At 44.2% G+C, this 69,806-nt stretch overlaps 4 protein-coding genes and 1 pseudogene across 8 annotated transcripts; 1 reads left to right on the top strand and 4 right to left on the bottom strand.

The window, feature by feature from the left end:
• The first annotated feature begins 6,694 nt into the window (after nt 1–6,694).
• LOC124085442 (CCA tRNA nucleotidyltransferase 1, mitochondrial-like) lies at nt 6,695–7,950 on the top strand (annotated as a pseudogene).
• A 4,120-nt stretch (nt 7,951–12,070) lies between these two features.
• On the bottom strand, nt 12,071–16,792 carry LOC124085441 (WAP four-disulfide core domain protein 6A-like). The gene is made up of 4 exons (XM_046433093.1): nt 16,699–16,792; nt 15,411–15,542; nt 12,693–12,860; nt 12,071–12,084 (listed from the first exon to the last, which is right to left on the bottom strand). Exons 1-4 carry the CDS (start codon nt 16,787–16,789, stop codon nt 12,071–12,073), a joined length of 405 nt encoding a protein of 134 aa, XP_046289049.1. The 5' UTR covers nt 16,790–16,792.
• Nucleotides 16,793–19,309: 2,517 nt separating this feature from the next.
• LOC124085890 (eppin-like) lies at nt 19,310–25,332 on the bottom strand. Its single transcript, XM_046433923.2, has 4 exons — nt 24,971–25,332; nt 23,480–23,611; nt 20,157–20,325; nt 19,310–19,646 (listed from the first exon to the last, which is right to left on the bottom strand). The coding sequence occupies exons 1-4, from the start codon at nt 25,221–25,223 to the stop codon at nt 19,625–19,627; spliced, it is 576 nt and encodes a 191-aa protein (XP_046289879.1). The 5' UTR covers nt 25,224–25,332; the 3' UTR covers nt 19,310–19,624.
• A 4,319-nt stretch (nt 25,333–29,651) lies between these two features.
• On the bottom strand, nt 29,652–45,122 carry Wfdc8 (WAP four-disulfide core domain 8). Of its 5 annotated transcripts, XM_046433522.2 has the most exons (8): nt 44,797–45,113; nt 44,392–44,475; nt 40,079–40,170; nt 34,742–34,882; nt 33,290–33,457; nt 31,444–31,584; nt 30,425–30,567; nt 29,652–29,900 (listed from the first exon to the last, which is right to left on the bottom strand). In XM_046433522.2, the coding sequence occupies exons 1-7, from the start codon at nt 44,853–44,855 to the stop codon at nt 30,428–30,430; spliced, it is 825 nt and encodes a 274-aa protein (XP_046289478.1). In that variant the 5' UTR covers nt 44,856–45,113; the 3' UTR covers nt 29,652–29,900; nt 30,425–30,427. The 5 variants fall into 5 exon arrangements, with proteins under 5 accessions (XP_046289478.1, XP_046289481.1, XP_046289480.1 ...); XM_046433525.2 differs by lacking the exon at nt 33,290–33,457 and having other exon boundaries at nt 44,797–45,122; XM_046433524.2 differs by lacking the exon at nt 30,425–30,567 and having other exon boundaries at nt 44,797–45,115.
• A 9,624-nt stretch (nt 45,123–54,746) lies between these two features.
• On the bottom strand, nt 54,747–57,502 carry LOC124085440 (protein WFDC10B-like). Its single transcript, XM_046433092.2, has 4 exons — nt 57,378–57,502; nt 56,296–56,445; nt 55,889–55,962; nt 54,747–55,003 (listed from the first exon to the last, which is right to left on the bottom strand). The coding sequence occupies exons 1-3, from the start codon at nt 57,451–57,453 to the stop codon at nt 55,943–55,945; spliced, it is 246 nt and encodes an 81-aa protein (XP_046289048.1). The 5' UTR covers nt 57,454–57,502; the 3' UTR covers nt 54,747–55,003; nt 55,889–55,942.
• Between the last annotated feature and the right edge of the window lie 12,304 nt (nt 57,503–69,806).

Below are 69,806 nucleotides of genomic sequence, written 5' to 3'. Positions count from 1 at the left end.
GGAGAGCCCAGCTTTGGGTGGTTCAGGGTGTCATTTTGTCTGGAGACACATCTCAGCCCTGAGTCCAGGGTCCAGCACATTTCCCACCTGACTCCTCTCCTGGATCCAATTGTTTTTGAAAGGCAAAGCTGCCATGGCTTTGTGGGACTTAATGAACCTTGGGTTTGAAGTCTGAAGTTGTCCTTGAATTCAGCTACTCTTCTTCTTTTTTTTAATCATCATCATATTTCTTTTGTTACTATTATTCATTTATTTATTTTTGCAGTATTGGAGATTGAACCCAGGAAAGATAGGCAAGCACTCTGTTACTGAGTTAAATCCCCAGTCCCTATTTATTTATATTAAAAATATTTTTTTTTCCTGTGGTGGTAGATGGACAGCATGACTTTATTTTATTTACTTATTTTTATGTGGTGCTGAGGATCGAACCCAGTGTCTCACATGTGCTAGCAAGAGCTCTACCACTGAGCTACAGCCCCAGCCCCCCTCACCTATTTTTTAATTGACAAAAATTTGGTCTATGTGACCTGACTAACATGCTACTTAACATATGCATTATCTCACATACCTATCACTGTGTGTGAGTGTGTGTGTGAGTGTGTGCGCATACTTGCACTTGCAGTGAGAACACTTAAAGCCTATTGGCAGTTTTCAAGTGTACAATGTATTGTTATTAACTATAGTCATCACGTTGTGCATTAGATCTCCACAACTTATTTATCTTATCCGACTGATATTTTGTATCCTTTGGCAAATGGGTCTCCAATCTCCCTCCCCAGATCTGGTAATCACCATTCTACTCTCTGCTTTGAGTTCAGTCTTTTTAGATTATGTAATAAGTGAGATCATGCCGTATTTGTCTTTCTGTGCTCCTCATATTTCCCTTGGCGTAATGTCCCCAGGTTCATCTGTGTTGTCACAAACAACAGAAAGTCTTTCTTTTTAAAAAGACTGAGTAGTGATCATTGAGCTTCCATGTTTTCTTTATCCAGTCTGCCTCTGATGGGCACATTAGTTGATTCTAGTACGGTTACTCTTGACCTTGGGCTAGTCATTTATCTTCTCTGAGCCTCAGTGTTTTCTTTTTTTAATCTATAAATCCAGATTAATTATGCTAACTTAGTATACTTCCTAGAATTGGTGCAAAAATTCAATGAATATTCAAATGCTCTGTGCGTATGAGATGCATGCACAGGTATGTGCCATTTGCGAGTGTGTGTGTGGCGTGATGCTTTTTTGCAGCTAAGCGTGCTGACTGGGTCAGCTCCATATTCGAGTCCTACAGCAATGTGTTCCCACCTTTGCACATGAAACCCCCTGAAGCCATGATGCTCCCTCCTTGGCCACTGCCTCTTCCAACTACAGTCCACGCGCTTCTTGGTCAAGCCTCTCATCATATGCTGATCTTTACTATTCAGGAAAAGGAAAGGCAGGGGTGCCTATGGGTGCTTCTTGGTGGGGAGCTCACCACCGAGCTCTCTCTTCTGGAGCAGCTAGCTGGGGAGCGAAGAGCTGCCTTTAACACACTATTCAGCCCAGGGACAGTTGCAATGTCTGGAGACGTTTTAGATGGTCACAAGTTGAGGATGAGGAACACCTACCTGTATTAGTGGAATGGGTAGAGGCAAGGGGTCCTCCTAAACATCCTCCAATGCTCAGGACCCCGCTCCCCCAACAACAAAGAGTTATCTCCCAAGTGTTAATTGTGCCAAGGTTAGGACACCCCACAGAAGAGTTATGGATATAAATATTTTCTAAAAATATCAAATATTTCCACCACTGGGCTGGGGATGTAGCTCCATGGTAGAGTGCTTGCCTAACATGCATGAGGCCCTGGGTTGGATCCCCAGCACTAAAAATTTTTTTTTCATCATTAACATTGTGTTAACGTCTCAGGACAGTGGGAGGCAGTGCTCGATGAGGGGTGCCTGTACTTATTTAGTCAAATGAGCCTTGCAAGTCTTTGAAAAGCAGGCATGTGTACCCAGGTTGCCCTGGGGGAGCTGTGATCATGACTCAGTGACTTAGCCTGTCGGCAGATGAGCCGGTGGTAGTGTCTTTGTCATTCCAGAAGATGGAGGCCAAGGACAACATTTATTAAAGGCACATACAGAAGCTGGCAGGCACGTCTTACTAGTTACCTTGCATTTACCAAAGGAGTCTCACCCTATGGCAGCCACATGTACAGCATTAGTGTAAAGAATACTTAATTTTGATTGCGACCCATTGATGGTGGTGTAGGGACGGGAGAAGCAGATGAAGGCAGGATTTTAAAGAACAGCTTCCCCATTTGGTTCTGACCTCTGTGTAGCCTTCCTCTTTTCTAGAAGGAGAAAGGGGACGGACATCCTATGTGCACCTACTAGATGTCAGGCCGTCTGCTGCTTTGCCTAAGTAGATTCTCATGAAAAGTCCTTGGACAGATATTACTGTCATCCCCATCTTATCAAACAGGAGAACAGGTGGTAGGAAGGGGCCAGGCTCTGTACAGTTATCACGGCCACCTACATGCCAATAGGGTCTGTTTTACTTTTTACTTTATATATGTTTAAAATACATGTCCAACCAGGCATGGTGGCACGTACCTGTCATCCCAGCTACTTGGAAGGTTGGGAGGAGAGGATCTTGAATTCCAGGCCAACCTGGGCAGATTATTGAGATGGTGTCTCAAAATAAAGTAAAAAGAGGTAAGGATGTAGTTCAGTGGTAGAGAACCCCTGGGCTTAATCCTCAGTATCAAAGTGAAATGAAATAAAAATAAGATAAAATAAATGTTCAGAGTGGAAAAATAGGGCTGGCCACTTTAAGAATAGATTCGATTCTTGCTTTCAGAAATTCAAGTGGAATTTTTAGCATAGGATAATTTTTAGCATTCTATGACTAATGGCTTGAATGTAAATAGGGACTCTAGAGTAGGGCAGACAATGTCTGTAGAACTCAGGAAACTGATCATAAAATATGGGGAATTCCTATTGTGGGGGGCTCAGATTGATCCTTTTCTTGGCAGCTGTGACCCTCCAGGGTTTGCATCTCAGTGGTTGAGCATATAAAGAGGCATCTGTTGTGTGCACTGATAACAGTGCTCATCCTGATTGTTATGGAACATCTTGTTCATACTGGGCAGTGTGTTATGCATGTTACATAAAGTCACCTTCTGCGATCTTGATAAACACCGTACAGCTCAAGTTTTATTGTTTCGCACATTTCGAAGATGAGCAAACCAAGATCTGGGGAAGGTCTGAGACCTGCCCAGGTTTACTGAGTTTGCTGGTGGCTTGACTTAGATTTAACTCCAAGTTTCTCAGACTCAAGTCTTGGTTAACTCATCACACCCACTCCTCCCAGCCCCTTCTCCTGCAAGGGTCTCTGTCCCACAGTGTGACCCAGGCCGTGCGTCACTTTTCCTATCCCAGGCAGACCGGATTCTCCTTGATCAGCTCTTGTGAACTTTTGGTCTTTATTCCTCCTAGAAACGGAGTCTGGTGGAAGGAGAGGAAAGAACTCACAGCATAGAGAGCAGGGTCTGGTGGGGCAGAGGGATCCTGGGCTTGGCTACAGACAGGTGTGGGTGTGTATCATTGACACACTTCTGTGTTCACCCACATATTTACCATTTCTGATGTTCTTTATTCTTTCTTGTGAATCCAAATTACCACCTGGTAATTTCAGTCTGGTCTGGTCTGAAATAAACAGATTTTTGTTGATATGGAAAGTCTTTATTTTCTTTCCTTGGGACTTTTAGGTGAGTAATCGTCAATTCACGTGCAGTTGTAAGAAACAATGCAGAGATCCCTCGTACTTTTTATCCAGTTTCCCCCCATGATACTCTTTTGTGAATCAGCTGGGATACTGACATTGAGACCATCCACTGATTTCATCCAGATTTCCCCAGTTTTACTAGAACTCCTGTGTGTGGGGGGGTGCATGTAAGGACTTAGTTCCATTAGGGTTTGTCACCTGTGTGGATTTGCGTATCCACCACCATATCCCTGACACTGAACAGTCCATACGGCAACGATCTCCAATGTTGTCCTTTTGCACCATGATCTCCTCCTCCCCGCCCATCTCCTGTGCCACATCATAGTGCCTGGAAACCACAAGCCTGGGCTTCCTTTCTAAAATTTTATCATTTAAACATTTTAAATGAATTGACTCCCACGAATTTAACCTTTGGGGATTGGCTTTTTCCCCAGCAAAATTCCCTGGGAATTTGTCCAGTTTCTTCCCCCCACCAGTGCTCGTTCCTCTGTGGTGTGGGGAGTGGTCCACGGAAGCTCCGGGTTTTGTTTAGCCCCTCACCTGTTGAAGGACATCCGGGCTGTCTTCAGTTTGGAGTCATGATGAATAATGCTGTCATGAGCATCCACGTTCGGGTTTCCTGTGAACACTCGTTTTCATTTCTCTGGATAAATGCCCAGGAGTGAGATTGCTGGGTGGTATGATAAAGGAATACTTAGTTTTATAAGAAATGCACTGTTTTCTGGGGATGTGCCATTTTACATTTCTAACAGTGATCCGGCTTCTCTGCATCCTTGTCCTCATTTGTTGTTACTGTCACTCTTTTTTTTAAAAAAAAAAAACTTAGACATTTTGATGTACAGCAAATAGTGATATCTCATTGTGATTTTAATTCGCATCTCCCATTCGTCCGATCACGATGAATACCTTTTCATGTGTTTTCATATGCATCTCCTTCTAGGAAAAAATATCTGTTCAGATCTTTTACCCATTTTCTGATTGAATTATTTGTGCACTATTGAGTTTTGGGAGTTCTTCATATTTGATAGACATTAGCTCTTGTTGTATTATAGTATATCACCTTTATTTTTAAAGGATATAAGGAATCATTCATTCTTTGACAGTTTTTTTTTCTTTCAGCATTTTGACATTTCAGTGCTTTCTGATTTCCATTTGTTTCTGATGAAAACTGAGCCATTACAATGAGTCATTTTTCTGTAGTTTTTTTCAAATATTTATTTGTTCATCCCAAGTTTGATTCTAATGTGTCTAAGTGTGGTTTTCTTTATGTTTAATCTACATGGGGTCATTAAGATTCTTGAAACTGAAGTCTAACTGTCATGCAAGAAAAAAGCTTCATAATTTGCTGTTTTACTTTGGTAAATTTCCAGTGCCTTGATTTGTTTTTGATGCTTTTATTCAGTTTTATACTTGATTTCTGTAGTGAGGAATTACCTGGCGTTTTTAGGTCACCATAACTGGAAGCCCTTCCCTTGGATAAGTATCTAGGATACATTTATCCTGTAAGGAGCCTCTTCCTCAAATACAAGTGGTTCCATTACTTTCTGGAGGTGCGATATGTATACACATGTGTTGTGTGCATTTACCCATGTGTTTTTGTACACGTGTGGCTGCTCTCTGTTGTGACTTTAAGGTGAGCATTTGTACTCAGCACTTGCTCAGGCTGCTTGCCACCCACCTGAGAACTGCTGCTCTCATTTTCCCACAGTTTGCAATTGCATGAGCAAGTTGCCTAACAATAACTAGGGCCACTACGCAGCCTATTTTCCTTGGATTGTCTGTCTTGAACCCACTGGTTTGGTGCCATTTTAAACAGTACCTTCTCAGGCTCTCAGAAATGTCCTATTTGGATGATGAATTTATATATGCATTTGAATTGTCACTTTTTTTTTTTTTTGCACCAGAGATTGAACCTAGGACACTTAACCACTGAGCCATATGCCTAGTCCTTTTTTGTATTTTATTTAGAGACAGAGTCTCACTGAGTTGCTTAGTCTCACAGCCTTGCTTTTGCTGAGGCTGACTTTGAACTCATGATCCTCCTGCCTCAGCCTCCCGAGCTGCTGGAATAACAGGTGTGCTGCATTGCACCTGACAAGTTGTCACCTGCTTTGAAGGTAGGCCATCTCTCTTTCCTCATGAGCACTCATGTCCAAATGTCTCGCTTCAAAATTCAGATGTAGGGTGGGAGCTGAGAGCTAAGCCATGTGATAAACTCCATTTTAATGAAAAAAATCTTGCCCATATATTTCACAGTAGGACTTTGTTTCACATTTAGCTCCCGTTTTCTCCAAAATTTGTGGACCCCCTCAGAGAAGAAGTAAGAAGTTGGATAGGGTTCAGAACTCCCAGATCTAATACCTACAAGATCTCAACACCTAGTGTGTCGTGCCATGTGGGTCCCAGGGATCACCACTCGGATTCCCCTTCAGGACTGAGGCGCTCACTCCCCGAGTTGCTGGGACCATTGGTTCCTGAAGGCTCACAACTGAGTTTCTCTGTGAGTATTGACCTGGGTCAGTTCCCAATATCCAATATCACCAATATCAAACAACTGGTCAAACGCCTGACCCCCTTGCCCTGATTAGAGACAACCATGAAGGTCCACTTCTGCTCAAGATCTCCCAGGGGGTTATCATGGGAACCCTCTATTGCAATTTCTTTATTATTTGTTTATCCATCTGTACATCTCTATCCATACGTCAATCCATCTATTTTTCTTTCTGATGCAAGAAATGACAAGTTCCATGTCATTGGGATTTCTAGCCTGAGTCCCTTCAGGTGGCAGGTGCCATTCCCCCCATAGTAGTCAGGGTTTCTCCACACAAATGTAACTCTGGTTATTTTAAACATAAATTTATTTTTAAAAATTGGGGTATTTTGGCGTGTGGCGGTGAGGCACTGGCCGAAGTGTGCATGGTGACTTTCTCTCCAGATGTTCAGGCTCCCATGTCCTGGGCACAGCCTGGTCCTGTGCTGCAGTTGGAGTAGGTTGTGCCTTCTGAAGCGGCATCTCTTTACAATGAAGTTACAGTCTCCAGAATTCCAGTCCCCTTTCACGGAAGGATTGAAGAGTCTGACAGCCTCATGAAGAAAATTTTAAAACCACCACACTACGTATGGATATCGTCACGGATGGAAGACTTGCCAAGGTAGAGTTCCTAACTGACTGCAGAAAGATGCAGAGATCTCACTATGAATTCTCTGTTTCTAGGTTTTGATGAGACCTTATTTGATTTCTTTAATGGCTATGCAGATTTAAAAATAAGAAAGTGATTTGTTGGAAAGGCCAAACAGAGAGTACAAGATTATCTTTGAATTTTAGGATATTTCAGGTTTTAGGGCAGAATTGTAGGCAGACCTAGTGACCATGATCCCGAGATATTGGAGGCGATCACAGAAAATGCTAAAGGCTTGGGTGGGATATAGGAGAGAGGATTTGGGTGGAACTGAAGAAAATCCTTACAGGTAACCACGTAAACCTTTTGATTCACCTCCTCTACGATCTTGATGTGGCACTTACGCAGGCTTACCTGCCGAAGCGGTCTGGAAGAGTTTGACAGGTCAGTGGAAACGTGAAAGGCTTTTCACCAAAGCCAGTGAGTCTCCTGGCCTCGCTATTCAGAACACAGGGTGACATGACAAAGTTGGATGAGGTTGGGAGATTTCAAAAGAAGAGAAAAATCTTGGCTTATTTCGGGTTAAAAACAGGAAGGACTTAGTGAAAGCGGCAGATAGCCCGGACCCCTGAAGCCCACTCAGGACTTTATTATAGATGTAGGTAGAAATGCACGTCAGCTTCACCGCTAGAACAAGTGCATTTGGGCTTTACTTGTTTTGATCAAAAAAATTCAGAGTGAGGATCGTCCAGATGTGAGGGTAAAATCTTAAGCAAGTGTTCCGACATGTGACGAGACTTAACGTGTGTCTGGCACTTAGTCTAGGGAGCCTGTCACCATGGCCCATGTGTGTGGACGGCTCAAGTACCAAGGCGAGCACTGTCTCCTACCGGAACTGCAGCGGTCAGTCCCCCCGTTGCGTGTCAGTGACCACGACATCGGGAAAGGGGGCATTTCTTCGGGAAGGGAGATCAGGGCTCTGCTGCAACAGTTATGTGAACAGTGGGGAAAAAGTGGCTACCTGATGGAGAAAGAGGAACTTCTCAGTCACATACAGGAGACGGAAATCTGATGAGGAAGCCGCTGCTGGAAAGTGGTCGGAAAACGGGTTTTATTCCGTTTCCCTCCTGATGAAATTGAGAGAGGACAGCAGCTTTGGATCTGGTTTACAGGATATCTTGACAAAATTATTTTGTGAAATTGTGCTTCAGGCACTAAAAGGAAGTCTACCTCCTCCTAGGTTCGCATCACTGTGCCTTAGAATTCTTTTGGAAAAGTAGGGTCCATTTGTCGCCAGACGGTAATAATCTCAACACCTGGTGATTGCCTCCGACAGAAAAATGTCAATGTCTGCTGAGGAGAAAGCTGGGCTGGCTTGTACAGCGATGGCCTCTGATAGGTTTCAGGTCTTATAAGAGATCCAAAATTAATGCTAACCAGTGCCTGGGAATACTCGACAATTGGATTAAAACTCCTGTATAAAAGAGTAAGTGGGGTGGCACCCACATAGTGACATGTATTTTACCGTGGAAGTGATATTTTTCTGTCATAAGATGTCCTAATCCTGTGCATGCTTGAGTCTGATATTTTAACCAAATATTTCCTTTTGCTTTGGTGGCACACACACAAAAGTGGGGTGACTTACAGAATCACCTGCAAGACTGAAAAAGATCAGGAGAATGGGTGGAAATGAGGAAGGCTGTGTGGCCAGGGCCACAGTCAACAGGACACTGGGCACTGGCTACCCATCTTGTACCACTGACACCATCACCATCATCTCTGCTACGGCTGCTGCCTGGAAACAGGAGAAGACCCGTCTGCTGTAGTTGCTGCCATCACAATGAATTCTCCATCATCTCTGCCTTTTTTCCTTATTAGCTTTCAATTTACTGTCTGAGTCAGGTGTGTCTGATTGACAGCCTAAGTCCAGTGCCCAATTCCTAGCTGCAAGGGAGGCTGGGAAAGTGAACATGCTGGTGACTTATCTACTGACCTCAGCTCCAAGCCCAACCTTCCGTATTCTTTCTTGTGATGCTGGGAGCGGAACTCAGCCCACTAGGTTTCTCCTTATCTTTTTCTAGTTGGCTTCAAGCTGGACTCAGAATGGAAGCCACTGAGAGGACAGTGATAGGTGAAATAAGGGGACAACGGGCTTTCATCCATCCGGTTTCTGGCTCCTACCAATTTCTATCCAGCAGCAGAAAACTGTTACACCTACAGTCTCTGGATTCTTCTGGCTCTCTCCAAATCAGCTGAACTGCAAATCCTCCCTCTACCCCCACCAAAGTTAGTACCAAGTACCATTCAGCCCTCAGAGGTCTGAACACCAGGCGCAGCACAGGAGAGGAAACAGGCTCCAGCCCCATAGCTGCTGCCTCTCTGTCCTCGCCAGAGGTGTCAGCCAGCTGCACCCGGGTCCCTTCTATTAACGCTAGCTTCTCCCAATAATAATCTCGTATTCTCCTAAATCTAGGAGTGAGGGGTGACTCAGCTTCTCCTTTTTCCTTCCACCCTCCCGGGACTCCTTCAACCAGTTCTCCGTGTTGACCCCTCCCTGTTTGGAATGCTGGTGTGGGTTCCGTGTTCCTTACTGGACCCCGACGGACAGCCTGGCCCTTTCAGCTCTATACTGAAATACTCCCCCGCTCCCCGGAGGGAATCCTTCAACTGCAGGAATGAGACGCAGATGATGAATATTACAAAGCAAGATGACAAACAGCCCTGGTTTCCAGATTCCGGTTGCGGGATCTGGCAACACCTGGCCATGTTTCAGACCCGGATTTTAGTTCCCGTTTTGCCACCAATGTTCTGTGTGGTCACGGACAAGTCCGTTTCCCACTAGAAATTGCCCTGGGGCTGGTGGAGCTCTCCAGGCCTCTCAGCTCAGGATGCCTTGGACCTCCATCTGGGCTTCCCCTCGGCATTTCTGATTTTGGAGGCAGCTCTGAGGAGAGAAGGAGGAGAGGGAGATGAGGGGCCTGGGTCTGCACTGTACTTTGGGAAACACCTACAGGGTCCACTTGACATATCTTCCGGGGTCTAAAGGGAAAAGTGACACCCCACAGTCAGCACTGAGAACCGGACCCTCTAGCTCCACTGAGGCGTCCTTTTCAGCAGGTGTTCTGAGTTCACCCCTGAGCAGAACAGGTGAGCGGATACCATCAGCCCCGAGACGCTCTGGCCATTTTGAAGGGCCTCTTTGGTTCACAGGCTCCCGGGACAGAGCAGTTTATTCTAGTCATTCATGTGTGTCAGCTCCAATCGGGGACTGGAGGGTGCTCAGGTGCTTATCAGATTTGGCAAAATTCCTCTGCTGTCACAGGTTTTGAACTTCTAAGTCCCTTTTAACATCACCAGCCCACCGCCTTCAACCCAGATGGGAAATGTGTTCCTCCACCCTACCCAGTCTGGGCCTGCCTCTCGGGACAGCAATTTAGCAGATCTGAAGGCTCCACATCTTGAACCTCTCCCTCTCCTAAGTGGCTCTCGTGTGTTGTTTTCTAATGGCATTTTCAGAAATCGTTAATCATTGACTATGGTGGCGCTTCTGCATCACACTGGGAAACTGTCCCCTTTACTGAAGCCGCAGAAAACAAGTCGTTGAGCCCTTTTAGAGACAGATGGCCATGAGATGGATGGAGCTCAAGCCTCGGAGTTCCTCACTTGAGCAAGCCTCTTCTAAGATTCCGAGGGTGGCTCTCGCTATCCATTGACATTGTCAAATGATTGGTGATATCATGCTGGCCATCACCAGCCAGGCTGCCTTACCTGCCCACTCTGACTCATGTCACACTTCTCCTGGCCAGGTGGTGTTGGAATGGCTGCAGAGTACTCCCTTGTTCCCCTGTCAATTTCCCTTGATGCCATGACACTATGTCCTGGGACTTTGAGGTGGCATCATAATATGAATGTACCTGGCCCTAGAAGGCTGTGAGTTGAGGAGGAGAAACAAATTTTGACATGTATTGAGCCAGAAAAACAAGTCTCTGGAAAATTCTCCCAAATATCAGGTGCATAAAATTACAAATAGAAAAAAAAAACAGTTTTTATGGAAGGCTGTTCAGAAGTTCTTTACTGTAAGAGCATCCTTGCTAATTCGGTATTCTATCATGAATATTTTCTTTAATTTTTAAAATATTTATTTGTAGTTGGACACTATGGCTTTATTTTATTTATTTATTTTTATGTGGTGCTGAGGATGGAACCTGGGCCTCACACGTGCTAGGCAAATGCTCTACCGCTGAGCCCCAACCCCAGCCCATGGATATTTTCTTTTTTGATGGGATTACACAAACAAGAATTTATTAAAATTCTTGTGTTTTTAGCACCCAAGCTTGTAAATATTAAGGGTGGGTCAGCCTAGCACAGGGTCTATGCATCCCAACTATCATCCAAATAAAAACACAAAACCATGTTTGATCAGTCGTGTTGAATGAAAGACGGACTTATCTTTCCATGCTCTCTCTAGAAATTGGGTTTTGTTAAAGAAATTGATGTCAGGAAGGTAAAACATTAATAAACAATTAATTTCTATGGATTCTGTGCAGTTTGTGGTATTTTTAAAATTTGCAATTGTTTGTGAGTTCCTTTCCCTGTGAATAATCTCCTCTTTTGCATTTCACTTATATTTGGCTTTTTAAGGACTCCTAGTTTATCAGTTTTAGATCATACAAAACCCAGATCTTCTCAGGCTCTCTGCTTAAGCATCTTAGGGCCATTTTACCAGGTAGCTGTGTCACAGAGTTCTCAGTTTTTCAGATTTTCATTCTCTTCTCTCCTTTTGATGTTACTGGAAAAACCCCCAAAACCTCTTGTTCTCTGAAACTGCGTATACGGAGAGATGAGTATAGTGAAGACCTGCAGGTTGCAATGGAATCATTCAGACCAGGCTACGGGGGCTCAGACACTTTAATAGGGGAAACTGGAGGCTTCATAGGAATAAATGGGGATCCTGAAAGTTGAAGAAATAGGGTCTCACACTGAGGAAGGCCCAAAGGGTGAAGGCCATCATGTTTGAAGAGAAGCCGAGGAGAGAAAAGGGAGTGAGCAAGTCCTGGGGTTCAGTTTTTGGAGCAGCCAACACCGGGGTGGCTGAAGGTGACAGTGGAAGCCAATGTGAAGCATGGGTCAGGCCCACGTGGAGACTCTTGCAAAGCAAACCCCAAAGGTGGCTTCAGCTCCTCCTCCTCCTGTCAGAAATTCGAGTCTGCAGGACAGCAGAAGAAAGGGTGGGATGCTTGGAAACGGGAAAGAGGAGCGGGGTCACTTTTACATCTTTTGGCAGGAAGTGAAACCAAAGCGAGTTGAGGTTGGGGACCCACAGAGTGGATCGGGTGCTCTGATTTGCCCAGCAGAGTCCCAGTTTATCATGTTGTCACAGAGTGATACAATAGTAATGGCAACCCTAAGTGTTCCCAAGGTGTCTCGTGTGGACAAGAAAGGACCTCAGGTTGCCGTGGCCTTCAACCATCTATTGCAGGAAAAGAAGTAGTGAGGGGTTTTGATGAGAAGTGGCCCTGCCATGACTGGGTCAGGAATGACGCCCAGTGCTCGGTGGCCTTCTCTCTGTCTCCGCCCCCTTTCCCACTTCATCATGCCGACTCTCTCTGCCTACAGGCTTCCTTCCTAACCTCCTTTTCTCAATCTCCTTTTTACTTACCCTCCCACAAGACGTGCCCTTATCTCCTGATCGGCCCTGGTTCTGTCAGCCCCGGGCCTGCGGCAGCCTTGGAAAGGACCAGCACCGACATCTCTCAGGTGCTCGGTGGAGCATGGGAGTCTGAGACGCCCCCCACCCCCACCCTGAGGACTTACAACTTTTTTGGCAGACGACCATGCAGATAGCCTCACTTTGGAAGTTGTTGTTGTTCCCTTGGCATCCACCGTAGATGAACCTGGAGCAGAGCTCGGTCTCTTTGTTATACCACCAGCGCGGGAGGTAGGCCATGCAGGGCCCCACCTCCTTCGGCAGGCTGCAGATGTCTGCAGGGAGATCACGGAGCACAGCAGTGAGGATGCTGGTCTCCTGGGCAAGGTCCACCTCCCTGCCTCCGGCCACTGCTCTCTTTGTCCCTACTGTGAGGCATATCTATCTCAGGACTCCCAATCATATCTCGGGGCTCCCAATTCAGTGTAAACCTTGGCCACTTGCTTTAACCTCTCTGGTTCTTGGCTTCCTGTACGTCCACAGAAATCAGTTTAAAAGGATACTGTGGGTAGAGGCCGAGAGATCAGTGGAGGGAAGGGGAAAAGGTGGGGAAAGGGAAGGAGAGGAGAGGCACTGGGGTCTGAACTAGAACAGGACATGTTCCTGGCTTGTATTGTTATATCAAATGGATTCTACTGTCATGATCACCAAAAAGAACCAATAACATAGTGATAACAGAACATGGGAATACAAAACGCCACCCTGCTCATCTTACAGGGCTGTGGTAGGAGCAGATGTGACAAGGCCACATGGACCCTTCTGCTGTGCCTCCTCCACATCTGAGCAACGAAGAGCTCCGGGGTTTTGAGAGTAAATAGCATCCCTTTCTCTCCCTTTCTACCATTTTATTAATTCAAGCACCATTATCTTTTTCCAGGACTGTCCTGAAAGGCTACTGACTGATCTGCGCATTTCTCCCATCTACTCCACACGGTGTCCAGAGAACTGACCCACAGGGATGGGGACAAAGTTCTACCCAGAAGGACTCCAGAACCCATTTCCTGGGCTGGGATACAGCCGAGGGGCAGAGGGCCTGCCTTGCTGGCATGAGCCCTGGGTTTGGTCCCCTGCACCCGACCCCCCAAAAAGAAGTGTCTCTCAGACCCTCTTTTTGGCTTTATCTCATTGCTGCCCCTCACACTCACCCCTTCTAACTTCCTGCTCTAAGAACAGCATGGTCTTATCCACCTCTGCCTTTGCCCTGCTCAAGTATCCGTCCCCCCTCACCAACTAGACACACTCCTATTTATCCTTCAAAACCCTTCCAGGCATCAGATCTTTGTGATGCCCTTCCTCGATTCATTCTTTATTCCTTGCTTTTTATTTTATTGCTTCTAAATCTTGCACATTTATCACTTTTGTGACACACATTTATCACTTCAGTGTAATTGTTTATTCACATTTTCTGACTCCTCTATGAAAATGTAAGGTTTTCTAGAGTGGGTATTGTGCCTTATGCCAGCTCGGTACAGCCGTTCTAGCAGATTTGGCATAGAGAGGATGTTTCAGGAGTATTCACAGTCTAAACAAATGTATCCTGAATATAAAGAAGCTTTTATTTTTTTTTGGGGGGGTGGGTAATGGGAACTGACCTCAGGGGCACTTGGCCACTGAGCCACATCCCCATCAGGGTCTCACTGAGTTGCTTAGTGCCTCGATAAATTGCCGAGCTGGGTTTGAACTCACAATCCTCCTGCAACTGGGATTACAGGCATGTGCCACCATGCCCAGCCTATAAAGAATAAGGATTAATAAGCAATTGTTTTGTCCATTGTGCTCTGAGGTATAAATACAGTCCTTTAGCACTTCCGGTCTAGACCACATCAAAACGATTTTAGCACTTATTAAAATGTCAGTCATATTCTTAGCATTTAATATATGTTAACATTTAATATTATGTAGCTATCCCTCTTAGTGCTCTCACTATGCAGATAACAAAAGTGAAGCCAGGCAAATGATAAGGGATTCAGATGTAGACAATCCCCCCCTCCTAGGATCAAGACCAGACCCTGTGCTCCTTGCTAGCCCAGCACCATCTGTCTCATCTCTCATCCTCTCAGGCTTTCTCCGCTCTCTGACTTTTCAAGGCCTGAGCATGATGCTTCCTAACACAGGGCCTTTGCTTGTACTGTTACCTGTGCCCGGAAAATTCCCTCCAATTTTTGCCTGCATACCACCCATCTTTTAGAACCATGAATCCCAGTCATAGAAAAATCTTTCCTGCCCTCCCTGGCCACAGCAAGCAAGTGAAGCCCATCATGGGTGACAGAGGTCCTCTCAAATATTTGTTGAATGAATAAATGAATGCATAGTGTTTGATGGTCTTCTTTAGAGCCCAGTGATATGGGGCAGAGAGGAAAGAGTGTAGGAGGTCAAAGGTGATCCCAGAAACCTTCCTGGATTGATATAGACAGAGAGGCTTGGGGACACATGCCAGGAAATTCCAGCCATCCACCTGTCTCTTATGGTGATCACATAAACTGATGCGACGTTGGCATCTGACCGGACTTTGGTGGCTACTTGGCATTTCAGAAGATCACCAAACAGGAGCCCAGAGACCATGTGGTTCAGTACCCATAAGTAACTTATGGAAAAGGAAACTGAGGTCCAGAAAGGGAAAACCACATTGCTCACATCACATACAAAATAGGGGCAGGATATGGTCCGGGTCTCCCGAGTCCGGCACTGACGGGACTTGTGTCAAGGAGAAGATGCATCAGGACTTGTTCAGGCTCCGGCCCTCAGTGACCCAGGGAAGGGGCTGGACAGTGCCAGTGTGGGAGGGGGGAAGGAGGGCTGCATTCATTCAGGGGATCCGTAGGTACCTTTTCTCATGTCTAAACATTTCTTTCCGCAGCTGAACATGCAACACTTCATATTATTTGGGCACTGCCTGTGCCTCGTACATAGGTTTCTTTCTTCGATTTCACATTTTACTCTGACTTTGGGACACGACTCTGGAGAGGAGAAGATATGCTTCCTTGAGGCCTGGAAGTGGGTGTCTCTCCCCCTTCCCAGGCGCAGGGCACCTCTGCAGAGTTGGGGAAGCTTGATTCCCTTCTCTCAGGGGGCTCAGGATTCTCACAACACTAGCCACATCCCCCACCCCGTGACTCATCACCTAATCCCTAAGCCCACTCCCAACCCTTCTCCCACCACCTGTATAAGGTTCCTGGGAGGAGAACATGCTCCTCTAGGAGGTTCCCCTAGGGGGCGCTGTAGCTCCTGCTAATTGAGATCTGCATTTGAGCATCTGGTGGCTGAGCTTCAAAATTCTGTACAGCCTTTCCTATGGCAGGCACCCTCTCTGAACCTTCCTTTCCTCATTTGCCCAGAGGGTCATTCCAAAGACGGATGCAACAAAGTTTGAAAAGCCATCATCCAGCTGCCTGGGACCATATAATAATGTATTGATGAAGTACTTACTATGCACCTGAACTTTTCTCTTTAATCCTCATTCCAAATACCTCGGTAAGTACTGTTAATATTCACATCTAATAAGCAGGAATCTGAAGTATAGGGAGGCTATATAAACTCATCCAGGGTCACACGACTATTAAAGATGCAGGCAGGATTGGAACCTGTAGCATGTGGCTCCTGAGAACTCACTGCCAACCGCAGCTTTTCCAGTGCTCAGTGTATTTAGCTACTGATCCTGGAATCTTTGTATTTCAATATTGCAAGGGACTTTGGGAGATAATTCTTTACCACAAAGGCAAGGATCCTTTGTGGGTGTGGGTGGGGGAATGGGGAAACTTATTTGGGGCTTCAGTGGAGAAATTTGGAAGTCAGTGCAGTGCTGCTAGGGAGTATGGTGTCCTCAAGGGAAAGTCCCTCTGGCTATCTAGTTCCTCAAGTACACTTTATGGGAGGGGGTCCAGGAACCTACAGGAAGAACCCCTCGGGATGCAGTGGGGGTGGGGGTAGGGAGCTGCTACAGTCGGGTTCCCCCCTAGGAAGGGGGCTGAAATAAAGACTCCAAATACTGCCCCTCTGTCCTGCCCAGGGTCCAGGCTGAAGTGGGGAAAGCATTCCTCTGTGATGCTCTTCTTTGTCTTTTGTCCCCTTCAAATTCTCTCTGTACGTTAGAGGGACTGTGTCCCCAATACTTACTGAAAAATAACCCCTCAACCAGCCCAGGTTCCTGGACACCCCCCAGGAGGATGAACGGTACCAGGAATAGTAGAAGTCCCAAGAGTCCCATTTCAGGAAGTGCTGGCCGATGTCACCCAACTAGGAACGCTGCTCTCTTTACTGCCTCTGAGCGTTGGCGGCCCAGCTCAGCCCAACAGTCCAAGAAACAAGCCTGGAGGCCAGCCAGCCATACTCCCTCCCCCAGGCCTCCGATCCCAGGCTCTCTCCACCAGGGGGAGGGGTCACTCCCCCTGGACATTCCAGATGCCCCCAGCAGAAGGCGTGGACAGCTCCAGAACCTTCCTTATCTCAGGGGCAATGTGGAGGCTGAGGGTATTCTCATCTTTCTGATTTTGCTCTTCTCCCGGTACTTCTATTAGTGCTTTATTTTTCTCACGGTTTCTCTTTTTCTTCTCTGTGTCCCTTTGTGATTTTCTTCTTGCTCCTGTCCCCCCCATCCCTTTTCAACGACTCTTTTTCACTGTCCGGGTCACTTCTCTTCTTTCTCCCTCTCTGTTTTCTTGGGTTCATTTTTTCTTTTCTTTGCAGTCCTGGGGGAGTAAACCCAGGGGTGCTTAACCACTGAGCTACATCCCCAGCCCTTGTCATTTTTATTTTGAGGGAGGATCTTGCTTAATTGCCCAAGTTGACCTAGAACCTGGGATCCTCCTGCCTCAGCCTCCCCACCCCCTTACACACCTGCCGTCTCCCACGTTGCTGGGATTACCGGTGTCTGCAGCTGTGCCCGCTTCCCCTTTGCTTCAGCTGTTGTCAAGGAGCAGAGATATCGCTGTGAGTCAGTGTGGGGAGGAAAGATGAATTCCAAGTTGAACTGAGTCCACAGAGAAAGTCTGTCCAGGTCACGCGATTTTGAAAGCAGAAAAGAAGACCAGAGCTCCCAGAGACCTTCTAATGTCAGATGCAAATTAGAGTAAGAGATTCAAGAAAACCGTGCACTGTACCTTCAGAAAACCAGTGCAACAGGAGGGCCTGAAGAATGTCCCACTGCTAGTTCCTGAACTGTCCCATTGACCTAAGTCTTGAAGCATCAGAAGAGAGCATGAGCAGGCACTGCAGAGGGGAAGGCCTTGCTCCATCCCAGCACGCTCTGGGCTGACCTTCAGTCTCACCTGCAGCTTCAGAGACAGTCGGTCCCAGAGAACATTTTGTCTTAATCTGTTTTTTAAATCGAGGTAGAATTCACATCATGTAAAATCGACCACGTCAAGGGGAAGAATCCAGTGGCTTTTTTTTTTAGCACATTCACAAAGTTGTGTGACCACTCTCTCCATTAATCCCAAAACATTTTTGTCACTTTAAATTAAAACCCTGGACCTGTGAGCAGTCATGCTGAGAGCCATTGCCAAGTAGGAATGACGCAGGGCAATTTCCTTGTCAGCCTACCCCATGTTGCTTAGAGGGAGGACTCTCCATTGTGGAAATGCGCTTGCCTTGGACCCAGGCCATTTGCAGTGACATTGCATGAATGTTTGAGAAAGGTGACCCTGCTCAAGGACCAGGGTGGATCCCGGTTTAGGGTGGATCCTGCTGGGAATAGGGCGTATCCTGCTGTCTCAGGTGCCCCACTCCTGGAGTTCCCGTGGAGTTCTCGCGGGGTTCTGAGAGTATTTGGTACACAGAGCGCGGTGGAGGGTGAATTTTCCCAGAACGTGCGTGTAGAGTGCTGGTGAGAGTTCGGGAATAAAGAATTGCTGTTTGAATCTACAAGGCGGTGTGGTGGCCTGGTTATTTTATGCCCAGCCAGACTGCGGCACAGTCACTCCTTAGTTATCCCCCCTCCCTGCCTACTCCAACCCCTGGCAGCTCTTCCTATGTCTATAGATTAACCTATTCTGGATACTCTACATAAATGGACTCAACTGTCATTCTGGGCTTCTGTCCCACAGCGTAAGGTTTTCGAGGTTCATCCATGGGGTAGTGTGTATTGGTGTGGTGTTCCTGCTTGTGGCAAATAACACCCGGGGCACACCGAGCCACCCATTTCAAAATGTCAGAGTTCCTACTTCTCTCCTCAGGTTTTGCTGCATATGGAACTACCGGGTAGAGTGAGGGAACTGATGCTCCAGGAATCCAGTGGGAATCCGTGGATCAGCACCTCAGCTTCCCCAGCACTAGCGACAGATGAAACTTTGGAGGTATGTTCTGTGTGGTTCACAGGATTCCTGGGAAGGCATCTGGCAGGATTGAGTTACCGTTTCCCTCAGTGGCAACCAACTCATGATCGACTCCTCTCCTTCCCAACTTGTGCTTGGGACATCTCCTAGATCAGATAAGTGCACCCCGCCCATGTCCCAAGGTCAGTTTCTGGGGCATTCAAGTTAAGGCAATGTCCCTGGACCCTTGCCTTATGAGTTTTATTATTATTATTATTATTATTATTATTTTTTTTAAGAAATGGAGGAGGATAACAATATCCCTGGAGCTCTCAACTCTCAAGGTTCTCATTGTCCCCACTTGCTCAGATGGGGTCACTGGAAGCTTCAACAATCTCTTGTTGTCTGCAAAGTGTAATATACCAGACAGATGTGAATCACTCCACCTCAGAGGCACAGGATGAAACCAAGCACTTTATTGAAAACAAATTGGGAGCTGCATAGGAGCAAACAGGGATTTCTGGAAGTTAGAGATGATGGGGTGAGGCAGAGAGATGGAATCCACGAGGAAGGAATTATGCATAAAAAGAGGTGGCCACAGAGGAAGAGGGAGGAGGCAGATCCTGGGGTTCACAGTTGGGAAGCTCTAAGGCCTTGCCGCCCTGAGCAGAGCGGAACAGTTGGGGGGCTGAGCTGAGCTGAGCGGGGAACAGTGGGGGTCAACCTAGAGCATCTCAGGTGCACAGAGCCTGGAGCTGGAGCCAAATCCTGGCGGTTGTCCCCATGTATCTTTATCCGTTCAGGAATCCAAGCCTGTTGAGGACATAGGTATAAAACGTAGCTGGCTTTGAACTTGAGGTTGTGTTTAACACCTTTCTACAGGAGGAGATCCACACTGGGCTTGCACTGGGAGCTGCTGTCAGTTTCTTTCAAGGAACAATGAATGAGATTGGATTGAGGCAAAGACCTCTGATGAGAAAACCCATGGCAGGGAAGGACGGGCTGGTCAGCGTGACCGGTGCCAGGTGGGTGCTCTGTGGCCTTTCTAGTTGGTTTCTGAAATTGCACCACCTCTGTCCTTCCTTCAGGCTGCCTGAATCCCCTGGCATTTGCTGGCTTTGATTGGCCTCCGTGTCCCTCCCCACCCTCGGTTCCCAGGAAGCCCCAACTCCCCTCTGCAAGGTGCAGTCTTCTCTCCTGGTTGGAGCGGGTTCTGTGGGCACTGGTCTGCCAAGGACACAGCTCCCTTGGAATGGATCAACCAACACCCGGACCTCCCGGCAGGGCTCCGGTGACAAGGGGAAACGGGGCCCCAGGACTCACGTTTTTTGTTGGCAGGCATTTTGGCAGATGCTCTTGGTCTGGAAGTTGTTGTTGTTTCCCTGGCAGCCGCCATACACGAAGCCATAGCAGGTGTTATTGTTCTTACTGTACCACCAACGACGGAACAGAGCCATGCAGGGCCCGCTTTCTTTTGGCAGAGTGCAGATGTCTGCAGAGAGACCTCAGAGTTGAGAACTCAGCAGTGCTCAGCTTGGAACGAAACAGCTGCCATGTTCTCCTTCGCAACCACCCTGAATGACACTGGAACTGCTCCTTTTCCCTAACCCACTGTGGGAGCCGGCTCTGTGGACATATTACATGCATTTGCAAAGAGATCCCAGAACAGGTGCCCGAGTCCCCGGAGACAGGATTGTTGCAGACATAATTAGTTAAGATGATGTCATATTGGAGTAGGGTGGACCCTACTCCATATGATTGGCATCCTTATAAAAAGGGGTAGATCTGGACACAGGCACGTGCACAGGAAAAAGACCACTGGAACATGAAGCAGAGATCAGAGTGATGTGTCTACAAACCAAGGAACACCAACGATGGCCAGAAAAATAGAGGCATGGAGCAGAATTCTTCCCCACAATCCTGCTGATACTTGGCTTTGGCCTTCAAACCGGCAGAACTGTAAGGCAGTACTGTTGGTTAGGCCATGCACCCATGCTACCCTTGTTTTAACAACCCTAGCCAAGAATACAGGTCCCAACCAAACTATGAATTCAATGAAGGCAAATCTTCACAGCTGAGCCATTAAGTCTTGTTTGTTTCTACCACCTAATAGCTCACTTCTCACCAGTTCCTTGAACTTAAGCCCCAGAATCTCACACCGGGGCTATTGAGCTATCCTCCAGTGGAGGCTATCCCTGCCCCCAGTCTTGGCTCCTCCAAGCAATCTTTCATGCCAGGGAGAAGGAACTGATGGATCTGAAGTCCAAGCCAAGGTAAGACCTACCTTGACTTCATGACAAATTCTTCCCGTCACCCACAAGGCCCTTCATCCTCTGGCTCCCACTCCTGGCTCAGGCCTCTCCCCCTGCCTCAGGCCCCCTTGATCTACATGCTTCAGCCTCACTCAGCATACTAGGGTCCCTCCTGACTCCACTCTGTATCCCAGGTGCCTGCACCCAGTCGGCATCTCTTCACCTTGTTTCTGAATCTTGTGTGTACACCTATCATCTGTTCGTATCTTCAGGCTCATTCCTGACACAGTAAGTTTCTGGGCTGAACAGGGATTGAGTCTGATTGCATCTTGGAATTCCAGTGACTAGCAGGTGGCCTGGCACAGTTTAGAACTTTATGGAATGTTGGGGGTGGAACCAAATGCCTCCTGCCCTGAACTGTGTCCTTGGGCACTTTAGCCCTGTGTGCTAACACTTTAAGGGACAACGACAAGGCACAGTCCCTATGGCATAGGGGTTCCCAGTCAAGAAAGACAAGTGAGTTAAGTCAGTAGGTGTTGGGTGGCTGCCATGTGCCTCCATGTTCCTGTGGCCTTCTTCCTGTGTGTGTGCCTATGTTCAGATCGACCCTTTTTATAAGGATGCCAATCATTGCTCTAAGCATTTCGGGAGCATCCATTTATTTGATCCTCAAAGTAATCTTTGTTATCTGAAGAAATTGAGACAGAATAAAAGGGAAATTTGTTGATTTGCTCCGGATAAAAAATCTGGTCCAACCTAGGGCTCAGAGAGTAACTCCGAAGCTCTCACCTGCAGGCGTCTGGGCAGCGCGTCGTGCGTGCGTGCGGCCCATGTGCCTCCCAGAGTCTTCCCAGCACATCTCTACACCGAGCTTCTCCTAGTTCAAGTCACCCTTTTCTCTCCTCCGAGTCCCTTTGGCACACCCCACTCCTCTGCTTTCCCTATCCCACTCTGCAGGCACCCCACAAACCTGGGATGTCACTGTCCTTACTCAGGGCGTTTCCATGGCTCTTAGGATCAGGATGAGACTATAATCTGGCCCCCAGACCTGAATTGCCGGATCTTTTCACACCTCGGATCTTTTCTCTGTGAGCCGTGATCTTGTGCATTTCCTGCTTTCTGAGTCTCTGTGTGTGCCATTCCCTGTACCTGGAAAACCCTCCCACCCTCATTACCCTTCATTTGGATCTCAACTCCAGGCTTGCTGTCCAGAGAAGCCCCTCCTATCCTCCCTGACCACCATGAGCAGGTCAGATCCTATTATGGGTGCTGTGGTTTGAACATGGTTTAAATGTGTGCCCCCGGGGTCCATTTGTTGGTGTCTTGTTCCCCAAGATAGTGGTATCAGGAGGTGGTGATACCCTTAAGAGGTGAGACCTAGTGGTAGGTCCTTGGTCAATTGAGGATGTGACCTTGAAGGGACTGTGGGAGCTCAGTCTTTATTTGGGCCTCTGTTGGTGATGTGATCTCTCTCTCTCTCTTAGGTGCCCCCCACCTGCCATGGGGTTTTTGTTAGAGCCCATGCCATGATGTTTGGACTCAGCCTCCAAGACTGTGAGCTAAATAGACCTCTTTTATTTATAAAGTCAGCCTGCCTCAGGCATTTCATTAGAGTGATTTGAAAATGGACTAAAATGGAATACCTCTTAGAGGCACTCAGTAAATATTAGCTAAATGAATGACTAAAGAATCCTCCATAGTCTTTTTTGGAGCCCAGGGAGATGGAAAGGAAACCCCCTCTGGTCTGGAGAAGTCAGGGGAGGTTTCCTGGTGCAAAGTTGGATTTATATAGGCCAAGAGGTAGTCGTTCAGAAGCAAAAACAGGGAAGAAAATTGCTTAATTCAGCCAGGGATGGTGACGCACTCCTGTAATCCCAGCAACTGAGGAGGCTGAGGTGGGAGGATCGCAAGTTTGAGGTCAACCTGTGCAATTTAGCAAGACCGTGTCTCAGAAAAGGAATGGGGGAGCTGGGAACGTATTTCAGTGGTGGAGTGCCCCTAGCTTCAATGCTCAATACTGGAGGAGGGGGAAGGGGGAGAAAGAAAATTCTTGTCACTTGCAACAACAAAGAGCATCGGTATATATTAGGACAACAAGGACCATCTGAGGACTCAGAAAATCATAAGGGTGAAAAGTGGCCAAGAAGCTGGCTGATTGAGTCTCACTGCTATACCCATCATTTGTCTGGGGAAACTGAGGCCCAGACATTACCTGACAGGATCAGGACATTATTCATGTTGTACAACATGTTAGGAGCAGTAATAAATCTAAATCCCAGTCCTCCCACATCCAGCAGTCCTGCCTGGAGACCAGCCCTCCGTGAACCAGGGACAACCCAGCCCAGGTGGCAGGGGGCGAGGGCGTGGGTGGAGTGTTCCCGGCTCTGAAGGTACCTTGTTGGAGGTCAATGCACTTTTTCCCGCAGTTGAAGACGCAGCACTTCTGGTTGTGCGGGCACTGCCTGTCTTTGGTACACAGGTCCCTCTCTCTGAATTCACATTGCTCTCTGATTCTGGGACATTTTTCTGGGGGAGGAGCAAGTGTGAGCCTTGGAGGGTCACTGCCCACCCTCTTCCAACCCCGTTCTGGGCAGACTGGAAGTTTGCTCTCATTCTGTCACCAGGAGTCTTCCTCAAGGGGCCCCTGGGTATCTCCCAGCCCCACCGACACAGTCCCTCTGTTGACTACTCCTCATCTCTACCTTCCCACCCTGGTCCTTCATCCCACTTCCTGCCCCAGTCCCTCTAAGGCAGAATTTCTCAGCCACTGGTGACATTTGGGCTGGGGAGTTCTTGTTGGGAGTGGGGTCGTCCTCCTCAGGTGACATTTAGCAGTATCCCTGGCTTCAATTTATTAGATGTGGGTGGCACCCCTCCCTGTTGTGACAACCCAATGTCTTCAGACATTGCAAATGCCCCGGGGTGGGGGGGTGCAAATTGCCAACGACGGGCACAGGTTTAAGCTGGTCTGGTCTTTTGTGCCTTGCTGCGAGCCGGGGTGTGCGAGTTCCTCTGGGGGGCGACATCACACAGTGATTGGTGGCCCTCTGGAGTCAGTGTGGCTTTGAATTCTAACCCTGTTCTGTCACTTTCCCTGAAGCTACTCTCTTCCTTTGTAACGTCTTTTGGCCTTAGGGAGTTGTGAGGAAGAAGTGAGACCAGTGTGAAGCTCCAATCTGAGTGACATTTGCCATAAGCCACACACTCATTTAAGTATTTAAAACGTATCACCTCATTTAACCTCCATAGCAGCTCTATGAGGTCAGTTCCGTGATTAGTCCCATTTCACAGATCAGGAAACTGGAGCACATGGAATCTATATAGAGGTTATATGGCTGTCAGGATTTAACCCCTCTGTATGACTCCAGAATGCTTTTTTTTTTAAAATTTCTACTCAGAAATCTCTATTTTCTGATTGTTCAGAAAATGCTAACAATTATTATTTTTACTTATATACTCATGGAGTATTAGTGTCTTACATTGAAAGGGGCTCCCAGATATTCTTCTTACTCCAAAGTCAAAACCCTTTGGGGATGCAAAGACACTTCATAGGACTGCATTGGAAAAAAACGGGAGAAGATTGAGGTGATACCCTGAGAAAAGGATCTAATTTTCTTGGGGGGTGGGAAAAGGACCCTTAGTCTGCCCAGCTTTCTATAACCCCTCACATAATTGCCAGATCCATTAATGCCCCCCCCCCGCCGCTGCCCCAAACTGCCCAGGTCTGGGATCCTGCCCTCACAGAAGAGACTCCTCTCCCTCCTCTCCCAGCCCAGGGCCACGGCTAAGATGGAGGAAGCAACCCAGATCTTCAGGACTGTTCCTGGTCCCCCCCTCCCAGCAAACTCCCCTCTGCCCAGGGCAAGACTGAGGCCCAATACTTACTGGGAAAGAACCGGTCACTTAGACCAGGTCCCTGGACATTCACGAAGAGGATGAAGAGCACCAGGACTCTCAGAAGTCCACAAGGCTCCATTCTGAGGAGAGATGGTTCCAGAACATGGAAATGCTGGCTGTTTAGCCAGCCTGTTCCTTCAGGGCCTCTACCTTGGAGACCAGAGCTGGAGAAAAGCCAGCCACCCCCTTTCTTGTCAGGAACACCGAGTTCCCAAGGCCATGAAATGGGGCTGACTGGCATGGACAGCCCAGAGCTCGGGGGAAGGGTCTCCTGTGATCCTTAAGCCCTGGCTGCGCTGGGCTGGGCCCTCCGCTCCAGCAGGGCGAGTGGGCAGAGCTTGGCTCACACTTTCCAGGCTACCTTAGGAGTGAATGCCACTTCCCAGGTCTTATCTTGGAAACTCTGGGAGTGTGCCTGGCCTCTTTCTGTTCCACACACACACACACTAGCCACTGGCCCCTTCCGCTTCCCGCTGACAATGTCTCCTTTCATCTCTTGCTATCTGTCTCTTTGTGCCTCTCTGTTCCTAGCTTTTTCTCTTCTTTTCTGAGGGCCCCCCAGGGCCTGGGTGTCCGGTTCTCTCTCCCGCTGCATCTTCCCACCATCCTCCCTCTTCTCTTGTCTTTGGGTCATTCATGTTTGACTAAAGCCAAAGAGTAAAGATGTTGCCCCAGAGCGGGGTGTTGGCAAGGCTCAGGCTGATAACAGTCCCCAGATGGTGCTGGTCACAGCGCGTTGCTTGGAGAGCAGGGGCTTGTTGGGAGTCTCTGTCACATCTGATGCAAACTCTTTTCGTTGGAGGAGAAGCTACAAAACGAACAGAACTTCCTGAGAGACTGTGGTTCAGTGACTCAGCAGAGTTGCTGCCTGCGCACTGAGCGACTGGACGGAGGCTGCTGGGGAGCTGGAGCTACACACCCACAGCCATTTAGCCAGGCTGCTGGCGGGGAGAGAGGCTCTCTTCAGAGAGTGAGTTACCTGTAGGTTCCCATTTTCTTTCCTGACTAGGAGTTGCCTTATTGTGCCAACCCTTGTTCTCAAAACTCTCTTATGTGACAGAGAAAAGTCAGAAAAAGCCAGCCTCATCATCAGTGAGTAACTATTATGGTCACAAAATCTAGGAGATCACAGCAAAGGTCCCATGGGAATCCCATCCCACCAACTCTGCAGGCTCACTGAAGGAGGCTAGGGAATGCGGTTTCTAGTGAGCCATCAAGATGTCCTAGGCGGGGCTGCCCTCCTTCTGCTTCTACCAAGCTCAGCCCAGGGGAGAGGAACACATGGAGTACCTAGGTGGCAGGGCTCCGAGGGACCACCTGGTGCCACTGCTTTGTCTTACAGTTTGGAATCACAAGGGCCAGAGAAATGAGGGTGCTGCTGAGTGTCATCCGCACATGAGTGTCAGAGACGCGGACAGAGGGAGCCGAGCATGGGCGTCCTTGCCAGAGGCCATCGGGGAATCTCTGATGAAGTGTGGATATGATATTTGACTGTGGACTTGGAGGTAAAGAATGCTGAGTCCAAGGGAATGAATGAGATCATTAGTAGAGACAGAAGCTGAAGAATCAGCATCAACAGATCTCCCAGTGGCTCCCAGGGGCCCCAGTCAAGGCTTCTTTCTTCTCTTAATTTTCTTAAAATAAATTAAAACCCTTTCGGGTTTTTCTACCACATTCTGTTTCATCTGATTTCCCAGCCAACCCATGGGTCTCACTTTTTAAACATGAATTGGGTGTCTTTGAGTTTTGGAATGAATCATGGTTTGGGCCCCTGCTAACGTCTACTTTCTTGGAGAAAGCTGGGTAGGGACCCACCTGGGTCCTTGCTCTTCCTTCATCTACCCTCATTGAGGGTCATGGCCCTAACTCTGCCCCGGTCTGACTTCTGCATGATTTCTGACTTCATGAATGTGAGCTCCAGGGAGAGCCAGAGCACCCTGGCCTCCACCTGGCCTCTCCTGCTTTTTCAATGGACCAAGACCTGTCTCCTGGGCTGATTTCCTGTCAGGGTCTTTCGGTGTTGTTCCACGTGCCTCTAGTTGAATCGCCAAGTTGCATGTGTAAGAAGCTCTGAGGTCCATTAAATGGGCCTGTGTCTAGAACCTAGTGCCCAGAATAAATACTCAGTGCATTCTGCGGGATGGGCGAGGTAGGTGGGGGATTGGCAGTGTGTAGAAAGGTAGGCAGACGTGTGTCCACCAACGGAGACAGCCTATCGTGAACAGAGGAGGATACGTTGAGATGGGTGTGTGTGTGGATAGGTGAGTGGGTTGGTAGGTGGACGGAGGAGATCAGTGTAGGAAGGATGGATGTGTGTCCCTCAGGGGACAACATATCACGAGGTTGGTTAGAGGAGTAGGAAGAGGTGAGGAAAGCATGGCTCTCTGGGTGCGTGAATGCAAGGATTGTGGGTGGATGGAAGAATGGGTGAAGTGGGTTGGACTGGATATAGGGTTAGTGATCGGGTGGGTAGGTCTGTTGATGGAAGTTGTTTGATTGGATGGTGGGATAGACAGACAGAGGGAAGATCAGTGTAGTGGGATAAATATGTTGATGTACATGAAGGAGTGTTTGTGTGTGTGTGTGTGTGCATGCTCACACGAGAAAGAAGAGAGAGGTAAATAATAAGCAGATGGATTAAAGGTTGGACATAAAATAGACAACCAGGTTGGTAAAAGTCAGATGAGAAAGAAGGGTAAGAGGATGGATATAGGGGTGATAGATGGTGGGCAAAGGAATACGTTGAAAGCTACGTCAACAGAGGGATGCTAAGTGGGGATGGGTACCTGGATGCACCGAGAAAGGATGGACAGGTGAATAAAAGGACTGAATGGTCGGCAGGTAGATGGGTGGGTGGAAACATTAACCAAATTCAATGATGTGAAAATAATTATATAGAGATTAGGAAAATATGAGACTCAAAGTCACAGATGAGGAGGTAGAGAACCTGCACAAATTGTAAGACGAAGTGTTTAAAAATTGCTACAATAGACCACTGTGGAAGAAACATGGTTAGATGCTTGGGAGTGGAATACTGGCTTCAGTCTTCAAAGAATGGAGAACTTATGTATCATCAAAAATTTTCAGATTTCAGAAAAAGTATGTAAGTTTTCTAACCAAGTTTCTTTTTTTGGTTGTCAGCAACTATAATCTTTAATAAACATCATAGGTCAAGTTGTAAAACTTTTTATTGGTGCATTATAATTACGTGTAATGGTGGTGTTCATTGTGACATTCATACATGCACATAACAGAATTTCATTTTCTAGTACCTCCCCTTTCCCTACCTCCCGATCCCCTTCCTCTAACTCGACTGATTTCCCTTGTATTTTTTAAAACTGGTGCATGATGACTGTGCAGAACAGTGGGATCATCGTGATGTATTTGTACATGCACATACATGGTTTGTTCCTCTTGATGCTCTATTTCCTCCCCGTTCTCTTTGCTCCCTTCCCTTCCTTTATTCTACTGTTTTTGTGAGATCCTTTTTTTTTTTAATTCTTTTCTTCTCTCTAGCTTCTGCATGTGAGAGAAAATATTCAACCCTTGACTTTCTGAGTCTGGCTTTTTTCACTTATCATGAAGTCCCCCAGTCCCATCCATTTGCCAGCAAATGACACCATTTCATTCTTTGTGGCTCTATGAAACTCCGTTGTGTATCCATACCACATTTTCTCAATCCATTCATCTGTTGACGTACACCTAGGCCGGTTCCATAACTTGCTATTGTGAATTTTGCTGCTGTAAACTTTGGTGTGCAGGAATGGCTATATAGGATTCTGATGTTAGTTCTTTTGGATAAATACTAAGGAGTGGGATTGCCGAGTCATGTGGTGTTTCTACTTCTAGTCTTTTTTTTTTTTTTTGAGAGAGAGAGAGAGAGAGAGAGAGAATTTTTTAATATTTATTTTTTAGTTCTCGGCGGACACAACATCTTTGTTTGTATGTGGTGCTGAGGATCGAACCTGGGCCGCACGCATGCCAGGCGAGCGCGTTACCGCTTGAGCCACATCCCCAGCCCCTCTACTTCTAGTCTTTTGAGGAATCTCCATACTGATGTCCACAGTGATTGCACTAATTTGCAATCCTACCAAAAATGTCTAAGTGTACTGTCTCCCTTGCATCCTCACCGGTGTTTTTTTTATTATTTATATTTGTTGCCATTCTAATTAGGATGAGAAGAAATCTCAGTGTAGTTTGGATTTGCATTTTTTCTGCTCACTTGATATATTCTTTGGCAATCTGTATTTCTTCTTTTAAGAAATGTCTGTGTAGTACATTTGCCTGTGCATTGATTGGGCTATTTGTTTTTTGGTGTTGAGTTTTTTATGTTCTGTATATATTCTAGCTATTAATCTTCTGCCCAAAGACTAGCTGTCAAAGATTTCCTCCCACTCTTAGGCCTTTTACTCTTATTCTGAATTGTTTCCTGTGCTGTGCAGAAGCTTTTTCATTTGATGCCATCCCACTTAATGATTCTTGGTTTTATTTATTGAGTTTTAGGAGTCTTATTAAGGAAGTTGATTCCTACACCTATATGTTGGTGTCTGGATTCTACATTTTCTTTTAGTTGCGAAGTTTCTAGCCTAATTCCTAGATCTTTGATCCACTCTGAGTTGATTTTTGCCCATTCAAGTTTTTTGAAAGTACCGTGACCCAAACAGCAACAAACAAACGAACACTTACTTTTATTTTGACCAGAAGTGAAAATTTTAAACAAACTCTTTGCCAAAAAAGCCACAGTAAATGAATGCAAATATATTAGCAATATGATTAAAGTTATTCTAAGAATGCAAGATGGTTCAACATATGACAATTCAATAAGTTGTTATGCTAACAAATTAGAAGAGAACAGTCATTATATGAGCAGATGCTTGAAAGGTATTTGATAAAATTCAGCAGTCGTTTCTAGTAGCAGCTGAAAATGGAGAAGAAAAAAACCTTAAAAAAGGAAATAAGTGCCATAAAACCTATTTATCTTTCACACACACACACACACACACACACACACACACACCACCAGTAGCCACTGACTTTAAAATAAGGAACTGATACTATTGCTTTTATTCTTATTTTTTTGGTGGTGGGATCGATGGCAGGACCTTGCGCATGCTAACTACATGCTCTGCCGTGGAGCTGAACCTCAGGCCCTCACTGCCTTTATTTTCAAGATTATTTTAGAAGTTCTACAATAGAAGACAAGATATCAAAGCCATGAAGTTGGAGAAAAGAAGAGCCAAGTTTATAATTATTTTATGATGATATGATTATATATAAATTTATTATATATGAAAACCCTACATGATAGGATACATATAATAACCCTATAAATACTGTTACCCTTAATAACAGTCTGGTAAGGTAGCTAGTCCAGACCAACAAAAGAGCTCTTCATTATGCTTATTCATAATTACTCTTCCCGTGAGAATATTTCCCACTCACTGTTCATTTCCGGGGTGCCAAGCACATCAGTCCACAGCGTGAACAGCACTTCTCTCCCTCTGGACAATCGCTATCCTGCAGGCACATTGGTTTACTAATCTTGTTACACATCTGAGGCATACGTGGGCAAAAACCTGGTTTGACTTTATGGAGTAAAAACAAGACACTTGACCTTGAAACACTCCATCATAATTAGACACACATTTGGGGAATCTTAGGAAAACCATAAAGGATTTTGTTCTAATCAAGCCTCTTCCCTTCCCACCACTGAGTGGGGGAGGCACTCTCCATGGCTAGTAACTTGAAGAGCATCATCCCAGACTTGTCCAACCTGATAATATTCCTGTATTCCCTATGGAATTAATGGGTTTGGGTGGATCCAGAATATCCTTGTCTTATGAATTATAGGAATTGAGGATCATATAGGGGGAAGTGAGTTGGCCAAATCGCACAGACAGCCTCTGAAAAGTTGAAGTCAGTTGAAAAAGCTTTGCCTCTTGCAACCACACCACGGGTATCTCCAGGCACTACTAGTCCCTGGGTCTACGTGGGGAAATTGGTACCTCCAGCCTTAGGAGTGGGAGAGTTGGCTTCTACCCCCAAAGCATTTGCTAACAGTCTTTCCCCAGATCCTCTTATGGGATGTGAATTATCAGGAATATACTTAGTGGTTAAGAATCTGTATGTATGTGAATCCATGGACATTGTCACTTTGCAAGTCATGGAAGAATGAGATCATAACAAATAAATTTTCTTGGGGAAAAATGGAGAGTGATTACCAAGTGTGGTAATGACTTTGAAGAGTAGCACAATAGTGTCCAGAGGCCAGGAGGTCAACATGGGAGCACTGGTTGGGCATTGAAAGGTGAAATCTCCTCAGATACCTCCAAGGTCAATCCAAGGGGCAGCTGAGGTTCAAGGGACTCCCATTTCATGGGATATCATGGCATCCTTGATCCATGTCCAGTGGACTTTGGGAGGTATATCTTCTCAAAGTCCTTACCATCCCTGGTCCTTACCTTGCCAGAGGTTGGCACAAACAAAACCACACCTGGAGTCACAGCATTTTTCTGTCATAAGGCAATCCATGTCACTCTTACATGGCTTTGGACACTCCATTCGAGAGGTGTAAGGGAAGAGTGGGCACTGTCCTTTCTTGACTAAAACAAGAGCAGATGTGAGTACCTGCAGACCCTACCATCCCACCACCCTTCAAACAGATGTTCTTTCTCTTCTAAACCAGAATCCCTGCAACTTGGTTCACTTTACCCTGTCCACTCTCTCACTGCATTCTGGAATGTGGTAGAAAGAATGCTGAGCTCAGCATCTGAAGCCCCAACATAAAGTCTCAGTCTGGTCACTAAATAAGTGACAGCATCCTTCTGTATAAAATAGGGCTGATGATGTCCGGTTCACACAGATCAAGTTAAGCCCTTTGAAGGGGTTTGGTTTTATTTTGAGTATAAATGGGAAGTATTGTAGTGTTCTCAATAGAGGATGTCATGATGGCTCATGTTTTGAAAGGACTGTCGTGGCCGCTGTGCTGATAGTGATTATAAAAAGAAGGTGAATATCGAGCAGGGAGACCCTGGGGCAGGCTGTTGCAGCACCCCGACTGAGAAGGTGACACCTTGTTAGAGGGGCAGCAGCTCTCAGATTTGGGCTGGAGATGCAGCTTTGTAGTCATTAGGATCTAGATGGTATTTAAATCAATTCTTTAGGATTTTATGTGGGTCTCCTGTTCTCATCTGGTGGCCAAGTCTATGAGGGTAGATTTTTTTTTCCCTTCTGTCTCCGGTCAGACTGACAATAATGCTCAACTCTTAGAGGTACACGTTACCTCTGAGCATGGACCTAAGTTTCCCGTAAACCAGCCCAAACCCATTTCCATGGCCTCTTCTTGCTGCTCTGGGGAGAAAAGACCAAGCCCTTGTCCATAGACCCTGATTCCTCAGATCCTCCCACTCAGGGAATGTTTGATTCTAATGCCATCCAGACAGATCCCAAGATCGCATTGGCCATTCAGGCACATGGGGTGTGGGGAATTGAAAGCACTCTACTCCTGACTGATTATGGGTTCTTAGGCAGCTAGCTACCTCTCTGTGTTGGTGATGATGGTGTGAGGTTGAAATTCTGGTGCTGCCTTGTAAATCACACTGTGCCACATCCTGATGAATGGTCACCATCTCTCTCAATTGGTACCATTTAGTGGGCCCATGCCACTGGACAAGCTGCCATGTCAAGGTTTGGTGTCTTTGAACACATGTCATCCTGCCAAAAATTTGGTGAGGTGTTGGCTACTGTAACAATATTATAGAGGAGAAAACTGAAGCTCCCACAGGCCAAAACCCCTGCACTAAGTGGGAAAAGCAGGGTTTTAGTCCAGGTCATATACTCAGTAGGACTCTGTCCCCCAACATTACCACGGATGATCACTCCACTAAAGAAGGAACCCACAGCTCTCACCTTCACCGCACCCTATTCTCTACCTTCAGTGTCTCACTTACTCCCTGGGACTCCAGGCTGGCCTGTCTATGCCTCCTTCTTGGGTGAGTCCTCCAGGTGATGCTCAATAGGTTGATGTGATGAGAAAATATCTTTCTCCAAGAAAGTAGGCCTGGTTCCCATGAGCCAAAATTTGTGAGCACTTTATGGGTACTATGTCGTTTGAGGTTCAACTCCATTCGATAAATACTATTACCATCCCCATTTTGTACACAAGAAAATAGATTCAGCAAGGCAGGCAATTGGCCCAAGACCTCCCAGCCAGTAAGTGACGGAGCTATGGCTCGAACCCAGGTAGTTCCACCTCCAACTCTGAGTTCTAACCATGCTGGTATTCTGTTTCTGGGATGTGGGTCTCACCAATTAACATGCAGGCCTTCTTGCAGTCATCCAGCCTGAGGAAGTTGTTGGCGTTCCCTTGGCAGCCATGATAGATAAAGGTTCTACACTGATGTTTTTTAAAGTCATAATACCAACGCTGCAGTCTCATCCTGCAGTCTCCTCCTTTAAAGGGTAGCATGCAGGGTTCTGAGGTCAGGGTGTAAAAAGGGAAGAGCATAAAAGGTAGAACATAAAAGAGAAGAACATAAAAAGAAGGGATAGGATCCCCCCGACTGTCATAGTTGATGGTGTTATCATCCAAGTCAGAAAAAGCCACACTCAAAAACAGTAGGTTCTGGCCCTAGCTCCACGACCACTATTGTCCACTGAATTCTCCTAACATCACTTCTTTCTCGCAAAGGTGATTTTGAAGGGCATCTGAAGATACTTTGGAGTTGATCTTCTCCACTGCTTTGAGCTTTGAGAGGCCAGGACCTGTTCAGGAACTGTATCCAAAGTGCCTAACAAAGCACCTGGTACATAGGAAGGAAAAAATAGTCCCTGATGTCTGAAAACCCATCAGTAAGCTGTTGTGTTCCCCTGTTGACATAAAACATCTCATGGGACATCTGCATCAAATGAAGTCACTCTAAGATCATGACAACGTGAGACAGAAAGCAAGATATCTGTGAAATTCATAAAATACCAAACACTTCCCTGTTCCACCTAACGTGAGTGACTTGAGCTTCTCTGCCAGTTTCAGCTCCCTCGCTCTGCCTGCTCCCTCTGTGGATGAGATTCCCTGAGGAGCCAAGCCGTAGCTTTGCCCCCACTTCCTGACAGTACAGATTCTAAAGCCCTCCCCCAAATCATCCAAAGACCAAATCCTGTAATACATTCTAGCAGTTGCTTACTGAGATGTCACATGGTTATCCACAGTGGACATTCTCCCTCCCTGTAATCAGTAATGAACCCAACTTGTTCAGCTCCAGGTATGTTCCTGGTAGTCTTGGCCAAAGGACACCGACCATAAATACCAGTTGAATGAATGAATGGATGAACGAATGAATCTCTGTCAAATGTACACACTCTTATAAGATATGCATAGGAATACTTATGAGTTCCCAGAAACCTCCTTGAAAAGACCAAGAGTCTGAAAGGAACCCAGCACCTAAGTTAACTGAGATTTGATTTTGTCACAGGGCCAACCACAGTTTCTCAGCACACAGTGAGCACACCAGAGTATTAATTGTTTATGAAAGATCGAATGTTGGACCCAAGAAGGCAAACATCAGTATTGTCTAGTTGATGGCCACCATGCCTAGACTCATGACTTACACTTAAGGGTGAGAGTTAAATTGGATAGTGAGAAAAATGCAAACTTGGGACTCTTTGTCCTGCTATCAGAAGGAATTGTTCAGCCATTTCTGAATGGAGTCAGAAGTGGGGACCCTCAAAAGTCACCTCTGCCCCCAGCCTGAATGCCACTACCTTCATATGGATCCATGCACTTCTTCCCACAGGCAAAAGTGCAGCACTTCATGTAATCTGGGCAGTGGAAATCCGATTTGCATAAATCCGGCATCATGATGTCACAGAAGAGCCGCTCTCTGGGGCACTCTCCAGGCTTCACTGCAAGAAAGAATCGTCCAGATTCACATTCCAGGAGTTTAAGCTCTTCTCCTACCAGGGCAACGGTAAATGATGAAAATGTCCCAGTCCTATCCTGTACCTTCAATCCCCAGTTCTCATTCTGCTTACTTTTAGGATCCATGGCTGTCTCTCTCACCACATTTGGCCCATTTAGATGGAGGTGAATCCGGAATTTGTGCCCAGGTAGAACTGAAGGAAAAGCATCTTAGATCCCAAAGGCAGGTGGTTCAGTAAGGACAAAGGCCCTTGCTTTAAATTAACGAGCTCCCAATCTTCTTGAAACCTAATATTTTAAGGCTTAACGCCTCTGTCTCCAACATCTGAGGCAATCGAAGAAATTAGTAAAGAGTCATGGAAACATCATGGAAATAGGAGTCAGGAGTCCTGACTTTGGTCCCTTGACTTCTTGTGAACTCAAGACCAATCTGAGTTCAATGGCGGGAATTCTGACTTATTTCTAAGACAGGAAGAAATGGTGGAGTGGGAGGAGCATCATTGGCAGACTGATTGCAACACTAACTAGCTAAATAATCTTGGGACAGTCTCTTCCTTTGTCTGAGTCATCAATGTCCTCTCTGTAAAATGAGAATGGCTTTGTCATTTTTTAATGCAGAGTAATACTCCATTGTGTATAAATGCCACATTTTTTTTTATCCATTCGTCTATTGAAGGGCATCTAGGTTGGTTCCACAGTCTTGCTATTGTTAATTGTGCTGCTATGAACATCGATGTAGCAGTGTCCCTGTAGCATGCTCTTTTTAGGTCTTTAGGGAATAGACCAAGAAGGGGAATAGCTGGGTCAAATGGTGGTTCCATTCCCAGCTTTCCAAGAAATCTCCATACTGCTTTCCAAATTGGCTGCACCAATTTGCAGTCCCACCATCAATGCACAAGTGTACACTTTTCCCCACATCCTCACCAGCACTTGTTGTTGTTTGACTTCATAATGGCTGCCAATCTTACTGGAGTGAGATAGTATCTTAGGGTGGTTTTGATTTGCATTTCTCTGACTGCTAGAGATGGTGAGCATTTTGTCATGTACTTGTTGATTGACTGTATGTCCTCCTCTGAGAAGTGTCTGTTCAGGTCCTTGGCCCATTTGTTGATTGGGTTATTTGTTATCTTATTGTCTAATTTTTTGAGTTCTTTGTATACTCTGGATATTAGGGCTCTATCTGAAGTGTGAGAAATGGATGGCATTAGAGCAGATTATGCTAAGTGAAGCTAGCCAATCCCTAAAAAACAAATGCCAAATGTCTTCTTTGATATAAGGAGAGTAACTAAGAACAGAGTAGGGACGAAGAGCATGAGAAGAAGATTAACATTAAACAGGGATGAGAGGTGGGAGGGAAAGGGAGAGAGAAGGGAAATTGCATGGAAATGGAAGGAGACCCTCAGGGTTATACAAAATTACATACAAGAGGAAGTGAGGGGAAAGGGAAAAAAATACAAGGGGGAGAAATGAATTACAGTAGAGGGGGTAGAGAGAGAATAGGGGAGGGGAGGGGAGGGGAGGGGAGGGGGGATAGTAGAGGATAGGAAAGGCAGCAGAACACAACAGACACTAGTATGGCAATATGTAAATCAATGGATGTGTAACCGATGTGATTCTGCAATCTGTATACGGGGTAAAAATGGGAGTTCATAACCCACTTGAATCAAAGTGTGAAATATGATATATCAAGAACTATGTAATGTTTTGAACAACCAACAATAAAAATTTAAAAAAAAAGAAAAAAAAAAGAGAATGGCAATCCTTACTGTACAGGTCAGTTAGAATTAAATGGGATGATGTTCCCAATACACGGATCACAGAGCCTGGTAAGAGTTCTACAGATATGTGGTTGCTTACTCCCTTTTTAGGGATAAGTATGGATGCTGATTTAAGTGCTTGCAATAGACAGGTTTCCAAAGTTGCACCCGTAAGATTCCAGTCCTCTGGTTACTGAATCAAACACTGATGCAGGCACTGCCATGAAAGGATTCTGCATGTGTAGGTGAAGTTCAAAGTTAGTTGACCTTAAGAGACAGAGATTATCCAAGTGGGTCAGACCCAGTCAGTTGGGTCCTTTAAAAGAAGAAGGTTGGGAGTGAAGAGGTCACAGAGATTGAGACTGTGAGGAGGAGCCATCCTACTATTGCTAGCTCTGAACATAATGGAGGTCAAGTGCCAATAAATGAAGGTGGCCTTTAGAAGTTGACAACCAGTCAGGAAATCGGAGCTTCCATCCTAAAATGGCAAGAGCAGGGTTATGCTAACAATCAGTGCACTTAGGGAGAGGACCCTGAGTCCCCGCTGAGAACGGCAGCCCTGTCTGACACTTTGGTCTCAGCCTGACGAGAATCAGAGCAGAAAACCCCGGCGCACCAGGCCAGACTGATGACCTACAGTGGGCTCTGCAGCAACAGGCACTAATACAGTGCTAGAGATGGAGCATGTCTCTAGTGGAACCTAATCAGAGACATATGATCTTTTTAGACAGGACTGGGTCTTGTAATTATAGAAGTTTAGAATTCAAAGGACCATATTTAACTTTAATACCACCGTCCTGATTTCCTAGCTAAAAAAAAAAAAAAAATGAGGTCAAAAAGGATGCTACAGTGACTCAGTGACAGGCCCAGGATTCTCAACCCAGAACTCACCTCAGAAGCCCCACATCTTCCCCAAGGATGGGCCACTGAGACTTTTAGCATTCTTCAGCTAGTCTTACCCATCACATCTCTCTAAATGCACCCTCCAAGGATGGCTCAAAGCTAAGAAGAGTACATGGTTCCTGATCTGGAGTGTACATCAAAACTCTCTGTGTATCTTTAAGTAAATAAGGACTCTGGACTGAAATCGGAATCTCTAGAAAGTAAGGCCTACTGACCCTAATTTTTTTCCCTTTTTTAAAAAAGAATTATTTCATCTAATTTATCATATATGACAGCAGAATGCATTTCAATTCATATTACACACATAGAGCATGATTTTTCACGTCTCTAGCTGTACACAAAGTAGAGTCACACCATTCGTGTCTTCATACATGTGCTTGGGTAATGATGTCCATCTCATTCCACTGTCTTTCCTACCCCTCTGTGCCCTCCCTTCCCCTTCCTTCCCTTTGCCCTATCTAAAGTTCCTCTATTCCTCCCATGACACCCCCATCCCCATTATGGATCAGCATCCTCATATCAAAGAAAATATTTGGCATTTAGTTTTTTGGAATTGGCTTACTTCCCTTAGCATAATATTCTTCACTCCATCCATTTACCTGCAAATGTCATGATTTTATTCCCTTTTAATGCTGAGTAATATTCCATTGTGTATATGTACCACAGTGTCTTTATCCATTCATCTACTGAAGGGCATCTAGGTTGATTCCACAATTTAGCTATTTTTTAAAAGTTTTTTAAATTTGTTTTAATTAGTTACACATGACAGTAGGATGCATTTATGCACTTTGATATATCATACAAAGATGGGATATAATTTCTCATTTTTCTGAGTGTACATGTTGTAGAATCACATTGGTCATGCAGTCACATATGTACATACAGCAATAATGTCTGCTTCATTCTACTGTCTTTCCTATCCCCACATCCCCTCCCTTCCCCTCCCATCACTTCCCTCTACCTAATCTAAGGTAATGCTATTCTTCCCTAGTGCCCTCCCCCACCTTATTGTGAATTAGCATCCATATATTAGAGAAAACATTTATCGGCCTTTAGTTTTATGGGATTGGCTTATTTCGCTTAGCATGTTTTCTCCAACTCCAACCATTTACTGGCAAATGCCATAATTTCACTCTTGTTTAAAGCTGAGTAATATTCTATTGAGTATACATACCACATTTTCTTTATCCATTCATCTATTGAGGGGCACCTAGGTTGGTTCCACAGTTTAGCTATTGTGAATTGAACTGCTATATATACATTGATGTGGCTGCGTCCCTGTAGTATGCTGTTTTTAAGTCCTTTGGCTATAAACCGAGGAGTGGAACAGCCTCTGACCCCAATTTTTAGAAAGCCCCCTGGGTAATCCTAAGGCAAGTTGGTAGGAACCATGGGATAAGCTACCACTTGGGGACCATTGCTCAAGATTTGGGCACAGAAAGAGTTTGGCAAATTAAATATGGAGACCTCAAAAGGGTAAAGAGAAGTAGAAAGGGAAACTTTGGGATTAGGAGGTAAAGCCAATCATCTCACCAGAGTTGATTCTCTGGCTTCCAGCAGCCATTTAAACCTTTGCTTGGGTTTTGGACATTGGGCTCCTCTCCTGATTATCAGCTTGAGTTCTTTACATAGAATAGAACCCCCTCCCTCCCTGGCCAGCTCTTCTGAGCCACTTACTGCCCCGACACACGACTAAATCAGTCAGGGTCACTCCAGGAGAACTGGGCTGGCACGAAATAATCACACAAAGACAGAGAAATACCTTTTTCTTTGGGTTCTGGGACGGGGGCCCCTCTGACCCAGCTCCCACAAAGGAGGCAAGGCGGGCAATAAAGAGACATGCCTTGAACCTGGGTTTCATTGGGGAGGCTGTTCGAAAGAACATTCATCCAAAAAAAAAAAAGGGGCCAAATGTGTAGGATTACCAAGGAACAAGGGGCAGCCCCCTCCAACTGGGTAACGTCCAATCCCAGAGCTACACCTCGCTATCTGAGCGGAGGCAAGTCCCCTTGTCCTGCAGGGCGCAATGCCAGTCCAGTACCTCTTTATTCAGGACTTCGCGGTGTGTGCCTAGCTCCTGCTCAGGGTGGTCCCCAACAACTTACCCTGGGTGCATATCCTCCCCCATCACCCCAGCATCCTGTCCATCATGGCTTTTGGCCAATTTTGTCTCCAGTCTCCTTAAAATCGACCTTTTCTCCTTCTTTACCGCACTCCCTTAACTCAACCCCTGACTTCACTCTGTCTTCCCCAAGACTGCAGCCATGTCCTCACTGATCCTCTCCTCTCAGGCTCATGCACAGTGACTCACAAATTTAAAAAAAAAAACCTGGAAGACTTATTTTGGGAAAAGTTAGGGAAATAATTTGGGGAGAACAGGCAGGGGAGGATCTGGAGAGCTTAGAGTGATGGCTCAGAATCCACAGTAGGGATGACCTCAGCCGACACTAGCTTTGCACCCAACCTCAGCCTCCAAGAATGCCTCTCACAGGAAAATGGCGGCAGCTGTTCTGAACTCACCTTTGATCTTGTTGGACTGCGATGCAGAAGTCTGCTCCAAAGAGAGAGGGAGAAGAAGCAGGAGAGCTACATTCCTCCAAGAGAAGGTGGAGCTGTGGAGAGAAAGACAGATGTGTGAGAGAAGAGGGATCCGAGTTAGGCATGATCCAGAGGAGGCACAAAGTGTGCAGAGGAGCCTTCCAGGGGATCCCCCAGAATCCCTTAGTTCTCACATAAGAAAAAGGAGCCCGTTGGGACGGGGGCAGGCCTAGACATTCCATTCCAGAACTCTCCCCGGGTGTCTCATACTCTGCCACGGTGCTGCGCCTTGTCCTACCCAGACACCTGTCCACTCTGTTTCTCCTGGGTGAAAGGCCACACCTGAGTGATTAAAGGATTTTTTTGGAACAGTTGTGGCGTTGATTTGCACACAGTCATTCCTTGGGCAACCCCTGACACTGGTGAGCACCTTTTCTTCTCTACTGATGACAGAAATAAGCAAGAGATTTTCTGGAAGGTCTGAGCAGACCCTGCTGGGTCTTGGATCTCAGAAGTAAAAATGATCCCAGATGGCCATAAGTTAACAAAAAGATTCCTCTTATTCCTTCTGGGGCATTCCAAGGCTTAGCTCCTATGATACTCCTAGACAACCTGGTAAGTGGATAATCTTCTCCTGCTCACTCAAACCCCCATTTTCCATATGTCTTTTCAAGATTTATGTGTGTTTTTTTATTTTAAGATGTGAAGAACTAACAGCATCTTACTGTAGTAACTCTTGGAGAGAACACATTTCAAAATCAGAGAGAGAGAGAGAGAGAGAGAGAGAGAGAGAGAGAGAGAGTGATCTTTATGCCATTTATTCTGTGTGCCTCATTTATACATGGAATCTGATCTTGAGGAAGCTATGCAGAGATCTTCCAGCATCCTGAAGCCATATTATGTAGTGACTAAAGTGAAGACATGTCACCGTATCCACCTTTGCTCCCTCCTCCCCAGAATTCTCTTCCCCCAATTCTACAACAGTTCCCGGACTCTTCATTAGTGGTGATCACAACCCCAAACCAGTGATCTTGGCTTTGGTCACTTTAACTACAGCATATCTTGGATCCTTAGTTTCCTCATATGGAAAATGAAAATAATACAACTAACCTGGAAACTTGGCTTTTACTGTGGGAATTAAGATGAGAAAGGATGAAAATTTAACTCAGCAATATAGGATGGTAGAAAAGTTGATGCCTGCACTTGGACCTGAGTTCACGTCCCAGATCCAGCCACTCCCACCCGTGGGGTCTGGCCTGTCACTAAGCCTCAGCTTTTCATAAGGGAAATAATAATAACAAAAGCTGCCTCTTAGACATGAGCATCAATTGAACTATTGTAGCAAATCAGGGTAACTGGCGTATGGTCAGTGCTTAATATATGTTCAACAGGAAACAAATAACAATGAAGTAGTGATTGGCCCAATAGTACCCACGGCTCTTTCAGCTTTTGAGTTCCCTAGTCAGAAACCGTGCCATCTCTTCAGTCCCCTGAGAGATCAGACAAGAGGCCCTGTGTCTCTTAAGTTCTCAAGATCAAGTCATACTTTTGGTTTGAAATTTAACCTAGATAACACTATTCACTGAGTCTTGAGAATTACCGCTCAGATGAGCCCACAGTCTATTAGTAGAAGCAGGGCTCCTGGGGGGACATGGAGGGGGACACAGATGAACAGGACTTCCAAACAATTGAGGGTATCCGGTTATAATTTTTAGTGTGTGTGTGTGTGTGTGAATGTTTATTCCACATATAGAGCACAATTTTTCATATCTCTGGTTATATACAAAGTAGAGTCACACCGTTTGTGTCTTCTTCATACATGCACTTTGGATAATAATGTCCATCTCATTCCACCATCATTTCTAACCCCATGCCCCCTCCCTTCCCCTCCCACCCCTCTGCCCTATCTAGAGTTCATCTAATCCTCCCATGCTCCCCTCCCTACCCTACTATGAATCAGCCTCCTTGTATCAGAGAAAAACATTCGGCCTTTGATTTTTTGGGGATTGGCTACCTTCATTTAGCATTATATTCTCCAACTTCATACATTTACCTGCAAATGCCATGATTTTATTCTCTTTGAATCCTAAGTAATATTCCATTATGTATCTATATCACAGTTTCTTTATCCATTCATCCACTGAAGGGCATCTAAGTTGGTTCCACAGTTCAGCTATTGTGAATTGTGCTGCAATAAACGTTGATGTGGCTGTGTCTCTGTTGTACTGGGTCTTTTGTGGCAACTTAAAAAATTTAGGATTGTTTTGTCTATTTCTGAGAAAAGTGTCCTTGGAACTTTGATAAAGACTGAATAATAATTTGCTAACAATTTGGATAACCTAAAAGAAATAGGTAAATTTCTAGAAACACATCAAGACTGAATCATGAAGAAATAGAAAATCTGAATAGTCCTACAATGAATAAGGAGATTAAACCAGTAAGATCAAGTCAAAGGAAATCCCAGAACCCATTAAGGGAAATTCCAGAACCCAAGGGCTCAAAAGCTGAATTCCACTAAACACAGCAAAGGAGAACCGAGGACCAATCCTTCTCAAACTCTTCCAAAGAAGTTGACATGGCAGGAGTATTTTCAAACTCATTTTATGATGCCAGCATCACCTTGATACCAAAGCAAGGAGAAGACACTTGAAGAAAATAAAAAGCATAGTCCAATGCGCCTGATGAACATGGATACAGAAATCCTCAACAAAATATTAGGAAAGCAAATTCAGTGACACATTGAAAGAATTATCCACTGTTATTGTGAAAAAAATATCAAAAATAACAAATTCTGGTAAGGATATAGAAAAAGGAGAGCTTTTACACACTGTTGGTGGGAATGTAAATCAGTGCAGCCATTGTGGAAATAACATGGAGATTCTTCAGAAAACAAATAGAACCACCAGGTGACCCAGCAGTGCCACTGTGGGGTGTACGTCCACAGGAAATGAAGTCATTACATCAAAAAGAGACCTGCACACCCACGTTATGGCCACACTATTCTCAATAGCCAAGTTTTAGAATCAACCAAGATATTCTTTGATAGGTGAATGGATAAAAATACTGTCATGTATAACTAATTAAAACAAAAATATGTTATATATGCACAACCCAATATTATTCAGCCATACAAAGATGAATCATGTGACTTGTGACAACATGGATAGAACTGGAGGATGGTATGTTAAGTGAAAGGACCTAACTGCAGAAAGACAAATACCACATGTTCTCATTCATTTGTAGAAGCTAAAAAAGTTGATCAAGTGGGTGAGGTGGTACATGCCTATAATCTCAACCACTCAGGAGGCTGAGGCAAGAGGATCACAAGTTTGAGGCCAGGCTTCACAACTTGGTGAAATCTCATCTCAAAATAAAAAAAAATAAGAAGTGCTGAGGATGTAGCTCAGTGGTAGAGCATCCTTGGATTCAATCCCCAGCACAATCAATCAATCAATCAATCAGTAAAATAAAGTTGATCTCATTAAAGTTGAATGTAGACTAGATGTCACTAGAGTTAAGGAAGAGTATGGGGAGAGAAGATGGAGGGAGAGTGAATAATGGGATCAAAATACAGTTAGTAGCTTTAATGTTCTAGAGCACAGTAGGGCAACTAATAACTACAATTAATTAAACATTTGAAGATAACCAGAAAGGAAGACCTTGAAGTTTCTCAACACATAGAAATGATATTAGAGGATATAATTACTCAACCTGATTTGATCATTATACATTGTATACATATATCAAATTATAATATTATAACCATAAATAAGTACAAATATCATGTTAGTTATAAAATAAAAATTAATTTAAAAATGTATCATTCACTACAAAAAACAATGAATGTAATACACCATATTAATAGGATGCAGGGGAAAACCATGTGATAATCTCAGTGGATGTAGAAAAAGCATTTGATAAAATTCAGCATCTTTTTATGATCTCAATAGGTTAGTTAGAGAAGGAATGTACCTTAACCCAGTAGTCTACATAGCACAATGTCACAGCTAGGATCACACTCGTCAGTGAACAGCTGGAAGCTTTTCTGTTAAGATTAGAAATAAGACAAAAATGCCTACTCTCACCTTTTTAAAAACATGCTATAGGAAGTGCTAGCCATGGAAATTAGTAGAAATAAATAAATAAATAAATATTATCCAAATAACAAAGGAAGAACTGAAATAATGTGTGTGCTGATAACATGATTCTTCTATAGAAAACCCTAAAGATTCTACCAAAAAAAGCTATTAGAACTCATAGGGGCTGGGGTTGTGGCTCAGCGGTAGAGCACTCACCTAGCATGTGCGAGGCTCCGGGTTTGATCCTCAGCACCACATAAAAATAAATAAATAAAATAAAGGTATTGTGTCCAATTACACCTAAAAAAGAAATATCTTTTAAAAAAAGAACTCATAGATGAATTCAGTAAAGTTACAGGATACAAAATCAACATGCAAAGATCAGCAGTGTTTCTATACATTAACAATAAGCTATCTGAAAAAGAAATTCATAATCTCATTTACAGTGCCACCAAAACATATTGATGAGTAACTTTAAATAAAACAGTGAAAGATCTGAGCACTGAAAACTATAAAACATTGACGTAAGACACTGAAGAACAGGAGTGAATGGAAAGATAGCCAGAGTTCATGAGTTGAACCATTAGACATTGTTAAAAATCCATACCATCCAGAACCTACCTTTTGGCCCAGACTTTCCAGATGGCAGAGGTTTCTCCTTGTAGTAAACTGAGAAGCATTTTGCACTCAAAAGGAGCTAGGAGAGCAGTGTGAATTTCCAGGTTACGGCTTTTAGAAATTATGGGCAGAAATTACGGGTGAGGCCCCACTAAGACTCTGCTAAATTCTGCTACCACTGACTGCTCCCCCACTTGGAGAACACCCAATCCCAGGCCCTGTTTTCATGGTTGAGAGCTTGTTCACAGCCTCTTCGTCCCAGTGGCATAGTGTGATCTGCTGCATGGCCAGCCAACCAGGAATGTGCTTTGAGCCTGAACAGAAGACCTCGAGAAGGACAACTAGCTCCATAGGTCTGGCTGATAAATCTTTCCCTAAACCCAGCCAGAGCATGTGGTAAGCTTCTCTAAAGAAATTTACCTTCTAAATAACTGCTGCACACCTATCTACATTCCAATAGGTAGTCTCTAAATGCTGAGTTTGGAGCACTCCCTGTACAGCTCTATAATGTGTTGCTAAAATATTTTAAATCTCTCTAATTTTTTGTCCTTTTGACTTATCCATAATTGAGAATGTTGAGGGCTCTCAACATGACCATGGATTTCTTGAATTATGCCTATAATTGCTTCAGTGCTTACCATATATCCTGATTCTATTGATTTAGGTAAATATAAATGCATTCCCAGTGAATTAAATCTTTCATTATTATCTAGAGATCCCCCATCTCTCTCTCTCAAATTGATCTTTATCAGTTTTTTATTGCCTGATATTAATCTAACTATACTTTTCTTTTTATTCGCATTTGCTTAGGCTTTCTTCCCATCTTTTTGCATTCAGCCATCTCAAGTACATATCTTTTGTCTTTTAAATAGCGTCAATCTACATTTTAAAAAAATGCTGTCTGGCAATTTTTGCCTATTAATTGACATTTATTATTGGTATTTATGACATATGTGGATTCATTTCTACAATCTTGAGTTTTCTATGGTCTGTTCTTCTTACTCTCGAATTCTGTACTTGCAAATTCACCTACTTGCTAAAATTTGTCACTCAGAGTCACCCAACACGCACATTCCCACCTGAAGGTGAATCCTTGGTTCAATTCAAACTCTAAACCAGGGGCCCTTTTACAGCCTAGTTAGTGCTGCACTTTTCACATTTTTGTGTTTTTTATTGGTGATTTCACTGTTCAAAATGGCCCCCAAGGGTGGTGCAGAAGTGCTAACTTGTGTTTCTAAGAGCAAGATGACTGTGATGTGCTTTACCAAGAAAACACATGTGTTAGATGAGCTTCATTCAGCCACAAGTGATAGTACTGCTGGTCACGATTCAATGTTTATAAAACAACATTTTAAAAACACAGTTCTTTAAATAGAAGCATGTGCCAAGCATGGTGGCACACACCTGTGATCCCCTGGGGCCAGGGAGGCTGAGGCAGGAGAATCACAGGTTCTGGACCAACCTCAGTAATTTTGCAGGACCCTGTCTCAAAATAAAGAATAGAAAGGGCTGGGGGTGGGTAGCTCAGTGGAAGACTGCCCCAAACCCTGGTACCATAAAACGAAGCAACCAAACAGAAGCACACATAGAACAAGGTTGTGCATCAACCAGTTTATGAAAAGGTGACTGGAGGCTTAAAGGAGGCTAACCCTGGTATTTTCTCCCAGGAGCAATGGCTCAGTATTTGCTGATTTGGTGACTTTAGAGAACATAACTACCAGAAATAATGAGCATCAACTGCTCTTTTATTAGCTTTGCTTTTGTTTGGGGTACAAGTAGCTTTAAGCTCTCCAAGACTTGCCACAATATTTTTCTTGTTCAAGAAATCTCGGTTCCCGTCGTCCACCTCTCTGTTCCAGGAGGGGGCTGAAGGAGCAGCTCCCGCCTGGCTCCCTCACATGGCAGAGGGCAAGCAACAGTGGAGCTGGCAGAGACCCACCTGGCTTACATCAAGAGATTCTGGAAATCACAAGGCAACGGGCAGGGACCTAATCTCCTTAAAGGAAGGATGGAATGAGCAACTATGATTAATGATATATCCCATCATTATCGCTCCCTTTTGAATTAAAAAATGATGTTTATGTATATGTGTGTGTGTATATACCATATATATATATATATATTTTTTTTTTTCCTGAGAAAATATAAAACCACCCTGTTTCAGACGACTGAACATTGGGACACTTGCCCTGCAGATGCCCAACACACCTTACCTGGGCTCCGACAGCCACGTTGGGTTGCTCCTACACATTGGTACCTCTTCAATCTGCTCCGTCTCAGGCAGACCGATTCTTGGGGAACCTCTCCTCATTGGCTGTGACTTCTCATGGCAGGCCACTCTAACCTCTGGATGTCCTCCTCAATCTCCTTGGACTCTGACTCTTTATGTCTGTCGGCCTCAGGAATGGACACCCCTTGTCACCCTGCTCAAGTTTTTTTTTTTTTTTAACTGTGTACAGGGTCTTGACCTCTCACATGGACTTCCTCCTTCACAACCAAGCCCACAGCCAAGCCTCTGTCCGTGGGAACAACTTCCTGAGGTGGCTCCAGGGCTTGGATTCCTCCCTGGGCTGTTTCCCTGCACGAGCACCTTCCCCAGCCCACTGAGGTGGATGCCTTTCTTACCAAACTGTGCTGCTCCCCACCCCTCCACTGGGCAGTCTCCTACCTAACTCAGGTTCCAGCAGCCTTCTACAGAGATGCCCTTCTCCTGTCATGGCTCTGACGCCCACACGGGGGCACCATGGCTTCTTTCCCCTTGGGGCAGATGCCTACCTTGATCTGTCCCATCTGATGGCTTCCGGACTGACTAGTTCCATTTGTGCAAATGAAAGAAAACAGGAAAAGATGCTTTTTCTTTTTGCAAAAGTATTATGAAAAAGATATAAAAATAAAATATGCATTAAACATTAGTGTTTGATCCAACAAACTACTGTGAAGTGACCACTCATTAACTGAGGTCAAGTAAAACAAGATCTGGAACATTAGAAGTCCCTGGCTTGTTCCTTCCCAGTCACAACCCTTCCCATCCTCCCAAGGAAGCTGATGATAACAAAGTCTTGCTCTTCTTTTCTATATTTTTAGAATTGAAGTATGTATTTTTAAAATGTTCCTTTTTTAACGTCATATGCTTGTGTTTTATATAATAGGAGCCATTTGGAAAGTGTTCTTCTGGGCATAGCTTTTTGTGTTCAATGTTATGAGTTCCATCCACACTGATCCATGTAGCTGTAAGTCATTGATTTTTGTTGTTGTATCATCTGCTCTATGACTCTATGCAGTCTATCTATTTGACTGTCTGGATTGTTTCCAATTTGCAACTATTAAGAATAAGATGCAGAATTGATTCTGCAATCTGTATATGGGCTAAAAATGGGAGTTCATAACCCACTTGAAGCAAAGTGTGAAAGATGATATATCAAGAACTATGTAATGTTTTGAACAACCAACAATAAAAAATAAAAAATAAAAATAAAAAAAAAGAATAAGATGCTGTAGGGCTGGGGTTGGGGCTCAGCAGTAGAGAGCTCGCCTAGCGCATGCGAGGCCCTGGGTTTGATCCTCAGCACCACATAAGAATAAATAAATAAATAAAGCAAAGGTATTGTCCAACTACAAATAAAAAAATTAAAATATTTTAAAAAGATGCTATGAATATTTTGCTTGTGCTCGCAGGGGTACAGGGACAGGGATTCCCGTAGGTTATGTACCTGGGATTGGAGTAGCTGGGTCACAGGGTGTGTGTCTCTTCAACTTCTTGAGCTGATGGCAAACTGTTTCCCAAAGAGTTTGAACCAATTCAGTACACTTTCTTGCACCTTTGACTTTTTTCTGGAATGATTTTTTCTTCTCCCTAAAGGAATTTCTTTAGAAGTCCCTTTGGTGAGGACTTGTGGGTGGTTAGCACTCCCATTTTTTGCTGTCTGAAATAACTTTTGTTTGTTCCTATTCTTAAAGAGAGAGAGAGAGAGAGAGAGAGAGAGAGGGCTTCACTCTGTATTCTGAGCCAAGTTAGCAGTTGTTTTCTAAGAGCCCAATATTCTGCAGTCTTCAGGCTTCCACTGCTGTTTTCTTGAGCAATCCTTTGTTAGTCAAATAGTTTCTTTGTTTTTGCTTCACTGCAGTTACAGGTTTGGTTTCTAGGTATTCTATCTGGCACTTTCTCAAACATTTTGGTCATTTTTATGTCCTCTTTCACTCTAGCTATGCCTTAATGTTCTTTTTAGGTTTCTTTCTGTTCATTCTAGTGATATTGATCATCTTGATACATAAAATATTTTTATAATTGACAAAAATTTATATATATGAATTTATATTTAGTGATTATACAACGTATACATGTATCAAAGTATTATATTGTGCACAGTATATACGTAATATTTTGGCACATGCATACATTGTGAAATCACAAAATCAAGGTAATTGCCATATCCATCGCCCCACATACTTATTTTTTGTGTTGGGAACACTTAAAATCTATTCTCAGCACATTTGAAGTATTTCTATTTACTGACTGTTTGCATTCTCTGAGAACTGCTTGTGCAGATCTTTTCGATTGAAATGTTTGTCATTTTCTCTTCAATTTGTATATTAGGGAAAATGACTTTTGGTTTGTCATATGTATTGCAAATATTTCCCTCAGTCTTCCCTTTTTGTTGAATTTAACATTTTTTATTTGTTATTTTTAGTTATACATGGTGGTGGAGTGTGTTTTGACATATTATACACACATGGAGTACAACTTCCATTCTTCTGGTTGTATGTGATGTGGAGTTGCGTTGGTCTTGTGTTCACATATGAACATAGGATAGTAATGTCCGATCCTTTCTACCATCTTTCCTATTCCTATTTTTCCTTCTTCCCTCCATTCCCCTTTGTCCAATCCAAAGTCCTTCTGTTCTTTCCCACCCCACCTCCTTATTGTGTGTTAGCATCTGCGTATTAGAGAAGACATTTGGCCTTGGTTTTTTGGCATTGGTTCTGTGAGGAGAGGGATAACTGGGTCAGAGGGTGGTTCCATTCCAAGTGTTCTGAGGAATCTCTATACTGCGCCCCAGAGGGGTTGCACAAATTTGCAGTCCCACCAACGATGTATGAGTGAGCATTTTCCCCACATCCTCATTAACATTTATTGTTACTTTTATTCTTGATAATTTCCATTCTGTCTGGAGTGAGATGAAATCTCAGTGTAGTTTTAATTTGCATTTCTCTAACTGCTAGAGATGTGGAACATTTTTTTTCATAAATTTGTTGACCAGTCTTATTTCTTCTGTTCAGTGCCTTTGCCCATTTTTTGATTGGGACATTTTTTTTCGTGTTTTTAAAATTCTTTATACATCCTGGAGATTAATTCAGCCTTCCTTTATTTGTTATTTATTGTTATGGTTTAGATATGAGGTATCTCCCAAAACTCATATGTGAGACAATGCAAGAAAGTTCAGAGGTGAAGTGATTGTGTTACAAGAGCCTTAACCTACTCAGTGTATTAATCGACCTTAATGGATCAACTAGGTGGAGACTGGAGGTAGGTAGGGTGATGCTGGAAAGGGTGGATCACTGGGGGTGTGCTGTTGGGGTATATGTTCTGTCCCTGCTGAGTGTGTCTATGAGGGAGCTGCTGGGAAAGATTGGACTCTGAATCAGTTGACTGAGTACAGATCTGTTCTCACCGATGAGAGCAGGTGTCATCAAGTCTATTGAAGGCCTGAACAGGTGGGGAAAGCTCTTACTTCTTGAGTTGGGACCTCTGTCTTCTCCATTCTTTAAATATTGGAGTTTCTGGTTCTTAGGCCGTTAGTCTCCAGGACTTACCCCAGCGGCCCTTGGGTTCTCAGGACTTTGACCTTGGACTGAGAGTTGTACCCTCGGTTCTTATATTTCTCAGGCTTCAGACTGAATTACGCCACCAGCTTTCCTGGTTCTCTGGGGCACAGATGGAATCATGGACTTCTTGGCCCCCTAATACATGAGCCAATTCCCATAATCAATGTCCTCTTCTATTTTTCTGTATATACTCTTGGTTCTCTTTCTCTGCAGAATTCCAACACAGGGATCTAATAAACACGTGTAGAATATGGTGCTTTGGGCAATAACAGCAGACAAAGCATTATTTTTAAATAACCATGGAACCAAAATAGATGGCATCCTAGATGGTAAAGTTAATCTCAAATTTAAAATAAGTAAAGTTATGTCATACAGAATGTATCTCTGATCACAACGGAATCAAACTAGAAATCAACAACAGAAATACAACAGGAAAATCTTCCAACATTTGGAAACCACACAACACACTTTTCAATAATTCATGGATCATGGACCAAATAGGAATTCTCAAGAGAAACAAAAATATTGAATGAAAATAAAAATATGGCTCAGGAGGTTGAGGAATGGGGATTACAAGTTCGAAGCCAGCCTCAGTAACTGAGCAAGGCCCTAAGCAACTTGGAGAGAACTTGTCTCAAAAAATAAAAAGGGCTGGGTATGTGGCTCAGTGGTTAAGTGCCCCTTGGTTCAATCTCTGGTTTTATATATATATATATATATATATATATATATATATATATATATATATATAATCAAAATAAAAAATTTGTGTAATAGTTTTGAAATATGCAGTGTATTTTCATTATCTAAATATCTATAATCACCTTATCAACTTCTTTCTTTCTCTCTCTCTCTCTCTCTCTCTCTCTCGGTGGCAATAGAGATTGATCCCAAGGTTACTCTACCACTGAGCTACACCCCAAACCTTTTTTTTTTTTTTTTACAATTTTTCTATTTTGAGACAGGGTCTCACTAAGTTGCCTAGGCTGGCCTTGAACTTGTGATTCTCCTACCTCAGCCTCCCAAGTTGCTGGGACAACAGGTGTATACTACCATGCCCAGTTTCTCATGTTTGTTTGTTTTTAATATGAAGCATTTTATTCTTCTTTTATATATTTTGCAGTTTTACTTTTATTTTATTTGCTGAGACCCCCAGTATGACTCAGAATAGAAATGATGATAGCAAACATTGATATTTGTTTCCTAATCCCAGCAGCAAAACTTTCAACTTTTCACCAAGTATGATGTTGTAATAGAGTAGTGTTGTTGTGTTTTAAGGTAGTTTTTATCAGGTAGAATTCTCTCCAATTCCTAATTGACTAAGAATTCTTCTTGTGAATAGATCTTGACTTAATCAAATGCTTTGTCTGTATCTAGTGGACTGATTATATGAGTTTTCTTTTTATTCTATTTACATGATTAATGATAAAAATATTGTGAAACCAAAACTCGTTGCGACTGGGGAATCACTGAAATGAAAGGTTTTATTTAGTTGTTACAGATGTTAACCAGAATAGGTTCAGGTCCAGGCGTTATATGTTTCCAGAACTATTAGTAGTCGGTCAAGTATTGATAGTTCAAAAGATGTCTGCTGGACCTAGAGATAAGAGCACTTTTATAATGAAAATTAGGGTAAAAAAAAAAAGCATAAGATGTCTACATTGAGCCTACATTGGCCATAGAAAAGAAGGGTGGGATAACTCAAAGTTGGGAGAGTTTAGGGTTTAGAGAACAATCCATTAGGAGGAGTATTTGTGGCTTCTGGATTGATTGAGATCATAGGCAGGATGTGATGGTACCCAGGGGTTCATCCACCTGAATTCTGAGCCAAGTTTTCAATATTTACTCAGGAATGTGGAACAGTCTTTTGTTGGTTTCAACCCACAGATGTTAGCTGATAACCTTATCTCACCTCCCTTCCATCTGCTGGCTCTTGTAATTAAATTGAGGATATCTAAGACATTTTCTTCTATGAATATTTAAATGAAAATTCAACATTGCATATCTGGAATAAAACAATTTCCCCAATATGTGTTACCTTTTTTAATGTAATGAATACATTTCCTAATATTTTGCTTTGGACATTTGCATCTATAGAACAGATAAGATGATCTCTGGTTTCCGTTTTTATAATGTCCTTTTAAGTTTGGGAGATCAAGTTTATGTTGGTCTCATAAAATAAGCTGAGAAGTAAGTACTCCCTTTTTTATTATTCTCTTAAAGATTTTGATTTAATGCTATTTCTTCCTTGAATGTTTGGTAGAATTCATTGATGATGCATGTGAGCCTGAAGTTTTGTTTGAAAACTCTAGATTCAGTTTACTTAATATACGTATAATTATTGACATTCTCTATTTCTTCTGAGAAATCTGATGTTCAATATTCTAGGAATTTTCCCATTTCATCTAAATTTTTATTGCTATGAAATTATAATATTCTTTAACTTTATCGTAGGATCTGTAGTTATGTTCACTTTTCCTTGGCTTATATTGGCTATTTTTGCCTCTTTCTATGCTTGCTTAATCATCAGGGTATATCAACTTTATTAGTTTATTCCAAAATTGGGCACTTTGTTAACGTTTTATATTTTATGTTTATTTCTATTTATTATTTCTGTTCTAAACTAAATAATTTTATTCCTACTACTTTCTTATTTGTTATTCTTTTTCTTTGTCTTTCTTTTTTATTGTATTTATTTATTTGGTACCAGTCACTTAACCTCTGAGCCACAGCCCCAGTGTTGCTTTGATGTTTTATTTTGAGACAGGGTCTCTCTAAGTTGCTTAGGGCCTTGCTAAATCGCCGGAGGCTGGCTTTGAACTAGAGATCCTCCTGCCTCAGCCTCCCGAGCTGCTGGGATTACAGGTGTGCTCCACTGCTCTAGCTTGTTATTTTTTAACCTAACTTTCTCTCTCTCTCTCTCTCTCTCTCTCTCTCTCTCTCTCTCTCTCTCTCTCTCTCTCTCTCTCTCTCTCTCCCTCCCTCCCTCCCTCCCTCCCTCTTTTGGTATTGGTGATTGAACCCAGGGTGCTTAACCACTGAGTCACATCCCCAGCCCAGTTTTATGTTTTATTTGAGACAAGATCTCTCTAATTTACTTAGGGCTTTACTAAATTGCTGAGGCTGGCTTTGAACTTGTGATCCTCCTGCTTTAACTGCCTTAGCTGCTTGGATTACAGGCACGAGCCATTGCACTCAGCTTGTACCTAATTTTTGAGATAAAAAGATAATTGATTTCAGCATTTGTTATTTAAAAATTTCTCTTATGATTTCATCTTTGTCCTGTGGTTTCTTGGAAGTGCTTTGCTTAATTTTTACTCATTTGGAATATTTTTGTAGCTCTTTTATTTATTTCTGGATTAATTACACTGTAGTCAGTTTGATTTAAATCTATTGACGTTTGTTGAGACCTTTAAAAAATACGTTCCATGTGCTCTTAAAAAGAATGTGCACAGTAATTCTGAATACCTCACATGGCGGTCAGTCATTTCTGTTGTTAGACTGTCTTTCTCTTTACTGATTTCTCTGGCTTCCAATTCTCTGTGTTGCTGGGAGAAGTGGGTGGGAGTTGTCTGCTGGTCAAGCCTGCTGCAATGGCCAAGCAGTTTACTCTGGACCCGTTCTTCCAGTAAAGCCACAATGAATTCCCTCAGAGGGCTCCAGCCCACACCTTTAACACCAATCTCCAACCTCCGCCCACTTTTGAAGCTTTCAGAATGGATTAGCTCCAGGCTTTGAAGCAAGACAACCAAGTGGAAAGGCTGGTTCCTCAGAGCACCTGGGGGCAAGTGAGCCTCCTGTGGACCAGGTGGTCCCAGTTTTCCTCAACTGTGTCTCCACTTGCTCACCCGGGAAACAGTTCACGGGGTTTGGCTGAAGGCGGTCGCTCCCTCTAGTCCAAGAGAACACCAGGGAGCCCTTTCCTAACCCTATTCCCCTGTGTGCTCTACCTTAAACACACCTCTAGCTCCGGAGACAGGCATTTCAGGAAACTTGGGGTGCGGTGGAGGTGGGGGTCTATATACATCCACCTGTCACCTTATCTTACTGAGTAAACTTCCACTAGTCGCTTTGTTACTGAAAGTTCAGCAGTCCCTGTTCCCAGGGCCAAGCCAATAATGAGGACAAGGTTTCAAGAAAAAGAAAAAAGAAGCTTTATTGCTTTGCATGCAGAGGAGAAACAGGGGACTCCGGTCCCAGAGGCTGTGACTCTGTTGGGGGGAGCAGGGGACTTTTAAAGAGGTGATTCAGGAGGCTACATCCCAGACGTCATCATTCACTTGTAGCCTCCAGAGCGAGCCAGCCAGTTCCCAGGTCTTCTGACTTCAGTCCTGAAGTCGGATCCCTTCATTCCTGTGGCGTGTGAGCGCAAGGACAGGGACTTGGCCTAGGATGGGAAGAAGTTTGATCTTGCTCCCCTTGTGGTGAGGGGAGGAGGAGAAGAGAAAGGAAAAAGGAGTGTCTGTTTTAAAATAGGTCACAGTGGCAGAGCGGCCAGGGTTATGTTCTAAGCATGAGGTATCGGATTCTGTTAGGTCTTCTTGTCACTTACTCCCTGGTCTCCACTGTTTGGATCACATGACTTAACCCTTCCTGGGTAGGGACCCCTCCACTCCTGTAAGGTGGCTCTTGCCACAAAGTGGCACGTGTTGGCCTCTGGAGGTTGTTTCTTGTAATAGCACTTATATTTGAAAAAAAAAAAAAAAAGACCATGAAAACTCCAAATGACTGAATAAATAATAGTAACCGATGGCACATTCACGTAAGACTTTATCTCCCTGGATTAGTTAAAGGGGAAGTAGCTTGTGGAGATCTCCTGGAATCCCAGGCCTGAGATAATGGGAGGTGGAGAACCCCAGGAACAGGGTCTTGGGCCGTCTGAAGAGCCTTGCCCACACAGGCAGTATTCCCAGGGGCGTTAGCCAATGCACAGAGGTCAGCCAGTCCAGGAGTCCCAGCTAAGAAGACCAAGCCTCTAAAGGGGGGAAGATAGGGAGAGCCAAACCAGGAGGCAGGGCTGGGGGCCTGGGTGAAAGGTGGAGTGAGAGCAGGTCTGGGGGACAGCAAAAGAAACAGAAGTTCCAGGGGACTACAGCAACTTATTAGGAAAGGACGTAAGACTGCTGAAGTATCAGCTCCAGGAGAAGTGTTGGCAGACAGGAGAGACGTGGCCCTCGGGCCCATTTCCCCACCCACAGCTGGGGCAGGGAGATGGTCCCACAGGAGGTCGCTTAGTCCTCTTCCAAGATCCCGGGTTCCCTCCAGTTCTTACCGTGGTTTAGGGCTCAGCACTTTGTGTTCAGCCCTAAACCATGTTGCTGATCTTCTATCCCAGATTTTCGTTCTCTGGAAGACATAAGGGGAAGAAGCATTTCTTGAGGCATAACTGATCCTCCTGAACCCCGGGGGGCAGGAATGCTTCCTGTGGTTTGAGAGATGCCCGCGAAGGCTTCTCTCGTGATGTGTTAAGTCCAGTGAGCAGAGAAGGCCGCGCCATACCTCCTGGGGTTTGGCTAGAAGGAACAGGCCTGAGAGTGGAGTTCGGACACCAGGGCTGGGGTGAGAAAGCAAAGGTCACCAGGCGGGATGCGGAGACTGGGGAGACAGCGCGCGTCTGGCTGGCTGTCTGCCACAGTGTGGGGGCCTGGTGAGGAGGGGAAGGTGCTTTTCGTATCTCACCCCTGTCTTCAACTTGCATGCAGACTTTTCCACAGACGGCGACGCAGCAAAGATGGTCAATAGGGCACTCCAGGTGTATCTTGCAGGGGGTCCCACACTGTGTGGCAGTAGGGGTCTTGGGACAGGATTTTATTTTTGGTTTTGATAAAACTGAGGAGAGAAAAAGCAGTTCAATCCCTAAAGAAGAGTGTCCCTCACTATCATCAGCTCCTCTCATGCTCAGGGACCCCCTGTGTAGGCTCCCCTTCTTCTCCCACCCAAGGACATAAGCGGTCTTTTTGATTCTTGGGATAAAGATCCAATCCCCAACACTCTCCTCAATTCCCCTAGCCACTCTGAAGTCACCTCGTGGAATTTAAACCCACAGAAACCAAGCCCAATTCTCCAAAGAGCCCCGAGAGGTCGACTAGTCCCCCCATCCTCCTTCTGTGGGGGTGTGGGAAAAGTGGAGTCCCAGAGCAGTAGAGGAAGGGGCTTCCACCTCCGCTGCCACTGAAAGGGCCCTTTAAGCTGAGCTCCTTCCTCCCACCACGCTGCAGTATCTACCCCCCCCCTCCCCAAATTCTGCACATTTCATTTTGTTTTAACCCCAGGGCTTCCGTCAGGCATGCATTTTATTTCTCCTTCGTATTTCGGTGCTCTGAAATACTCAATTCCTTAAAAAAGGGCCATGTGTTAAGAAATAATAAGTAGCCATTTCCCAATTTGGTGTTCATCTTTGGAACACTCAACCAGGGACTTACACTCCTGGTACCCCCTCTTGCAAGCTCTGAATCCTCTGGACCTCTTATAAGTGTCCTCCTCAAAAACTCAATGTGGCCTCCACAGTCCCCCCCCCAACACACACACAGAGACACCAAATTACTTGTAGTGTCAGGAGACCCTCAAGGTTGAGATTGGATCATTTTATTTCCCTTGGGTATCCTGGCTTAAAAAAAAGAACCCGTGTTTCTCTATATAGTCACCCCTGGCTCCTCTCTGCAACCGGACTGGGGAAAGTCCTTTAATTTTCCATCCACTCTTCATTTTGAAACCCAGCCAAAATACCTACGGTAATCCAGAAATTCAATTTCAAAATGAACTGTCTTTCAATTTCCCCGACACTGGGAGGACCACCCCGCCGAGGAGCAGCAGCAGCTGGAGATGCAACCACTTCATGATGCTGGCTCTGGACCTCTGAGCGTGCAGCTGGCAGGAGACCCAGGATGTCAGCAGGCCCTGCTGGGGGTAGAAAGAGGTTCCAGCAGGAGCTGAGAGCACGTGACCGGCCTCTCACTGCCCTCTGGTTCTGCCCCTCTCCACGCCCTGCGGAACGGTGCTTCCTGTGAAATTCTCTCGCATCTCAACTCCTCCCATTGCAGAAGTGAATTCCTCATGACTTTATAATTTTTTTTAGAAATTCAAAAAAACAGAAAAGTACAAAGAAATGTAATAATAAAAGTAATAATATCCAGAGATAACACCTATTAATAATTTAGTATGTTTTCAGTCTTTCTAAAACATCAATATGTATGTCTTCTACATTTATATTTAATCTTTACCTCTACCCACATACAATCTACAGCTCCATCTACATAAGTATTTTTTGTTAAATTGGTGATCAGATAATACATGTCATTTTAGCATGTTCCCATTTCATCAAATATTTTCTATAATATATTTTTAGGGAAGTTCCATGTATTTTCCTTGTGTATTCCACAACCAAGTGCACAGATCATTAGTGGATTTTCATAAACTGAACATATAATGATATAGGCACCACCCAGCTCAAGAAAGAAAGAACACATAATATTCCTCTCTCTATCCCCCCCAAAATAATCACTATTGTGAAATTTAATACCATAAACTAGATTTGTCTATTTTAAACCTTACAGAAGTGGAATAATACAGTGCCTATTATTTTATGTGACTTTTTTTGCTTAATTCAATGTTGGAGATTCTGTCTTGTGGATGTGTTCAATTTCATTAATGTATGATATTTCATCGATTGGATTTAACATAACAGTTTATCCATTCCACTTTTGATAGCTATTTGGGTTGTTTCCAAGTAACAGTGTTATGAATGCTTCCACAACTATTTTTTATATGTCATTAAGCATTCACATACCATTGGCCCTCCATGTCTGTGGGTTTCACACCTGCAGACACAACCAAACCCGGATCCAAAATATGCCTATACTGAACATGTTCACACTTTTTTTTTTCTGGTCATTATCCCCTAAACAATACAGCAAACAACTGTTTACATTATATTAGTTAAGTAATCTAGAGATGACTTAAAGTATATGGGAAGATGTAGGCAGATTATATGCAAATATGACACTGAAATATCAGGAACTGGAGCACCAACTGGTACCTGGGGGAGGTGTGTCCTGGAACGCATTCCCCGAGGATGCCAAGGGTCAACTGTACATATTTCTGATGGGTATAACTAGAAGTAGAATTTTAAGTCATGAGCTCTGAATATTTTCAGCTTCAGTAGCTCTGCTGTATTATTATATACTCCTATCATCAGAGAATGAGAGTTCTAGTGACTTCACATAGTCTTCAACTTTTACTATTTTTTAAAGTACTTTTCATTTTAGCCCTCTGGTTGTGTGTGTGTGTGTGTTATGGAAATCTCATTCAGCAAGAGACTACACACCTCTCGGAGGGTTGGAGAACTCAGGTTTATTTCCTCTGGCGGACCCAGATGAGCGAGTGTTCTGAAGTTCTGGGCCCCGAGCAGAGAGTACACAGGGCTTCTATAGGAGATCTGACATCATATCTTAACCATTACAACATGGATGGGTTTGAATTCTTGGCCTACCTGACCAAAGACCATGCACAGGAATTTACCATAAGTAGTTCCCAGGTATAGAACAAAGACAGTAAAACACCTGTGAGTGTTATCATGAGGTGGCCTTCACCACAGGCAGCAGTAACTCAAGGTGACTTTATCTCCCTGAGAGCTACATTTCTAGGAACTAAGCCAAGGAGGTCATAGCTTAGACAGCAGTTAATTGGCCTAACACCTAAGTGGTGTAGTTACATTCCTACAGAGTTCAGAAAGTTTCAAAGTGTAAGAAAGGACTCTTCACAGGCACCTGTTGAATCTCTTTCCTTGATGTTTACATTTCAAAAGGGCGACTCCTGGAGACAGCTATTTACAATCCAATGGATACAGACAGGCTGGGGTGGGGTGGGGATGAACCCTTTCCCTAGGAACTGGTTCTTTATCATAATGGTCTTATAATTGCATTTTACAATCAGGTCTGGTATCTCCGCCACAGCAGTTTGTGCATTTTCTCATGATTAATGAATTTGGGCATCTTTTTATTATCATCCATTAAACTTTCAGATACCCTTATAATTGCCTCTTCAAGTCTTTTTTTTGCCTACTTTTCAATTTTCTGTCTTTATTTGTATGGTAAACATTCTTCACGTGCTCTGAGAAGGTGTGAGAAGGTGTGTGCTTTATCAATACCTTCTCCCACTCTAGAGTTTGCTTTTTTAATATCTTAAGTGTGCCTTCTTTTGATAAACAGAGATTCTCATTTATATGTAGTTCAATTTATAATTTTTTTCACATTTAAAAAGTATTTCCCTCCCCAAAGTTATGAAGATAGGCTTCGTGTTATTTTCTAGCATCTTATGTTATTACCTTTGATGTTTATAACCTAAATTATAGATTTAAGTTTATTTTAGGGGCTGGGGATGTAGTTCAGCGGTAGAATTCTCGCTTAGCATGCATAGCCCTCAGTTCAATCTACAGCACTGAAAAAAAATTTTTTTTAAAGGTGAATACTTTTAAAATGGATGTTTATATTTCACTCGTTTTCTTTTTAATTTTCTTCCTTCTTTCTTTGAGTATAATTTGTTTTCTCTTTCCTTATTTTTCTTTCTTTTTTGTACTGGAGATTGAACCCAGGGTCGCTTTACCATTAAGTTACATCTCCAGCCTTTTTATTTTGAGACATGGTCTTTCTAAGTTGCTTAGGGCCTCATTAAATTCCCCATGCTGGCCTTGAACTTGTGATTCTCCTGCCTTAGTCTCCCCAGTATGTGGGGTTATGAGTGTGTACCACCATGCCCAGCCCAGACTTCTTTCTTTTCTAATATTTAAAATTACAATACTTTTTTTGCAGTTAAAACTTTAAATTTCTCTATCAAACATATGGTACTTTTTGATAAATATTTTATATGCATTTGAAAAGAATATGAATTTTATTGTGTGAAGTGTTTTATAGTATATCAACTAAGACAAGGGTTTTTGATTCCATGTTGTTCAGGTCTTCCATTAAAAAATGCTTTTTTGTGGGTTTGTGCTTGTTCCTATCATTACTTAAAGTGGTATGTTCAGATATCACATTCTGATTTTCTATTTGTTAATTTCTACTTTTTTTTCTGCCAATTTTTGCCTAATGTATTTGATGCTACATTACTTGATATATCATGTAAAAATCACTGAGTACATATGGTAGATTGACAATTTCATTGTTATGAAATGTCCCATTTTGTCTCTAAACAATGCTTTTTACTTTAGAGGCTGATTTATTTCATATCAACAGACCAATATGAAGCTTTTGGTTAGCATTTGCATAGTATATCTACCTACATTCTTCAACTTCCAGATTTTATATTTAAGGCAAATCTTTCAAACTTTAAAACAGATGGCTTAAGCTGCATATTAGTGGATTTTATTTGTTTATCTGCTCTGACAGTCTTTTATTTGGAATATTAAGGCTGTTTATATTTAATGCCATTAATGGCATATTTGAGTTTCTATCTACCAATTACGATGCAATTTCTATTGTTCCATCTGTTCTATTTTTTTCTCTTTCTTTACAATTGCACTTTGGATTAATCAACAATTTTCCCTATAATTTTATTACTCTTCCGTTAGCTTATTAATGATACAGACTTTTACATTACAAAGTGCATCTTTGGTTTACTACTGTATAAAATAAACTAGACTCTTATCACTACCAAGGCTACACCAAATCTTCAAGCACTTTAACTCCATGTACCAAGTCACATGTTTCGTGATAGTTTTGTATCATACTGTAATTCTGCATAAATTTAAACCTCATAGACAATATTATTGTTCTATATAAGCAATAGTAATTTGGATCAGGGTTTCTCAACTTTGACACTGTTGACATTTTGAGCCAAGTAACTGTTTGTTGTGGAGGACTTTCCTGTGCATTATAGATTGCTTAACAGCATTCCTGGTCTCTACCAACTAGATGCCAGTAGCACCAGCCTCCAGGCTGTGACAAATACAAATGACCGCAGATATTGCCGAATGTTCCATATTGGGCAAAATCACCCTGAGATGGGGACCATTAATTAGCTTTGCCTATATATTTTCCCTTTCTATTTTTCTTCATTTCTTCTTGCATTATCTTATTTATGTCCAAGATAATCTTCCATTTGCTTGAATAAAAAAAATCTGATATTTCTTTTTCATGTGAGAATATTGGTGATAAAGTTCCTCAGTCTTTATCTGAAAGGGCCTTAATTTCACTATCATTTTTGAAAGACATTTTCCCTTGGGTGTGGAATTCTAGGTGAGCATCTATTTTCTCTCAGAACATTAAAGATATGATTCCATTGTTTGCTACCTTCCATTATTTCCATCGAGAAGCCAAAAATCAGTCTTACTGTTGCTCTTTAAAGATAGCAGATCTTCCCCCCGCCCCGTCAGATTTTAAGATATTCTCTTTGTTTAAAAGCAAAATAAAAACAGACATTTGTAACTTAGACATGGTTTTACTGTGATGTGCCAAGGGCTTCTTGGATCTGCGACTTGATATCTTTCATCAGTTTGTAAATTCTCCGTCATTTTCCTTTCCTTTGCTCTGTTTTCTCTTTCTTCTCCAAGAAAGAGAAGCTGGCAGGAGACCCAGCTTCTCCTAACATAGGTGGAATAGCCTCCAATTTTCACTCGATGTCATCTTCAGTTTTTTCTCTGTTTCTCAATCCTTTTTCCCTCCCTGCTTCAGTCTGGATATTTTATGATCATTTACCTTCCAATTCAGCCAACCTTTCTTCAGCTGAGTCTAATCTTCTCTAAACACCCATCTTCTGGTTATTTTATTTCGGTTATTATATTTTTCAATTCTAAAAGTTTTTTTGTTATTTATTTATGTATTTATTTAATTGGTGAAAGGATCTCACTATGCTGCCCAGACTAGCCTTGAAATCACCATTTGCCTCAGCCACTCAAGTAGCTAGGGTTACAGGCATGTACCACCATGTTCAACTAATTTTTCTTTTTTATTGAATTTAATTCACTAGTAAAATCAACCATTTTCTTGAACATATTAATTTGAGTCATTTAAATTTAAGAACTATGTCTAATTACTTATGAGTTTCCTTCTATTGTCTATTTTTTGTATGCCTTACTAATTTTGTTGAAATGGTAGATATTGTGTATAAAAATAAAAATGCTCTGGATAATTTTTATTAGTTATATAATTTATTATTAACCAGTTGCAAATATTAGACTGGAATAAGGTTAATTTAATCCAAGCAGAGATTGAATTTAATTTGAAATTAAGAGTCAGTCTTTTAAAATCCTGGTTTATTTTGGGTTTACCTTACTCCTAGGTTACAGCCATGCCGTGGTTGTAGTTGAAAGTCCAGGTTATTTCCAGGACTTCCCTTCAAACTTTCTCTCCCTCACACCATTAGAATGTTTCTAGCTCGACTTAGTTTTTCAGTCTTTCAGTACATGCTGTCTGGCTTCTGTCACTTAGGAATCAGTAGACACCTTCAGGAGAAAACTGGTGCAGAACATTAGGCTCATGCTTCTCTTTCCTCTGAGAGTCTGACCTCACTAAGTCCAGGCTTTTTAAGGATCCTTTTTCTATCTAATCCTGTGAACTCACCAGAAGTTCTGCTTAGCTACTACTTTATGTTGAAAATTTGCTAGACTTATCAGCCCCTCACTCTTTTTTATGTATAAATTGGCAAATGCCTCAGGGGAAAGTGGTATAGCTCATTGGACTTAACTAAGTGAATTGCTGTTCTTGAACACGTTTTGGCTCTCCCAGTATTAGCTGCCTTGGTATAATAACTCTGATTCCATTAAATGCATTATAAATTTTGTATACAGTTTTCCTAGTTAATCTTGGCAAGAGGCTTGGTCTGCGGCAATCTATCTTTCATAGGCAGAAAGTGAAGTTCTATAATATTATTTTTTATTTCACATGTTCATCAGTATAATCCTGTTTTATGGCATTTGGGCATCTCTTGGAGCATTTAAGCAAAAGCATGTCAGCCTGGTCTGAGCTTGATCTACCACTTGCTAAGTTTTTAACTTTGGGTAATTTATTTAACTCTGGGAAGCTGTGTCTCCTCATTTCTAAAATATACATGAGCTTTAACTCTTCTCTTATTTCTCTTCCTGAAAAATTGATACCTAAGCCCATTAAGTGGGCAGAGCAAGGTAGGCATATACCACAGAGCACATGTGGGTACTGATGGGAACAGGGGGCAGGAAGTAGCACTGGTGCACTGTTGGAAACTGAGCAGTGTTGTGTCTGCCTGGGAGAACAAGATGTCAGAGCCCACAGTAAGGAGGCCATGCGCACAGAGGTGTGCCCTGGCATAAAAAGTTGGAGCCCAAGCTGGGTGTTATGGTTTAGATGTGAGGTGTTCCCCCAAAACCTCATGTGTAAGACAATGCAAGAAAACGTAGAAGTGAAATGATCGGATCATGAGAGCTCTAACCTAACTGGTGCATTAATCCACTGACATGGATTGACTGGATTGTTGGCCAGGTAGGGCGGGCTGGAAGAGACGGGTTGCTGGGGGCATGCTTTTGGAGTTTAGATTTTGTCTAAGTAGAAAAAAGCATGACAGAGGAAGGCAGCCCTCTGTTTCCTGACTGCCAGGTGCTGAACTGCTCTCCTCCGTCGTGCCCTCCTGCCAGGATTCTGCCAAGGCTCTGCTCACCTTGGGCCCAGAGCTATGGAATCAACCATCTCTGAACTGAGAACTTTTAAAACTGTGAGCCCCAAATAAACTTTTCTTCCTCTACATCGTTCTTGTCAGTTTTTTTGATCGCAGCAACAAAGAAGCTGACTGAAACAGCAGCTGAGAAGGGCGTCCACCTGAGGGGGCGGTATTTGAGGAGTCCACCCACAAATGGGACGTGACCTGGAGTAGGAGGTTTGAACCCCTGCAGGGGGAAGCGGGAAGTCCCACCTAGGAGGAGCCTGGCATGTGGGGGAGCCAGAGCCCAAACCTGAAGAAGATATCCTGGCCTGGAGATCAGGACTCACTTGAGGGAGCAGGGCTTCCACGCAGTGTGGGCGTCCTAATATAAGACATTGGGTATGGTCACTGGGAGAAGGATTTATCAAATAATTAAATATTAAGGATAATAGAAGTTAATTTGTCTGAGATTTGCTACAAATATGCAAAGGGAGAAATCAGAATAGAGATAATAGTGTAAAGTCATGGCTTCCAACATACAGACAGATATATCGTAGATACACTTGCTGAATATACACGTTCAATATGTGGACGCACAACATCCACACTCAGGGAGAAGGCAGTGTTAATTTGCTGGTTTTGACCACCAGAAGGAACAAGGAAACGTTCTAGGAAGAGAGTGTGCTCAGGCTGAAATGATAGGGACAATTCACCAGCTAGCAATGCTTAGCCTCATGAATGAGGTTCTAATGGTGGAGCGTTCAGAAGGAGCGTTGTCCTTGGTTACTGGGAACTCTTCAAAGTCCTTCCAATAGTCCCCATTTTCTCTCCACTGAGACAGTCTTGCCTTTGCTTGGCATAGAGCTCAGCAGCAAGACCTAAGCCAGTGACCAGCTTCTTTCCTCTTCTGCTGATGCATAGCATCATTGGGTGTCCCTTATCTCAGATGTGGTCCATTTGCTCCCATCTTGGTTTGAGCACAAGGCCTGAAGTTTGGACATCACTGATGCTCTGATTGTGCCATGTCCAACATATTCATCTCTCTTTACCTCATCCCTGGAAATCACTGATATTTTCACTTTCCCCATAGTTTTACCTTTTCTAGAGTTTTCATCTCACTCCAGTCACAATGGCATCTATCAAGAATACAAGTAACAATAAATGTTGGTGAGGATGTGGGGAAAAGGGTATGCTCATACACTATTGGTGAGACTGCAAATTGGCACAACCACTCTGGAAAGCAGTATGGAGATTCCTCAAATTGGAACCACCATTTGACCCAGTTATCCCACTCCTCAGCATATATCAAAGGATTTAAAATGAGCAGCCTCCAGTGCTGCAGCCACATCAACATTTACAGCAGCACAATTCACAACAGCTGAGCTATGGAGTCAACCTAGGTGCCCTCTGACAGATGAATGGACAAGGAAATTGTGACATATATTGTAACATATAAAATAGCCATAAAGAAGAATAGCTTTATGACATTTGCCAGTAAATGGATGGATCTTGAGACTACCATGCTAAGTGGAATAAGCCAATCCCCCCAAACCAAAGGCCAAATGTTCTCTGATATGTAGAAGCTGAACCACAACAAAGATGGGGAGGGGGAGAAGAGAAGTAGATTAGCCAAAGGAGAATGAAGGGAAGGGCGGGGGATAGGTATAGAAAAGACAGTAGGATAATTTTCCTATGTACATATATGAAAACGCCTAAGTACATCCACCATGTGTACACTCACAAGAATGGAGTCCAAATAAGAATAAGGTATATTCCTTGCTTGTATAATTTATCAAAATGGATTCTACTGTCGTGTATAATTAAAGAGAACCAACAAATTGTTTTCGGAGAAAAAACAAAAAAATTTTCTTGTTTTACCTTCTATTCTCATGCATTCTTTGAAGCTCTTGCTTTGTATGGAGAGCTAGTTTGCTGATCTATATCATTTTCCTTCTCTCTAAAGAATTCCTTTGACATTTATTAAAGGCTGCACTACTGGCCACAAATTCCCTCATTTCTTTGCTTGACAGCATCTTTATTTCTTCACTTTGGAGGGACAGTCTGTCAGGGTGCAGGGTCTTAGAGAATTTTTTCTCTCTCAACACTTCATTCTCTTCTTGTTTTCATGGTTCCTGAGTGCTCAGGTGTATTTCTCATCTCTTAGAATAAGATTTTTTTCCTATGGTTTCCTTCAGGATTTTTTCTTCATTTTTAATTTTTTATAATTTGAAAATTAAAAGTTTGAGGTTCGGGGTGGGGGGCGCTTCTCAAACCTTGCCCATGGATGTGTCTTCTCTGGAGTTGAGTTTAGAGACACCTAGAGGGATCTGCAATTCTCTTTTTAGAGGAGTTCCTGATCTCCTGCTCCCTCTGGCGTCTGTCTGCTGCATCACAAGTTCTCTGCAGGTGCACGACAGGGCAGCCCCAGAAACTAGGGTATGTGAGGTCCTGGCAGGGCTCTGACACAAGGGACACAACCAGTCCCTGAGCACCCCCTCGGGAGAAGTCTGAGTGTTGGCAGTGCTTTTCAGTCTTCTCTTCTCTCTTCAGGGAGAAGTTGGGGGTGGTTGGCAGTTTCCCAGTTTGTGCCACACTGAGCCCTGGAAGAAATGATGGCAAGAGAGTGCCACAAATATGCCTTCCAGCCCCGATGTGTGGCTTCACGCTTGCCTGGGATACGGGAGCCTTCCAACTGGTCCCTGCATCTCTCAGAAATGGAATTGGGCCACGTATTGGTTTTGAACTGGTATCAGGTGGGAGAGAGAAAATCCAGGGCTCCTTATCGAAACTTCTTGCTGAAGTCACTCTCTAAAGAGCAATTTAAATTCAACTAAATTTAAAGTAAATATTAATAAAGAAGGGTTTTTAGAGTCTGGTTGTTTTATTTTCAGTGTGCTGAATATATGAAACTATTTATTCTGTTAGTGGATTAATGAAATAAATATTCAGGTGTTTAGGATTGAGTGTGATATAGATTTCTTTAGAGTTGTTAAATCCATCATGTCTCTTACATAATTGTCAAATCGAGTTTAAAAAATAAAACACCTTTACCTAGCTTAGCTTGTTTTCTGGTGCTGTTGACCTACAAGAGAAAATTCTTTTGCATATACAGGTGAATGTTTTTCAATTTATGTATATAAGAAATTGTAGGCATTAAAGACATTTTATAGATTAAAAAAAGAAGGGCTTCTGCCCTTTGCTATTTGCTTTCTAATTGTCTTACATCTACTTTATTTCTCGATTCCATTACTGTCTTTTTTGTGTATATCTAATTTTTTCTAATATACCCTTTTGATTCCCTTTTAGTTTACTTTTCTGTGTTTTAAAAATTATTTCTGAGGGAAGATGGCGGCGAGGGGAGTGCATTACCCCCGTGTGCTGCTTCACTGTGTGGGAGTATGACAAGTCAGGACGGCTAAAGGATATCTTGTTAGGAATTTCCAGCAATAGTGGGGTGCGCCGGAACCTGGAGGAAGGATTTCCATCGCATGAGGATCGGCTACGGGGACTCAAACGCGAGAGGTTTGTCGCACGGAGGGTAACACTGCTTATTCAGCAAATCGCCCCGCGGCTAGAGTCTGCAAGGCGCGCTGGGATAGAGACGCAGGGTTACAGCGCTGCAGTTTCTGCCAGACGCGCAAGCACCGCACTCAGGGCTGAATTCTGGGTTCGAGACGGGGAAGGAAGCGGTCCATCTCGGTTCTCCACACCGGTCAGACCACAGAGGAGGCCAGCAGCCACCATGTTGGTAAACTGACGTCACCACACCTGTTTTTGACTGACCGCAGCTCATTCAGCCATAGAACAGGTAATTTCAGGCTGCAATTCGCCTGCGGCTTGCAGACAGATTGCTAGGGTTCAGCGCCTGGGGGCTTCTTAAAATCTGATCTTACGGAGTGAACACGGAGCGCGGGGCGGCCAAGTCCCGGCTCCCGGAACCGTCCCGGAACCGCCCTGGCTCCGGGCTGCGGAGCCTGCGGAGGCTGCTTCTTGGACCCTGCTAATATCAGAGCAAACACGAAACACCAAGAAGCCGAATTCCAGCTCCCGGAACTGAGCCCGCGGGGACTGCTTCTTGGAGCCTACACTTATAGGAGCTTACACCGAGCACAGAGCGGCCGAGTTCCGGCTCCCGGAACCGTCCCGGAACCGCCCTGGCTCAGGGCTGCGGAGCCCGCGGAGGCTGCTTCTTGGACCCTGCTACTATCAGAGCATACACCAAACACTAAGCGGCCGAATTCCGGCTCCCGGAACTGAGCCCGCGGGGGCTGCTTCTTGGAGCCTACACTTATAGGAGCTTACACCGAGCACGGAGCGGCCGAGTTCCGGCTCCCGGAACTTCCCTGGACCGGGGCTAGGAGCCCGCGGAAACTGTGTCTCGGTCCGGGTCCTGCTGAGGGCAGGTCAGGACTCACCCATTGCTTGGGTTGCCTGGCAAGGGGAACGAAATGCTGCCATTCGCATAGGATACCAACATGGCAGAGATCTGATGTCAGCAGAAAGCGGTGGAGGAGAGATCTTCATCAATACCAGCGGTGACATAAGCAGTTGGTCTTCTGGTAAGGGGGGTGAGGCTCAGTCACCCGAGTCTCCTCAATTTGTCCTCGAGCCAGAGGGAAGGAGCCGGGCCGCCGCCAGCCCCCGGAGCAGGCCCAGCGGCTCGCCAGCGTGGTGACCGCGTGACCCCAATTGGAGAGGGGGCGGAGCGGAGCCGCCACCCACACCCGCCAGGTGGGCAGACCCACGACCCAGTAGTACATGGGCGTGGTAGGAGGGGCAGGGCAGAGCCGCCCTTCGCGCTTGCAAGGTAAACAGACCTGTGACAGCCTGGCGGGTCAGGCCCAGTGGCCTGCCAGTGTGGTACACACGTCACCCCAACTCGAGTAGGGGCAGAGCAGATCCTTATCCCACGCCCGGATCAGGCCCTGCCGGTGTGGTGGTCACGTGACCCCAATTGGAGTGGGGGTGGAGCGGAACCGCCACCCGTGCCCGCAGGGTGAGCAGACCAGTGATCAACCTGCAGATCAGGCCCAGGGGTCCGCAGGCGTGGTAGGAGGGGCAGGGCAGATCCGCCGCCCGCGCCTTCAAGGTAGGCAGACCTACAACAGACCGGCGGATCAGGCCCAGGAGCCTGCCGGCGGGGTACAAACACCACCCTAATTGGAGTAGTGACAGAGCAGAGTCGCCTCCCTTGCCAGGAACAGACCCAGCATCCTGCAGGCGGGGTAGTCACGACACCCCAATTGGAGTAGGGGCAAAGCAGAGCCTCCACTCGTGCCCGAAAGGTGGGCAGATCTGCGACCGACCAGCAGGACAGGCCCAGTGGCCTGCTGGTACGACAGACACGTCACCCCAATTGGAGTAGGGGCAGAACAGAGCCGCCACCAGCTCCCAGAACAGGCCCAGTGACCTGCCGGCGTGGTAGCCACGACACCCCAATTGGAATAAGGAGAGAGCAGAGCCGCCGCCCGCACCTGCAGGAAAGATACGCAAGCAGTATGAAAAGACAAGGAAAGAAAGGACCACAAGCAATGCAGGTCAACGCAACTTTAGAAGAGGTAACAGCTGCAGCAGATGGAATGTCA

This window comes from Marmota monax, unplaced genomic scaffold (assembly GCF_021218885.2).
Source record: "Marmota monax isolate L192 unplaced genomic scaffold, Marmota_monax_Labrador192_F-V1.1 WCK01_AAM20220418_F8-fsc00014, whole genome shotgun sequence".
Taxonomy (NCBI): domain Eukaryota; kingdom Metazoa; phylum Chordata; class Mammalia; order Rodentia; family Sciuridae; genus Marmota; species Marmota monax.
The sequence above is the reverse complement of the archived record's forward strand: the minus strand, read 5'-3'. Positions and strand labels throughout refer to the sequence as shown.

Excerpts from the sequence above, each read along its gene's own strand:
- LOC124085890 (XM_046433923.2), bottom strand. The coding sequence starts at position 25,223 with ATGCCAGTCAGCCCCATTTCATGGCCTTGGGAACTCGGTGTTCCTGAC. Across the intron at positions 23,612-24,970 it reads AAGTGACCGGTTCTTTCCCA|AAAAATGTCCCAGAATCAGA; the intron begins GTAAGTATTGGG and ends CTCCTCCCCCAG. Across the intron at positions 19,647-20,156 it reads AATGCCTGCCAACAAAAAAC|GCTTGGATTCCTGAACGGAT; the intron begins GTGAGTCCTGGG and ends TGTCCTCAACAG.
- LOC124085441 (XM_046433093.1), bottom strand. The coding sequence starts at position 16,789 with ATGGGACTCTTGGGACTTCTACTATTCCTGGTACCGTTCATCCTCCTG. Across the intron at positions 15,543-16,698 it reads GGTTGAGGGGTTATTTTTCA|AGTCGTGTCCCAAAGTCAGA; the intron begins GTAAGTATTGGG and ends TCTCCTCTCCAG. Across the intron at positions 12,861-15,410 it reads ATGTTTAGACATGAGAAAAG|ACATCTGCAGCCTGCCGAAG; the intron begins GTACCTACGGAT and ends ATCTCCCTGCAG.
- Wfdc8 (XM_046433522.2), bottom strand. The coding sequence starts at position 44,855 with ATGCTTCTCAGTTTACTACAAGGAGAAACCTCTGCCATCTGGAAAGTC. Across the intron at positions 44,476-44,796 it reads TGGAAAGTCTGGGCCAAAAG|GTGTAATTGGACACAATACC; the intron begins GTAGGTTCTGGA and ends TTTCTTTTTTAG. Across the intron at positions 33,458-34,741 it reads GTGCATGGATCCATATGAAG|AACCCTGCATGCTACCCTTT; the intron begins GTAGTGGCATTC and ends CCCTGACCTCAG.
- LOC124085440 (XM_046433092.2), bottom strand. The coding sequence starts at position 57,453 with ATGAAGTGGTTGCATCTCCAGCTGCTGCTGCTCCTCGGCGGGGTGGTC. Across the intron at positions 56,446-57,377 it reads GTCGGGGAAATTGAAAGACA|TTTTATCAAAACCAAAAATA; the intron begins GTTCATTTTGAA and ends TTCTCTCCTCAG. Across the intron at positions 55,963-56,295 it reads CATGCAAGTTGAAGACAGGG|AGAACGAAAATCTGGGATAG; the intron begins GTGAGATACGAA and ends TATGTCTTCCAG.